The sequence below is a fragment of the Pezoporus wallicus genome, unplaced genomic scaffold, assembly GCF_028554395.1.
Source record: "Pezoporus wallicus isolate ANWC-B61680 ecotype Strahan unplaced genomic scaffold, APGP_CSIRO_Pwel_v1 contig_8333, whole genome shotgun sequence".
NCBI classification, from domain to species: Eukaryota; Metazoa; Chordata; class Aves; order Psittaciformes; family Psittacidae; genus Pezoporus; species Pezoporus wallicus.
In genome coordinates, this window is record NW_026637037.1 from 1 (window position 1) to 57,331 (window position 57,331).

Consider the following 57,331-nt stretch of genomic DNA (forward strand, 5'->3'; position numbering starts at 1 on the left):
CTCAAGAGGTGGACCAAGACCAGGGTGTACATCATCAACCTCATAGTCGCAGACAGTTTCCTGCTGTTTGCCCTGCCTTTCTTGATATATTTTACCACATATGAGCATCCCATAGACAACCTGTGTTTCACCATACAAACGATCTACTTTACAAACATGCCTATGAGCATCCTGATCATCACCCTGATAGCGATCGATCGATACATTGCAATCAAGTTCCCTCTAAAAGCAAAGATTCTTCGATCCCCACTGAAATCAGCATCCATCTGTGGGGCTCTTTGGATAATACTAATGATTTATTCCTACTTGTGTCCACAATTTCATAACAAAAAGGAAAAATTCTGCTTTCGGAAACAATCTACTCAACCTAGTTATACATTGTTAGTGTCTGTCATCTTTGGCTATTTTATCCCCTTAGTGATTGTGACTTTTTGTTCAGTACAAGTCATCAGATGTCTCAAGAAGAAGATGGTCACGAGTCCTCATGAGACAAAATTAATCCAGAAAGCAATCCACATTATTTCTCTGAATCTGTGCGTGTTCACTGTATGTTTTGCACCCTTCTACATTGCCCTGCTCTCGCGGTTTGCAGTGGATGTCGCTGGAGCTTGTTCTCTGCTCTCAGAAGTTAGTGCCTGTGTTCACATCTGTGCATGCTTAGCAAACTCTAACTGCTGTTTGGATGCGTTTTGTTATTACTTTGCAGCTAAGGAATTCCAAGAATTTCCTTCTCTGTTCCCCACTTGCCTATCGATGAGGTGCAAGGTGAACCAAAGCCAAGAATCCCAGTCACCCACATATCAAGTCATGACATAAACAAGGTGTAGCACACTACAGGTATTAAGAGCCACAGGGCTGCTGAAGTTTTGAGGCAGAGGGAATAGGACCATCTACAGTATTTGCAATCATTGTAGCTACAGGCATAGCTGCAAAAAGGGGCAATCCCTTCCAAGGGGTCTGATATTAACTTGAATTTTGTCCTTCTGTCCTCAGTGACTTGACTCCAGCCTTGACCATAGTCTTAGACCACTGTATTGCAGCTTCAAGAGGGAGAGCATATGGGATGGAGAATAGATGACAAGGCCACTGTTTCCACCATGCACTTATCTGTACATAACACGCAATTAAACATAGGAAACAGCACCCATACAGCAATACACAAATCCACTTCTGGTACTGTTATACAGATGGTCACTTAAAACCAAGAAAAAAAAAACCCATGTACTACAATGCTGAACCTAATACATCTGTGCTGCTCACACCAAACCATACACCGGTAGTTCCCTGACAGCCTGTATGATTTCAAAGCTTGCAGCTATCACCAGGACACAGCTATTGCTGTGTATGGAGTAAAGACGGTGGCCTGAGACTATTGCCCCATTCCTGCCCTTTAACACTTGTATCAGCTTGTGGCAAACACCCTGGCATTTGTGAGACTAAAATCATTGCGGGTATAAATAAAGCCATTACTGCATGGAAAAACAGAGCCCCACAAAGCACTGTAGACCCCAGAACAGAACTTTTGCATTGTGCCTATCAGATATAAATCTGTGAAGTTATCTCACCCAAGCAACTGCTGTAAGTCCTGGTGACAGGTTTGCTGTACTTCAGTGGGATCAACTCCTCAGTAGGTATCCTGACTGGTGAGAAGGGATCGCATCTGCTCAAGTTGCCACAGCCTCATGCTGCATGAATGTCGATGCCCAGAAAATAGCAGCGAGCAACATGAAGCAGATGCAGCCATGATCCCTGCCTTACAATCCATACACAGTTTTCAGGGGAGGTTTGATGAGAGTGAGGTGTGCGAGGCCCTTCTGCACAGATAGCTCAGACCCACAGCTGAGGGCTTCTTGGCACTGCCATGTGTGATGAAGCATTGCTTTGGATTTCGTGCTTTTTCTCTTTCAGCTGCTTGGAGAGCGGACAGCAGGGGTCCAACAGCTTTCCCACACTTCATTTTGAGACATTTAACCCTGAAGGTGTCCCTGCTCATGGCAGGAAGGTTGGAAATAGATGATCTTTAAGATCCCTTCCAACCCAAACCATTCTATGATTATACAGAGAACCTTAAGCTTTCCTAGCTGGGTCCTGGACCATGCATCAACGTAAATGTCTGGCTTTCCAGCTACAAATCTCCTCTACAAATCTCTACAAACCTGCCCTTGCTGACTATGCACTGCGTACCCTCCCACCCCACAGGGAAGTGACAACAGAGCAGCTCAAAACACTTAAACCACAAATGGAAATCTTGGCCCACTAGAAGGAAGTGCCCCATAGAGTCAGCATGGGAAACATTATAGAGTTGTTGAAATGCATGTGATAGCTGTATCGCCTTTGGCTTCATGGCCCTTGACTCTGAGCGTCTTCTGTCTTGTAAATACCTAAACCTTCCTCCAGGGAATGCAAATCCATATTCTGCTCATTTAAACCTACAGACAACTAACTTTCTTGGTGACAACTTACAAATAGTTTCCCTAAAAGTGTTCTGTCACCTTCTAGTGACTGCAGACCACATGCTGAAACCGCTGTCTAGACACCAGCCAAACAACATATGAAACAATTACTCCCATCACAGAAAATTCTCCTCATCCAAAGATTAGATCCAACTTTTTGTGCCAATACCTTGGCACAGGTCCCTGCGTGATGGAAACTCAGCATAAAAAATGGATGAAACCGTTCAGGTCAGTCAGTTGATCATTTATGTACCAATTTTCTTTGATGTATTATTTAATGCTCTGACATTGATGGTCTTTCACTGCAAGCGGAGCACATGTGACCAACTTAATCACATCACACACTGCTTGGCCCTCATTCTGCCTTTTAAAGTCTCTTTTCAAAGAGAGCAAAAGAAACCAGACACAAATTGTGCCTGAACTGAAGAATCATCTGGTGCTTAAGGAGATGCGCGAGCGTTGTCACCCTTGTAGCTGTCAGCAAATACACTGCTATTGACTATCCTTAGAGAGAAAGGGGCTTAGGGTTCCTGTTAGCCCATTCTCCTTTATGGTGTGCTGTCAATGCCCATGACAGGCATCACTTACGTGTCCAGGCAAGAGGTGTTCAGCAAGGAAGACATCTTCTGTATTCAGAAATAGCTCAGAGGGCCTTCAAAAACAGTCTTTCCTGTAGGATCCCAGTCGGGCTTCTGCATCTCATTGGTTATAATGAGTGCCTGTTCCAAACAGATTATTATGAAAATGTTAATTACTTCGAAGAGAGATGAAGGCTGAGCCATATCAACCTGTTACCCTACTGTTAACCCAGAAAGCAAACTACATACTTGTTCTCCAGACCCTGCCATGTTCATGCTTTCTGCCTGTTGCCATGGGGCACCTTGCCCAATTTCCAGTGAGCTCCAATGAAGTTGCCTACTCTGAAATACAAAACAGCAGCGCTTTTGGTCCTGTGGCCTCATGGATAGGCCTCGCAGGATGGCAAATAAAAGCTGCTGTGGAGATCCCATTTGCTACTGCTTTATAACCAAAGAATTTCAGAGCAATTTCTTCCCCAAGCACAGAGTTTTCAAATCCAGGAAGGATCACAGACAAGGCGCTCTATTAAAGAAACTAAACAGCTTCCATGGCTGCACCCCGGCCCGCAGCTAAGCACCACACACCTGCCCGCTTACTCCTGTTGATGCCAAAACCAGTACAAATGTGCTAAAGCATTTATAGCTGGCATTCCTACACATAGCCAAGCTTGCCGCATACAGAGTTGTATGAAGTGAGGGGTTTTCTCTTGTAGGAAGCAAACTGAGGCCTCCACAGTTCATGTTCTAAAAAAAAAAAAAAAAATCAGGTGTTTCTTTTCCTCATTGTAAAATAGAAATTGCTGACTTCACAATCCCAGTCATCATGAAGGAACAGTTTTTGTTGTTTGCACTGACTGTCAGGAAAACAGAAAAAGAAGCATTTTTTTTGCAAGTGATAATGAAGCTATTTCATAGTATTAGATCTATAAATAAATATTCATTCACCACCATTATACCTCAGAGTCCTCTATTATTAATGCTGAACTTATACCAGAGATTGTGAAAAGAGACTTAGCTAACATGATATAAAAGCTGCCTTACAACAGGGTGCTTCCAGTGCAACCCTAAGATGAGCAAGGAACTTTCTGATTACCTGAAGAGGCAGATACTACCTGGGACAAACATTAGCATCTGCTTTACATGTCAAGTTAGAATTATGTTAATGGTGGGTTTCCGACCCCTGTTTTCAGTCAGAACAAAACCTCAGCTCCATGAACGCTCCCAGTAAGTGAGCCTTTGCCACAACAAGCCATGGAACCTGGCCCGCAACAAACTAGCGGCCATCACACAGCACTGGAATAGTTAACACTGCTATCCACACAGCACTGGAATAGGTAACACTGCTATCCACACATCTTTCTGATTTCCTTGCACAGAAGCCTGGCTCACAACAGTAGGAGGCAGCAGCCACAGTCCATCAGAGCTCCAACAAGCAGAGTTGGACCACTGCATTCTGATGATGTTCCAGCAAGATAGAATCTCTCTGTCCCTGAAAAGGAAAAGATGATGACAAAGGCTTAGACTTTAAATGAGGAAATTGATGCTGCAGCACAAATTTAGGCTGTGGGAAGCAGGGGAGACACAAAAAAAAGCAAAAATAACATGCAAGGAAAGTAATCCAGATTCTTGCTTCCATGTGAGCAGCCATCAGATTCAGTATTTTTGGCCCTTCTAAGCAGGGAAGGAGGCGCTGGCATGAGGCATAACTTCACTGTGCTGATGCTATGGGAATATGGAGAGGCTATAATACAGAGAGCCCTGCAAGGCAGACTAGGCCAAGGTCTTCCCTCACAGAAAAAGGAGGCAGGAAGCCCATCAAACCTATTAGCAAACCATACCAGGAGCAGAGGAAAACCTCACGAGAAGGGCTTTCTTTGACTGAGAAACAACCTCAAGCAGAACATCAGGCAGAGCTTACAAGGGAAGGAAAAATGACTGTACAAAACAGAGTTAAATCTTAGAGATTGGACCAATGCGCATCATTGGTCCAAGGCAGAGGTGATAAAACCTGCAACTGGATGGAAGGGGACCATCAGCAGCTGCAAGAGCCTAGAGGGCAGCTGGTACGGAGCTGAGGTGGAGAAAAGCAAAGCATGACTATCCTGACCCAGTGGTGTCTAGGAATCATACAGAGACCCAAGAGCCACACCAGGAGACACGCAAGGTCTCTGCAGGTAACACTTCATCGTAGCTTTGCCTACTGGTAGCTGGTGTTGAGTTGCTCTGACGTATCCTGGTGAACCTGATGATCACAGCCACCTCTTTTGTGCCTGGTAACATGATTTGTCCCTCCCTTGAAGCCTCACCAGGCTGATGGGAGACACAGCTGCCCTTGTCTGCTGACCACAGCACCAAGCTGTGGATGGGAAACACCACACCAAAGGGATGTTATGAGCTGAGCTCCCTTCAAGCTTGATTTTGACTGCTCATGGTTAATACTGCCAGTGATTACCTTGATACAGACAATAAGAATACATGGACAACATCTGAGGATGATGTAAAGTGAAGTGTTTCATGTACAGTGGTGAAACTATCAGAACCCAGGAGCTGGGTGACTTTGAAACCTGAAGTACTAACAAGGACCATGACATGAAAATGATGGCGGTTGGCGATCAACGAGCTGGGTGTACTAAGTCAGTAACTAATTTATAAGCTTCCACCAAGAAGTAGCCTAAGAAAGGCAAAATCAGTCCCTGGAAACTCAAGAGAAGCATTTAAACCAAGCTCTATACTGAGCATACTCTAGTAACAAGGAATTAATCTCAAAGGCTGCTTTGTAATGCACAGACAGACAATGCAGAAACACTTCTGAAGCTGCTTTAAGACAACCTGGAGGCTAGCCAAGAGCTGCAGATGCACATAAATGTTGCAGCGCTGTCCTATGGTTTGTTTGCTCAGGCTGCTTTCCAGCCTCAGGAGCCTGAACCCATGGAGCCATGTTCCCCTTACATGGAAAAACCAAAGACACCTCAGACCTCCTAGGTCTTTTGTGCCCATGAACAATTGCACCTGGAATATACTCCTGCATTAACTCCTTTGAAACATCCTGTCAGCAATACTGACCTTAGATCCAGGGTGATAAACTCATCCACTAGACCAGACACAGCTCACCTCTTTATTTCACATGGCTGCTGATCACATTTTCTGCCATGGCATTGGTGAGCCTGGAACTGTGGCAGAAGCTGTAACACTTCTGAGATGCAAACCAGCTTTCACAATCCTTGAAAGGCAGTATGCAGACCCCTAAATGCTACCACCAAGGACATCATTCAGTGGCAGCTAAAATTAGTAAGAGATATACCAATGACTGCTCTGATCACTAATAAGAAATGATGCAGAGACACCTCAGGAATGAAGAGGAGGACAGCTGTCCTTTCGGTGCTCATCTCCAAAAGGATTTTGAGCTGTAAGGATGCTGGCGGGCTTCTCCTGAGCACCACCATAAGGGGAAGGGATAAGAGCTGGGTTTAGGCATCCCTTTTCCATTATCACCTGGTTGTAACAGCTCACATAACTCCTAGGTGCAGGATCAGAGTCTGGCCCGAAACAGAGGCCCGAGCATTTTCCCCTGCTGTTGAGATTGCTCTGGAACCTCAAAAGGCCCGAGCTCTGCTCTGCTTCACGGCTGCACAGAAAGTGTCAAACCACTAGAGGGAAACCGGACCTCAGCTCATCTCGACGGCAAACAAGGGGGATGGAGGAAGAAGGAAACACAAATTGGGGTTAAATGAAAGGGAGGGAGGAAAGAAACAGGAGTGAGGCAAACTAACCATGAGTGTCAGTTCTGGTACTTCTGAAATGCATTCAGCTCCACTGAGATAACTATCATTCGTGTTCTTACCTGGTCACTTCCATGGGGGCGGGATAGGAAGCAGGGACTGATTTAAACAAGAAATGTCTTTTTTTCAGTGGAATTCCCATTCAGCTGCAGAGGGCTCATAAGAACAATTCACAGTCATGGAGATGCTGCAAGGGCTGGAGCAGCTCTGCTCTGGAGCCAGGCTGAGAGAGTGGGCAGGGTCACCCTGGAGAAGGCTCCTTAAGGAGAAACCTTAGAGCAGCTCCAGCACCTAAAGGAGCTGCAAGAAACCTACAGAGCAGCTTTGGAGAAGGGCCTGTAGGGACAGGACAAGGGGAATGGCTTTAACCTGAGAGAGGGGAGATTGAGATGAGCTCTTGGGCAGAAGTTCTTCCCTGTGAGGGTGCCGAGGCGCTGGCACAGGGTGCCCAGAGAAGCTGTGGCTGCCCCATCCCCGGCCGTGTTCAAGACCAGGCTGGACACAGGGGCTTGGAGCAACCTGCTCTAGTGGAAGGTGTCCCTGCCCATGGCAGGGAGTTGGAACCGGATGAGCTTTAAGGTCCCTTCCAAGCCAAACCATTTCATACCATGACATTTCTCCACCCCTGGTCACAGGCAGGAAGGTGTTAAGTCCCCAGCTCCCCACTCCTCTCTGGGGACGGGCACTCACTGCAGGGGTCAGCTCTCCCCTTGCAGCACTCCAACTCACAGGGCAATTCTCCTTTCGGAGACAGCCTCCTGGAAGCATGCAGCCATTTCATCCTGTTTCAGGGCAACACCTCTTCATGCACTATCACTGCAACTGGCCAGACATTTCCCCTTTCCTGGGGGAAGAGAGGGAAACCAATGTGTTTGACTTCTGGAAAAGCTTTGATTTGTGATAAGAAACATCCTGCACACAGGAAAAAACACACTCAAGTAGTTTTGGAATGGCCTGGCAAACTGCTGTACCTCGAGAAGAGCTTCTCAAAACCTGTACTTTCCTGTTATTGTCCATCTATGGGCTATATAGGCTGAGATACCAGGAGCATTGGAGATAAAGACTGTGAAGGTAGTATTTTACCCTGGCTGCTCTCCTCAGCCGAAGCCACTGCAGTAAGCTGGCGTAATGTGTGGATTCACACGCTGCCAGCACCAATTCAGCCTCTGCTGCTGCAGCTTTCTCTGCACAAACACTCACCCCAGCTCTAAACCTGGCTCCCACTCACATTTGCCTAGGAGCTCTTGTGCCTCTCAACACTCCCTCATGTGGCCTAGGTCTGAAGGTGCAGTGAAGATGCTGCTCAAACGCTAGAAAGACCAGATGAAGGGACAACACTTAAAGTAATGCTCTTCAAGTAATGCTTAGAAATAATGCTCTGGCCATTGTTAATTTATTTGCAATGCACAAATGAGCACACTGGGGCAAGCTCTCATCATTAAATTTCAGTATGAGAGAGCAGAATCTCACAGTGTTTGCCGTAAGTGATCCTCTTTAACAGTAAAAATACATCATTTCTTTTACTGTTAAGCACGTATTGTGCTTGTACAGGTTTACTAGATTATTTTCCATGTTAGATATAATAAACTGTGTACAACTGGAAGAACAATCAGCAGTAAGCTCTAGGCTTCTCACCTACATCAACTGCAGTTGGATGAGATCTCTACCCTTTCCTTTATACAGCACTCGTGATTTTGGCAGAAGAATAATGTAGTTTGAAACATTCAGACATTGTTTAGCCAAATCATACAACATCACATACAATGATCATCTTCTTGTGCTAAACAAAGCTCCAGGGTAATGGGTATTTTGTAACATCAGAATTAGCAGTGAAATTCAGAATACTCTTTAGTCAGGCCCTGATTCAACATCAAATAAGGTACAAACTCCCTTACCTCAACTTTCAGGCAATAACCCAGAGAGGACTGGATGCATTCCTGTGTAACATTATCTAGGTGTTCCTGCTCCGGCAGGGGCATTGGAGTAGATGATCTTTCGAGGTCCCTTCCAATCTCTAACATACTGTGATACTGTGACTGCTTCAGGGAAGCTTACTCTTGCCTACAGACCACAGATAGCAAAAATGCATCTTAAGAAAACAACATCATTTTCAGATCCTTTGTTCTGTTTTCTCCTCCAACCCCCTTATGTTGAAGCTTTCTGTTGCTGGGGTTCTCTTTATAGTGTGCAATGATTTATGGGAGAACTCCTGACTTTAAACCAGCTGTAGCCACTGCTGAGATCAGGGAACAAACCTGGGCTCAATTAGGAAGGGAGTAACCTGCCTGCCTGAGTCCAGTGGCTCAACCTGTTGGTGATACCACCTGGTGAAAGGGGTCCTGGCCACTTGCAGAAAAGAAGGAGGACTCACGCTAAGGTGAGAGTTTTTGCCACCCTGGGACTGCACTGATTTGTACTCAGAGTTTGCAGTCAGTTTGGCTCTTCTCTGCCCCCTTCAATGCTAGCACAGGTGTTTCTGTCACATGATCTCTAATTTGCCTCAATTAGCATGTCAAAGCACAGGTTTGCAAAAAAAAAGGCAGGAAGAGACCAACTAATGAAAGCTCACGTATTCCCATGTCCTAACTAGTAGAACTCTGTCTAGCCTGTTCCAGTAACACCTCACAGCAAAGGGTATTTTAGCTTCAGTTATCTTCAGCATTAGCAGTAACTATTTTAATCTCCAGACAGAGCATTTCCAACTGCAGTGTAAGTAATTGAACAGCTTGGGGTGGAAGGGACCTTCCAAGTCATTTAGTTTCAATCCATTATTTCTTGCAGTCGATACAGCAAACTGCTCACTCCCTTTTACCTCATAGGAAGACCCCCAAAGTGCCTGCCCCTCCACAGCACCCCACCAAGAAAAAGGGGGCTGCCATGGCCCACAGGGACCCCTATTGCTGCAACACCCAAGCAAGGAAAAGGGGGCTGGTATTGATTCTCTCAGATCTCTTATATTCTCTTGTCTTAGATCCTTAGAAGAAGAGAGAATATAAGAGAAGAGGAGAGAATGTAAGAGAAGGGAAGGGAATATAAGAGAAGAAAAGAGACTCTAAGAGTACATAGGAGAATATAGGAGGAGAGAATGTAACAGAAGGAGAACGTAAGAGAATAGAAGGGAAAGGAATACAAGAAGAAAAGTGATGGTTTTAATCCTTACATCACCCACCCAGATCTGCAATTAGGCAGAGTGCTCTTTGGGATCTATATCTGTAGCAAGGCTGCACAAAGTGTGTAATTATTGGGACTTAGCTGTCCCACAGGACCCAAGCAGAGGATACCCATGGCAAGCTCCTCACAGTGTAGGCAGATGGAGCACAAGCGCCTGGGGTGCAGCCCAGGTGCTCCCATGGGTTGGGGACACTGGTGGCACCACACACGGGCCCTGGTGGCAGCTGCCAAACCACCTTGAGTAAGTCTGGTGAGCTTTGCCATTGCATTACTATTGCAAGGGTTGTGTCTTCCTGCTATGAGCCTACCTACAGCCTCAAGAAGAGAAAGGGAAATGCCACTCAACAGTCAGATACCCATTTCCTTGGATCTTCTCTCTGTTTCCAGACTTACATGTGCCCAAGAAATTCGCAGTCATGTTTAGGTTTTGCATTGCCACTAACTGCATTAGTAAATAGATTTCTTCTCCATGGAGTTCCTGCAGCTGCTGATGTATTTCTCATGTATTTCCTTTCAGATCCGAATCGAATTAGTGAACAAACGTAATGAGACACAGTAGGAAGGAAAAGGGCAGATAAAAGCTGACACAGACCAGATGCCTCTTTCAGCCACTGCAACACCAAAGGAGGGTGTGAGTAAATGTCAGGTGAATGAGAGAAGCCAGGACATGGACAAACAGCTTGCTGGGATTTGATCATCAATTGCTTACACAGGGGCTTTGAAAACCCCCTGCCCTCAGGGCATCAGCATTTCTCTGAGCTTCCCCACTGTTGTGCAGCCTGAGGAAGGCATTAGAAGGAAAGCATTGAGGTGTGCAGGGACCAATGGCTCAAGGAAGACCAGCAGCAAAGACCATCCTAAGGGAGCAGTACACATCAACAGCAAGAAAGAACAGACACACACACACACACAGAGTTTCCCTTCACCCCCAGCCAGACTCCATGCCCATCTTTGAAGCTGCTCAAGCTGATATATGCACCTTCATTAACCTCAGCACTGCAGCACACACACACACACAGCATGCTGTGCCCAGGAGACATTAACTCTCTCCATCAACAACACCACAACCTTACAACTGTGCCCTCCATTTTCTGCTCTAGCTCCCTATAGAAACTCAAATGGAGGTCAAAGCCCTTATACCCAAGGCAGCCAGTGGCAGGGACTCAGGCTAGAGAGAGCAGTGCAAGAGAGCAATGTAAGGGTATGGGAAGGAGCCTGGGAACAGGAGGTGAGATCCATAGATGGGAAAGAGAGTGTCCAGCAGCAGGGATGCAGAATCCAGAAGAGGAAGGATGGAGACCCAAAACTCAGCCTGAGAGCACAGCTCCCTTCACAAAACCATTCTCCAAACACCAAGGATCCCATCTGTATGGACTGCACTATGCCCTGCAGGGCAGAGAACTTAGTACCTACATGCAGTGAAGCCATTTGAGCACAGCACTGATCCGAGGCCAATGACCTACACCTGCCTCTTTGGCTTTCTGATTGAACCTGTACCAGCACAGCTGGTCCTACAGCTTGTTCTAGTGCAGAGTAAGCAACACCACAGCCCCCAACACCTTTAGTGCAAAGTTCGTTGTTCCTTTTGTGGAGTATATGGGAATGAGAATGTGTGCACTACTCACATGTGTGGTAGAAGCATACGGCTCTTCGAGTCCTTCTCATCCTCTTTCTTGCTTCTAAGGCTCAAAGTCCTGCATGCATTTCAAATACTACATTTCAATATACGTTTTCAATATACATTACAAGTCCAGGTTGGACAGAGCCTTGGGTGACATGGTTTAGTGTGAGGTGTCCCTGCCCATGACAGGGGGTTGGAACTGGATGGTCTTAAGATCCTTTCCAACCCAAACCACTCCATAATTCTATAAAATACCTGTAAACATAAATAAATGCATGTCTTTACCCCAGGTGCTCCTTAAGGAGTACACTGCACCAAGTGCTCAGGTGGGCACAGGGCCCTTTGTGCAGCCCAAAGCAGGACCCAGGGCTGATGAAGGACAGCAAAGTGGTGGCAGCCACCCCACTGCTGACCTGCTGCCTGCAGCCCAAGGGCCTGCCCTTTGTGCCTTGCACTGCCAGGCCACCATCATGGCTTGGACTTCTTGGGTACCCTCAACTGTGGTTTAATGGCAGGAAAAGAGGCGCAATAGATTTGTTCACAGAGGTTGGGTTTGTGTGTTTTCAACCCTCCCTTGCCGGTCCCCAGGGTGAGCAGGGCCTGCAGTTAAAGGCCTGCTGAAGAAGTGAAAACATGCATTTTTTGACATAAGTGGTTTTATTACTTCAGTTTTATTAAGTGTTAGGAAAACAAGCAAATGAAACCTCGCACTGGCTGTATTACAAATAGATCAGGCACTTGGAGCCCTCCAGTTACTTGCAAGTCGTTTCACAAAGAAAAACCAAAAACAAGCTGCCTTTCAGTTCTGATGCTCTTCCTGAGTAATAAAGGAGGAGGAAGGCACAACCCTTTGGTCCTGATTTGTAGTCTGCTATTTAGATCCCCCTTCTTCCTTCTGTGTGACTCACTTCTGGCAGCTGACAGAGTTGTCTTCCTCTCTGTGCACCAATGGGGAGGCTTGCATGAGATGTCTCCAGCATCTCTTGGTCCCCATGGCCAAGCCCTCCTCTGGCTGCCACCTGAATCCATGGTTCCTCTGTGCATCCTTTCATCCCTGTGTTATCCCCAGCATCACCCAAGCCAATGTGTCCCATAGGCATTGCAGGAGGCTTTTCTTTCCAGCTCAGTGGCGGAGAGAAGATGATGCTGTCAATCCCCTTTGCCTGCAGGCTCTCTCATAGTCCCACAGGGAGGTAAAAGGAAGCAACTGTTTATTAACAGAGGATCCAAACACGGAAGAGCTGCCGGAAGCAAATCAGAGAGAGGCATTCACTGGGTGAGCCACGATAATCCTGCCTAAAGAACTGGTTTTGCAGGAAAAAGAACCCGAAAGCAGGAAAAAGACCCCTGCAGGCAAACACTGAGGGAAATACAGCTCTTTCTCATCTGAGCTGAGTTGATCACTCTTATCAGCACACCCATTAAGGTGATTCCCTTCCAGTCTCTAGCATACTGTGTGTGTGTGTGTGTGTGTGTGTGTGTGTGTGTGTGTGTGTGATGTGATATAGGGCTGTTTTTATGGCATCGTTTTTGGGTGCTCTGATCTGCTGACGTACTCTGCTTGTATGAGGCTTTCCTTTGGGCTACTGCTCATGTACTCTGCTCACATGAGGTTTCCCTGGCCTTTGCCTTGCAACAGCAGCAATAATCTTGCTTTCCCTACTCCCTGTGGGAAGCAGCTTGACCACTGGAGGAGGCAGAGACACGAAGGTGCCCCTGGTACCCCTGCCACCCTAACCCTGACCCTAACCCTGACCCTGACCCTAACCCCTCCAGATGTGCCTCTGGATGTGCCCAGGCCCGGAGGTGGGTGGCAGAAGACAGTGGCCATTGAAGGAGCCAGAAATAAAGCTGGAGGGAGGGAGGAAGTTCAAAAATAGCCCAGCTTTTCCTGTATGTCTGGGTTATTTATTCAGGTCGTTGCTGCTGTTTGCGGCTTGGGGAATTATACTTTTTTCCCCTCAATGACAGGGGGACGAGGAAAGGGAGAGGCTTTGAGAAACAAGCAAGAGAATGAAGAACTCTCTCAAAGCAAATGGATGGGGGGAAAGAGAAGGATTTAAGAGGAGCAGTAGCAAGGATAAGAGCTTCCCCTAGAAACCTATCAGCTTTTAATGCTGAAGAAAGAGCAGAAACAGAGAACAGCAGGAAAGCCCCTTCCTCTTACATGCTGTCTCTTAGCACCAGTGTTTGCAGTGGGTCCCTGTAGCCCTCCCCAGTGGACGTAGCCAGGGACAACCAGAAACCACGCGTCCCCGCTGCCTTGGAACCCACTCAATGCCCTGCTCAGCCTGGGGAGCCAGGGGAGCCTATCTCCCATCACTGAGTGTGGATGCGTCTGTGCTGCTGTTAATGTATAAAGAGTAGAGAAGGTGCCTTGGTGATCTTTACACCAGGGATGGAACTACATTTCCTACGGCAGCATTTCAGATTAGTTACTGTCTGGTGTACACACAACTATCAATCACCTGGGTCAGATCAGGATCTGTTCCACACAGGAAGTGGAAAGACCCCCTTACTAACACTGCTGTCTGCATTACTGCACATGGAGTTGAGAGAGGGATTTCAGGGACCTCTGGTGGGGGACAGAGCTAGAACAGGCTACTCCAGCAGTGGATTTCACCTGATCTCGGAGTGGTTCATATCAGCTTGACAAACTCCTTTAAATGCTTCCCCATGCCAAAGCGGGGATGGATATGGCGTAATAAATCTGGCGTCAATTGAGTTATCTGTGCGCCCATGGCAAGCAATACATCACAGACCTGAAAACAAAGTACGGGGGGATACCATGTTACTAACCCCCAGGGAATTAGTCTTGCTGGTTGGAAGGCAACCAAAGCATCCAAGGCACACATAAAGATGGGATCAAAACCCAGCGGGAGAGTTGCAGGACCAGTAGCAGCACAGCATCCGTGGAATTCACTTCAAAGGCTCCTAAAATTGGAAACATCTCTTATGCAATAATATGGTTTAATGCAGGATGCCCTCAGTGGCCTGAAGCAACTGTAAACATGGACTTAAGGAGCATTACAAGCCTTCCATGCTGTAGAGAGAGAGGTGTGAAGAATGGAAGTGTGCTTGGGGTGGAGGCAGCCTGGGGCCCTTTGTTTGTGCTCTGTCTGAATTCCTTGTTTCTAAGTCATCATTATCACAGATCCCCAGCAGCTGAGTGATCTCCAATGGGAAAGTGTCAAGGCAGGCAATGTGTACGGAAAACATGCTCATCCATTAGGCAGATCTCTCGGACATGACTTCTAAACAAGTACTGGATGAAGTTACAGCTGCAATGGATGGATCTCAGTGCGGTTTCCAGTCACTTTCCAAAACCTTCTTGGGAAGCTGTTTAAATGGGATTTGGACCAGGCTAACCTCGGCTATGCGGTTGTCAAGGAAAAGCATCCACACACACGTTATTAATGACTGACTTGGGGGGACATTGCTCACTTTTGTTTGGATAGTGTTCCAGCCCGTAACAAAACCCTGGCTACAAGTGTTCAGCTGGTCCGTACTGCATGGAGGGCTGTACTCCACTGCTGGGACCAAGCATCATGCTGGGATCAAACAGCCAGGGATGGCAGCATCCGACTGTAAGTTGTTTGTGTAGGGATCTTCTCACCACTCTTTGGCTGCTTGGGATGGAGCATTACATCTGTTCTGGTTTAACATCATTGTTACTGTTCACCTTCAGGCAAAGGACACAAAAAGGAGGTGAAGGAGGAGGAAGCAGCCTGCACCACCCAAGACTGAGGGACTTCATTGTACCAGTGACCATCCCACCCCTGGAGCTTACTCATTAGTTCAGTCAGCAATTGCCCCCATCCTCTAGTCCCTGCCTAAAACATCCTGGGCCAAGGACTGAGACAGACAGGACCAGCTCCTGGCAGGACTGCAGCAGTGGAGGCAGTGAGTTATGGTGCTAATGAAGGGGTCCCGCAGCTCTGGAGTTAGGAATGGCAGAGCTGGACCAGTGGTGCCCAAGGTGCTGGGATGCTGATGGGGCTGTTTCCTGCCATGGGGTGCAGTCAGCAGTTTGGAAGCAGGTCTCCAATGCTCACAGTTTCTGCAGGAGCAATTGCACACAAACGCAGAGTGTGTGCTCAGCAGTTCCTCCCTCAGCTTGTCAGGGTGGCCATGCCTTACTCCCAGGAGCAGGAGGAGCCAGCCTTGAGCTGGCAGGACTCCTTGGTTGCACTTCCATGGAGTAAGAGACAGCCTATGCAGAGCTTTCCCACCAGCTCAGAAAGTTACTTTTCTATTCAACCAGTTCATGCTCCTGATAAGCAAATGCCTGGTTCCTTGGCTTCATAGAATCATGGAATGGTTTGGGTTGGAAACGACCTTCAGATCATCCGGTTCCAACCCCTGCCATGGGCAGGGACATCTTCCACTAGAGCAGGTTGCTCCAAGCCCCTGTGTCCAGCCTGGCCTTGAACACTGCCAGGGATGGGGCAGCCACAGCTTCTCTGGGCACCCTGTGCCAGCACCTCAGCACCCTCACAGGGAAGAATTTCTGCCTTGTATCCAACCTGAACTTCCCCTGCACATGAACCTGCCAGCCTCACCGTGCACCCTGCACTGTGGAGCATCAGGAGAGGACAAACAGCAGTAAATGAGGTTGCAGGTCCAACAAGCACTGATGCTGCCTGCATTTGCTCCTCGCACATCAGCTTCCTAAGTTACTCTTCACAAAGGGGACTGCTTTGCCCTGTTCTGGACTTGTAAGAATCTCATTTAGCTTCTGGCTGTAGCCAACCACTTGCTCTTAAGGGAAATCTTGTACTGAAGCCCTGTGCTTCTTAAAGTACTCTCTTCTCTCTGCTTACAGCAAAGAAACAGGATGCTTTGCCAAGATACGTTACTAAATAAATAGAGCTGCAGGCAGTCTCCACATGACCCTGCTGGCAAAAGACACTGAAATTCCATTTTAATTCAGCAAAATATCAACACTTATTTACCACAGTCCATAAAATTTATGTGACAAAATACCTTTGACAGACAGCTCAGTAGCTCTCTTACTCCAGCAATGTGAAAGCACAGCAGATAAGCCAGCCCTAAGTCAGCTCAGCGCATGTGGCAGCCCTACATTCCCTTGCCTCCTCTGTCTGGTTCCAGCTGTCTGAAGTAGCTTAGGGTTCACCTTTAGCATAAGCCAACTGCCACACTGCAAAGGGACATGGCCACCCTTGTCCTGTTTGGCCTGTTGACATTGGGTTTGAAGGAATCTTGCCATTACCATTCCCAATGCCACTGCCACCTTGCCACATCAAGGATGCTGTTGGATGTGCCACCCAGACCCCTAAGTTTAGGTGCAACTTCATAAGGTTGGCAGCAGAGGAAAGGTTGGGCTGATAAAATCATACTTCATGGCAGGATGGTTTGAGCTTGCCTGCAATGCAGGTGTTTTACTCCACGCCCTGGGATCCCACACCTTGCCAGAGCTGGGAATCTGGCCCTGGCCAAAAGCCACCGCTGGCCACGGTGGTTGCACTGCTTGTATTTGTTTTCTCATTGGAAGCACAGCCTCTGGCACACTCAGTCCTTCCTCAGCCTGGGACACACGGAGGAAGCTCTGCTGCGTCAGCCAGCCCCATTTCAGCCTGTTCACGGACAGACAGCCCACATTTACCTGCCTGAGCCAAAGCCATCAGCCACAGCCCAGTCACAACACAGCCTATTTCATATCAAGACAGTGATAAAAACAGCTTCTCTGCCAGCACAAGGCCTTTGCCTATGGGCCATTGCTCCCACATGGCTCACAGGGATGGAGGCAGTAGTGGGGAAGACCTGGACCCTTGGCATGAAAGAGAAACAGAAACTGCTACTTCTTCATCTGAATCTTCAGAGATTCATGGCCTCCTTCCAAAGGAGGACAGATGTGCAGTTGTCTTCCCATCACACTAAACCATGCCGCCCAAGGCTCTGTCCAACCTGGCCTTGAACACTGTCAGGGATGGAGCATTTACCACTTCCTTGGGGAACCCATTCCAGCGCCTCAGCACCCTCACAGGGAAGAGCTTCTGCCTTAGATCTAACCTGAACTTCCCCTCTTTCAGTTTGAACCCATCACTCCTTGTCATATCGCTGCAGTCCCCGACAAAGAATCCCTCTCTGGCATTCAATCCACTCCATAAACAGGACACATCTGCTCCAGCTCTGTGATCTCATTGCCCCAGGGATTCCTGCAGCAGTGTTGCCTGTGCCTCCATCCCCACGGTATCTCCTGTGGGGCCGGTGGGAAGGAGCAGGGCAGCGAGGGGTGGCCCAGCTTTCCCAGTCCTCTGCATCTTTGCAGGGAGCAGCCTGGAGGCTAAGAGCAGGCGCTGTCAGCACAGCTCCCTCTGCTCCTCTGCAAAGCCTGCCAAGCCCCAGGAGCAGCGTGTCCCTGGTGCCAGCTCCCTGTCAGGGCTCATCAAGAGGCAAAGCTGCTGTCCTTATTGCTCCCCTCCTCTCCTTGGGACCACAGTGACAGAGGAGCACTGCTCCATCTTATCAGGATAGATCAGGACAACCAAGCATTGTCTTGGTATAAAAACCCCAACCTGAAACACATTATTGCTTCCAACTTAAAGATATGGAGAAACGAGGAACATTTCCTGCGCCAAATGCAGGCAGCACAAGCCCATTGCCTTCGGTCAGATTTATAGGGGGCTACATCAGATGCAAGGGCTAACAGCATCAATTCCCTTAGTGTGGGCTAAGGCATCCCCCACAACCCCTGGCACAGCGCAGGAACCAGAGCAGGGGAGCTGCTCCCACTGGGACAGCTTCTTCACTGGCTGCTGGAGCACAGGAAGCAAGACTATGCAGCTACAAATCCCATCGAGTCTCATGATGTTGTTCCAAGCATATTTTCTTGACTTCCCTCCCAAGGGATCAAACCCAAAAGATGGTTACATCTGATCCGTAGGCAACCCAGAAACAAAACGTTTCCCAAACAAATAATCACAGTGCAGCCTGACAATGTTCGTTATTACAAAAGAGCATTTTATTTCCGTTTCTTCTCAGTGTAGTATATTGCAGTATATTGTAACACTACACAGGTCTATCAGATCAAGAGTCTTGCTACAGTATTAAGGAGTTTGTGCATTTGGTCAAATTCCAAAGGTTTTCCTTGGCATTCTTACAGGATTCATCACCATTTCAGCACATGAATTGTTGGAAGTGCCAGCAATGTGACATGAGACTTGGAACAGGCGCTTTCCAATCTGAATTCGCATTAGTTGTTGGGCTGGCTGGATGCACAAATACCCATCCTAACTCTGACAAAGATGCCTGTCTCCAGGTTCTGATCACAAAGAGGATTTGCTTTTCAGGCTTAACGGACTATTAAGGTTGTCCTCTTATTTTTGATGCACTCTTTGTCGTCTCTGCTTCCATTACCAAGGAAGATTTGTGTTATTGTTGAGCAATAATGTAAAATGCCTTGCTTAGATCCTTGAATTGTACTTGTTAGGCACCTGCTTAATGTATGTAGTTATATAAACTCCTTGTTTTTATATAAAACATGCCTAAAGTATTATCCACAAAATGCCCATCCATTCTAAGTCAAATACTATAGGTCACAGAGAAGTCTAGTATGCGTTGCCTGTGAATACACATATGAGCAGTACATGAATCACTGAGTAAATATGGCACTTGTACATATTTTCCTGGATGTCATACAGAGCTAGGAAACAATCTCTGAGCTGACACACCTCTAAAATACTGCAGCATGGGTTTGGGAAATACACCCCACAGACCAGGCAGGAAGAAGTGTAGAAAAGTCAGCAGTGCAGCTACCTGAGTTGGTTTCATTAAGTTGAAGCAATTAACAGCAATGTGATAGTTTATCATTCACTGCAAGCCTGAGAGCTGTCTGCCCACAAAAGCCATGCTGCCCAACCCTGCACTAGATAAAGCAGCACAGCTCTCCAAGCACATGGCTCGGTAAGACGATGGGCTAACCTAGCAGCTCAGCACCTCAAAAGTGACTTGTCTCACCTTCTCCTTGGCCAGACCCTGGCTGCAGAGTCCTGTTCCCTTGCTTCTCCCACCCTCGTGTCCATCCGATCCTTGGGAGAGCTGATCAAGCAGAAAATGAGCCCCTTTCTTAAACTAGCTTAGTTTTCTGCTGGATTCAGAGGTTGATTTGTCCTGTGGAGGGATCAGACCAGCACCAGACCAGTAAAGGTACAAGAGAAGCAACCGAAACATATTGGCAGGAATAGGGAGAATGGGAGGAGGAAGAAACTGCCCCTTTTTGGTGGCAGTGAGCTGTTAGATCAACAAAGCTGTCTCAGTAGACAAAACCCGTGGAGATAGTTATTCGTGTGAAAGTGCTTAGACCGGTATAGTTTATTCCTATCAACATGAATAAAGATATGCCAGCACAAGGCACTTCATACTCATGTAACGGTGTCCACAGGAGAGGTTGCACTGGCATGAGTATAATCAGTAACAACCAGAACCCCCCACATCCCCTAAGCGGTGTATCTACAAAAATGGCATAAAACAAGTCTCCAACCTTTAGTTCTGCAGTGTGCATAACTTCCATTCAGAAAACAGACCACAAACTACACATGAAACCACATTAGACACAAAATAAATTAGGGATTTGAAATGCTACATCTAGGAATAGAAAGATTTCTTTAAAAAACCTTTAAATGTAATCCCATATTTCAAAGGTAAATCAGAGAACTATACAGCTCCACGGATTACTTGGACATTTTAAACAGTTTACATTCATCAGGGACAACAGCACTTTGGTTTACATCATTAGGTTAATATGAGCAATGAAACATTTCTCTCCCTCACATTACATCAAAGTGAAATACATTTGGAATACACATACTGACAAGCTGTTCCAATAAGTGCATTCCATACATAAGAGTAGCTCTCGCAACAGCTACAGCAGTTTTAGGTCTGTAAGAGAACTAAATCAAACCCCTTTTAAAAAGCTCGCTTTGATTCCTTCCTGCCTGACCCATTTCTGATTAATCACGTGGATCTTCTCCAGAATGTAGCCAAGCACAAAAAATCAGCCTGGCTTGGTCCTGTGGCAAGCCCACATACCAGATAGCATAGCACACCCTGGATTAGTGAGGAAATTCCCATTCAGTTTGTCTCCCCACCTTTATAAGTCAGACTCTTAAAACAACAGTATGCTTCTGTAGCAAGCTCAAGAACTCAGTTCAACTGTAGCTCAAGACACACAAGGACAGTTAGAAAACACTGAAGAGCAACCAACCTGACAGTCATCACCCAGTTATCTTACATAGCTTTAAACAATCAATGCCTGCAAGTTATGAACAGCACTGCCTCTGAGAGAAAGAAGTACTGGGGGCTGGAACTAGAGGATCTTAAGGTCCTTTCCAGCCCTAACTGTTCTATGATTCCTAGATATTCCTGCAAAGCATTTATCCAGTGCCTGCATCTAACTCAAAAAGATGTGTTGTTGGATACAATGAGGAGATCTCTTTCCAGCAAAATGTTTTACTATCAATGGTTACTTGTTATTAGCTTAAATCAGCTTGTGAGCAGCACATGAGTTACCATATACCTGCCAAGCGTGCCTGAAAGAGAGCAAATGGCTGAATTAAATAAACCACTGAACGTGGCTTCAGAGGATAAAGTTCCCAACCTGATACATAATTATTACAGATTATTACATCATTTTAAAAAGCAGACTTCCAACTGTATGATTTCCAATGTAATTACCATCTGGGAGATGCAAACATAGCCTTCATCACTGTCCTCTGGCAGGATGGTGGTGAAGATCTGGTAGGATGAGACTTTTGAGAAGTTAATGTATTTGTTTAATCTCATTTTTGCAAATCTGCAAATGTCCCTGTGCTGAGCTCGGTTATGTGATACCCAAGCTCCATGCAGGAGCATATTAGATCCTATTTCCTTGTCAGAAGCTTTACAAACTAAACATGATTGCACTTTTTCTGGATCCCATTCCTGCAAGGTGCCAAGCATCCCCAAAGAGAAGTGAACTGAGTGGGGCAGAGGACACTTTCTCCCTTGCAGGACAGGGTGCTTAGGGGAGGATGGGGGTTTTCAAGAGAATGTTTCACCTCATGGGATTGACATTTCCAGCACAGTGAGTTCATCGCACCCCCTCCACTCAAGTTGGCAGGAAATGGGCAGACACATCCCTTTGCACTGCTTGGAACATCTTCAAACGTGAGTCACTTTAGCCCGGACTCCTCTGTGAATTGTGACCTTACTTTTCCTGAGAAGAGGAACCCGCAGTCAATGCCTCCTGCTCGGCGTGCTGTGTGAACAGACAGCTAGACTGCACTTGCCCAAAGGCCCTGGAGGAGTGCTGCATGCTCCCTCAGAGCCGGTCAGATGCATAAAGAACCATTTCAGCTTGCTTTGACCATCTGAGAAAGCCATTTGTCATAAGTAAAGAAGAACAGTCAACCCAGATTTGATCTTGTAAGATGCTGAACGCCTTCTACTGCCACTGAAGAAAAGAGGAAACAAGGCATTCAACACCTACAGCACCACCCTAAGACCATGTCCTAAGGGATTAACAACAACCAGGAAGACAATATAATCATTTACACAACCCAAAGCATACGTTCTAAATACAGTTCCCTTGTGGGGGCTAGGCAAAGGAAAAAACCCAAAATATCAGCAGATAAAACCATTTACTTTTACCAGTAAAAATTAAGTTACAGCCACCCTTGTTCTCAGGGCAAAACCAACTTAAAAAATATCTTAAAACAGTGAAAAAATACAAGGAAATTTTATTTAAAAATATATGTACTCCTTGCTCCAAATTTGTACAGAAAGGACTTGTTTGGAAAAAAGAAGAAAAAATAATAATGACAAACTAAATGCATATTATTTGGTAGAAGCGTTATTTCGGTATGTAACGCAGCAGAAGTTAGTCATTCAGCTTTCATTTGTTCCCTGACATCAGAAGGCAACGTCTCAAACAAGGTGTCCTCTACAGTGAAACCAGTTCGTTTCAGAGCTCTGCATTCCCCGAGTTCAGGTGGAAGGATTTCAAAGTGATTGCCTTTAATATCCAAGTAGGAGAGGAACACCAAATTCCCGATTTTAGGAGAAAGGACCGACAAGTTATTTTTCCCAATTTTCAGAGTCTTCAGTTTTTTGCAGAAGTACAGTTCATCTGGCACGCTCTCCACTTTGTTGCAGGTAATGGAAAAGTACTGTAAACTTTGCAGAACTCCTATTTCAGGTGGGATAAAGCGAATGTCATTGTAAGATAAATCCAAGTATCTGATTTTGTTGCATAGGAATAGGTGGGACGGAAGAACCTCTATTTTGTTATGGCTGAAGGAAAGCCGCTCAAGACTGGTGAGTTTCTTTATATGCTCTGGGATGTACGTTATGCTGTTGTACCACAGCTTTAGGATTGTCAGTTTTCGCAGGTGTTGGAAACTTACTATTTCTTCAATGGATTTGAGGTTGTTTTCCTTTAGGTCCAATTCCTGAAGACTGAGAAGGCTGAAGACTGCATGAGGTATGCGCTCTAAATCACAATGAACCAATTCCAGCTGTGTCAGGTTGACCATCTTCTTCAGGTTGTTGAGCATCACTAACTTAGTGCCATCGTTATGGATGCATAGTTTTTGCAGGTGACTTGAAACATCGACTGCAGACTGTGGGATTTTGGATAAGTTACTTTTTATGTAAAGAACTTTAAGGCTTTTAAGCTCCCGAAAAGACTCCAGTGTAATGTTCTTGGAAATGTCGTGGCTTAGGGAGCCAATTAAATAGAGCTCTTCCAAGTTTCTGAGGCCATACATCCAGTGTGGAAGTTCTCTGATGTCATCAAACTTGACACTTAAGATCTTGAGATTCTCCTTCAGAAAAGCTAAGGCGGCACTGTGGATCTTCACAGAGCACTGGTGCAGCGAGAGCTCCTGGAGGTTGTCCAATTGTGCAATGGTTGCTGGTATCATGACATTATTGATGATTTCAAGTTTCAATGACTGCAGCTCAGTAATCTCAAAGACTGTGTCGGGCAGTCCAGAGAGCATGAAAAGCTGTAGCTCCAAATGGCTATGGGAGTTCGTCTGTAGCCTCTGCCGCAGCTTATCTGCAGTCCACTCGTTGTTTAGGTTCAGCTGTTTCAGCTTATTTTCACTGACCTCAGACAGGAAGACAGCAAACCTCTTGGAATAGAGAGGATCATACTGATCAATCATATGAAGCATAAAAGCAAAGTCATTCTTGACATCTGGGATATCATCAATTCCTGTCTCTTGCCGAACATATTCAAAAGAATACTCTTTCAGTGATCGGTAGAACAACCAGTACAGTGTGTAAAGGCATGTGAGGCCGTAGATGCTTACAAAGCACAGGTAGCAGTAAGAAAGCTTAGAGAACAGATGTGCCATCGTGTGATTGCAGCAGAAGTTCTTATATCCGGTCATGTCTTCAATATCAACATTACAGACTACTGTAAAATTCACCTCCGAGACTAATGCTGTGTTGTAAGCAATGATAATGAGGAATTTAATTACCTTAAGTACAGTCTGGCGAACATACATGACATAGAGTATGTCACCCTCCTCCACGTGCAGGCGAAACTTCTTCACCTTTTCAAACAGTGCTTTGGCCTGTTCCCCTTCTTTCTTATCTAATGCCCCATGTGTTCCTTTATCTACAACTAACTTCTCAGGGATTGATTTTAAAGACTGTGTCTTGACCAAAGTGCCTTCAGTGCTTGGCTGGATAGTATTAGACTTGTTTACGTTGTTCTTCCTGTTATCTTTATCTTCAGAGTCTTCCCCTGACACTTCGGATAAGGCTCTTGTTGTCCAGGGAGAATCAAAACATTTCCCAAGTATTGAAATGAAGTGCTCAATCTTGGAGCTCGATCCAGGGAATTTGAACCAAAAGTTACTACACAGCATGAAGACCAGTGTGTGTATAAGGACAAGGTAAGGGAAGTACTTGGCATACCAGTGCAGGGCACGTTCATAGCACACCTGATTTATAAAGCTGTATTGCTGAAGGTCCAAATCAGTCTTCAGTCCTTTCATTTCAACTGTAGCTGGAGGGGTGGATGGCTTGGGTGGAGGAAGAGGGGTTGTATCCGGGATTGTGTTAAACACATTTGAACTATTAGATTGGTTCTGGCAAGGCTGGATGCGCTTTGGAAGGCATATTATCTTGTCTTGCATGACCTGAAACACACAAAAAGGCATCTTTTAAACTGATGTACAGACAATGGTGGCAGTACCAATGGGTAGCTGTCCTTGGAGTTCCTCCAGCTGCCAGGCAGTCTGTTCTACAACCTGGCATTTGGCCACAAAGGCTCTGCTATTATTACTGTCGCTGTTATTATTATTACTATTATTATTCCCAACAAGGCACTTGTTCTATATGCCAAGAACTAGGTCACCCTATTTCATCCATCGTTAGCTTTCCATAATTTGAATAAAAGGGCACTGAGATAATCCAGAAAAGGGAAGAGTGTGGGTAATGCTCCCTGAAAAGACCAGGGATCTCCTGCATTGCTCTCCCCAGAGACAGACTGCTCTTGCCAGGTGTGTTCACCCTGGCTACATGATGTTCAGAGATAGCTTAGGCTTGAAAGCTGCATAACCACATTCATGTGGCTGTATGCTCACACTGTGATGTCTTATCAACACAGGAAAAAGCTGACAAGGAGCTAATGGGGCATATCATGCTGGGACATTATTAATCTTCAGGTTTAATAAAGACAGATAGGGATATAGAGAATTGACAGCATTTGTGTGCATGGATGTCATTTATGTTCAGTTTCTCATACATACAGTCCTTGTGCCACACACCTGCGGGGGGGGGAAGGGGAAAGTAGCTCTGTCCTGTCCTTGATTTGTCTATAAGGCAAAAAAAAAGCAACTTTCTTAATTTGGGCTGGCCATCCATGTTGACAAACTGTGGTCAGAGAGCCTTTAGGAACCAATCACCTTTGGCTTAACTTGTGATAACAGTTTGAGTTCAGTGCGAGGCTCCCTATAGGTCTGAATTTAAAATGCTAACCCATGTGATAAACCAAGGAGCTCTGTTTTTTGCCCTGAATGACTAACTGGCATTAGCCCAAACGACATGTGTGTAGTGTAAATGTATTCTTTTACATCATGGTTGTTGAAGGCATTAAATACAGGGTATGCAGCAAGAGCTGCCAAAATCAGATCCTCCTTGATGGTCCGCACTGGCTTTTAATTCCTAAGCTGGAATTGAAAAAACAAAATCACCTATTATTTGTGGTGCTTCTACACATTACTTTCCCCCACGCTTCACCCAACTAAGCAGGTGAACTTAAAAATAACAAGTGTTCTACTTTGTTTGCTTAAGAAAACACTTAGCTACTAATGCAAAATTAATTTCTCTGTAAAGAGATTTTTAAACACGGACAGCATATCTTTTCAATTGAAAATACCTGAAATGGAGAACACAGGCAAAAGTATGATTTTTGCTGATTTCTCATGAAATTTGGGATGTAGTATGAGAAAATCTTGGGCCATGTAAGCGAGCAAATTCCCCTGCCACTGTTTCCCTTTAGCTCCATTTCTAAGTCATGCCAAGGAACACGAGATTCCTGCTTGTACTAGTACTACAACTTTCTATTTTTGTGGAGTCCATCCCAAACAGAAGTTTCATTTCTTTTCAGCTTTTGGCTCTTCAGCAAAATGTAACTAACAGTGATTGTCAGTAATGTCAGTAATTTACATGTAAGCATCCTCAGGGTTGTTTTGTAATGGAGGAGGCATAATATTAGTGGTGTTAATAAAATAAGTACATTAATTTCAGAACCCTTTGAAGCATAACAACTGGAGGAACAGTAACATTTGCCAGATGAAAACAGAAATTACAAAATTACAAACTTCTCAGTAGAAAAATGGCAGCAAATAAGAACCTCAACTGATCATCTGGTTTGTTATGCCAAATGGTGGTGCAAACAGGCATCCAGGCACAAGCCAAGCCATCAGCTCTTATCTCAGCTGGCACCACTCCATCAACTCTATTGCAGCTCTGCTGATTTATAGCTGCTAGAAGTCTGGTCTATGTTATTTGATGTTGCTACCTAAACAGCTTTAATCCTGGGACCAGCAAATCCCTGCTTTGTTCACAGTGAGCCCAAGAGATAAACCAAGCTGTGACACCCTCCTTCCTTACTCATTTGTGGTGTTCTTTCAGCCTCACCCCAAGAACACCCGCCTTGCATCAGTCCTGATGGATTTACCTGTAGCGTGCACCCAAACACACCGATCATGAGCATGGCAACGGAGAGATAGTCTGTGAATACATCCCACCAAGGCTTCAGCACCCTGAATGCTGGCTGTTGCTCTGAGAACTGGCGAAACTCGGTCACGGGAATCATCGTCCTGCAAAAGAGCAAGGCCAGGGTTTAGCCTCCTGCAGCCCGTGTGAGCAAGTTCTTCTGTGAGGTTTGAAAGAAGCTGCTCTGGAAATGGAACAACTAGGATGTGGCAGAAAAGTTCCCAGCTACCACCCAAGCATTCCTCTAATATCCTGCCTCAGGAGAGGAGTGATCATACTGCGCCCTGCAGCTCCTGTGAGGAAGGACTGGGGCCCCATAAATGCAGGTAGGCAAAATCAGCCCATTCTGTAGATAGAGACATTCATCTTTATACATATTAGCCTTGATCTCAAAGGTCTGGCTAGAATGCTTGTCCTGAGCTAGCTATCATGTTTCATTCACTTTCACTTTATTCATAGTGGTTTCAGGGATGCTTTGGAATATTTGTGTGCTTACTCCCTGCAGTTTTAAATCTACTATGGTTTGAGTGCAAGTTGCGAAAGTGCCTTAGCTAACCAAAACTACAGTCAGATCAAGGGCTTTTATCTTCACCTCAGATGCCTAGGCTTACATCATCACATCCTCTGAAACATCACCTAGCACATGAGCATGTACAGGCAAAGTAACTGCTTTAAAAGCCTACAGCAGATCATGAAACTCAATCCCTGAGACCAAACCAGTACTGAAATTCCCCAGTAAGTTACAATGGAAAGATAAATTCACACGGGGAATGCAACAAAGATACTCCCAAGGGCAACTTACAAAACTTGTCCTTTAACTAACACCATAAATGCCCACCACAATCCCTTTGTATCACAGTAACATACAATCCTGATTCAGCTGCGCACTGGGACCCGTTAGCATGGGGTTGGTGCCATCCAGGCTCAGTGATAAGCACACCCTTGCTGATACGTTGCCCAGTGACTTGAGAGATTCAGTCCATGCAGAGCTGGGGATCTGGTAAGGAAGCACTCAGGCCCTAATTGTTGCCATTCATGGCAAGCATACCGCCATGCCAAGAATCTGTAACTGATTCCCACCACACTGGCCATACTCGTGTGGAAAGATGCTCACTTTGACACCTTCGCCAGGCTTGCTTGTGCAGCTGATCCTCAGGAGGTACTGCAGCCCCCAAAGGCAGAAGGTAACATCTCTAAATGAACATGGGCCAGGAGCTAGGCTGGGGCTTTGCAGCTTTCTGAGTGAGTAGCATAAAATCATTTTAGCCCTTGTTCCCTGCTCCCCTGTCCTCTTGCAGCCCTATCACAGGTTGCTTTAAGCAGTACTTGGCCAGGCAGAAGAATCTCTCTCAGCCTCCTGTACTTCTAAAAGCTGTCCCCAGGATGCACGCTACACTGTCAGATGCAATCCATGGCTGGCAATCCCCAGGAGGAAGGCAGGCTGTCCTTTGCAGCACTTGCAAATTAATAGCCCATCAGTGAAAACGATGGTGATGCAAAGCCTGAACTCACACAGTCAGGATGGAGGCTCAGCAGCATCCATGCCAACAGGCCTGAATCACTGGAGTGGTGGCAGCTCCTAGTGACACCTGAGATGAAGAACATCACGTACTGATCTCTTGTCTATACCCTCACATATTTCACGGCCATTGGTAAGGAATTACCCTCCTTTTTTTGATTTCCACATAAAATGACTGGCAATAGCTGTTGGTAAGCTTTAAAAAGTAATTTTTCTATCAAGCATCGAAACACATAGAAAAAAATCTTAAAGGAATATGCTTACACACATGTCAGCTAACCAGTTGCCATGCAACAGTCCTGCGCAGAGCTTTATAACACATATACCACTGCTGGCTCAGGTTTTTTGGCTAGTTAGCTGACTGAAATGCCATCAGTACACCCAAGAATACATACCAATAGATAGCTTTAAAATCACAGTATTTTCTCCCCCACTTCCTCCCTTTTGAAATGGCTTAGGAGTGCTTTTTGTATTCTGATGCCACATCCTATAGAGGTTTTACTTGGCAAGGTTCTTTTTAAATACAGACACTTTGAGCATCAGGTAAAACAAAACATCTTGTTTCCTACAGTGAAGGCTCTTGAGTGCTCTCATGCACCGAAACATGTGGAGACCAAATCCTTGCTGGTTAGATGTCTAAGCAACTCTGTGGACAGGAGCCATGGCGTTATGGAAGCCAGCAGTACTGAAACAGGGACAGCAGATGGAACTGGAAAATACCCTGCAAATTACTGTGCAGGGACAGCTTTCAGGACCAAAAATGAATTTCATTGTTGCATTTGATAAGTTTCACTCTGTATTTTTAGGGCTCATTGTTGTATTATATATTTGCTTTATTCCTTCTAAATGATAAGTGGGGAATACAGATGAAGGCAGATAGTTTCTGGCACCACAAATGCATGCCGCTCTGATCCCTTGTTCCCTTTAGAGGCTGCTGTTTGCATAGTGTGACTCCTCATTAGTAGAGTGCACATTCTGTTACCATGGTAAATGGGCCAAGGAGGGAGAGACCTGCATACAGAAAGCCTCTCTGAGCCATGCTAGAAAACTCATCCCTGAGGGTGGAAGGTCTGCAGTCCAACACCAGCGATCAGAACCTGCCTGCGACTTGATTTCTTGTTAGAAAAAGAAGATAAATGCTACTGAATGACAGCAATAGTACTGCACACAATAAATAAACCAACAACGTCAAATGATAGGCAGTCATTTTTTAACCGCAGGGAAAAAGACATTCACAAGCAGCTTTAAAAGAAGGTTGGATGTGAAGAAGTGGCATAGCTGTTTTCCAGCGTCCTCTGCAGAAACCCGATTGCTTCTCCCCTTGCTGCACTAGCAGTAAAGAGGAAATGCTGGAAGGAAGTGCAGAGAAATGCAGGCTTACCAGCGCTGCTGTATCTGCAAACAGGACAGGATTACACAAAACTACTCTTCCTTCTCGCTTCTTTTCCCTTCTGACCTGCCTGTCCATTGACTGAAAGAACATCTACTAGCAGTGGCTCTGAGGCCTCAGAAAAGACACAAAAGTTCCACATGGCTCAGACCAATCCTGAACATTCCCTCCTGGCTGTGGCCAGAGTCTGGCTCTTCCCCACTGCTTCAACCACGGCTGCACCCCTGCCAGACTCTTTTATAACCATGCACAAACCAGGTCTGCATGAAGTAAAGTGATTCTGTCAACCACGAATTTAAACAAACCAAAACAGAAGTAATGGGTTCAAACTGATACAGGGGAAGTACAGGTTGGATATAAGAAAGAAGTTCTTTACTGTGAGGGTGGTGAGCCACTCAGATTGCCCAGAGAAGTGGTAAATGCTCCATCGCTGGCAGTGTTCAAGGCAGGGTTGGACAAGCCTTGGGGAACGTGGTCTAAGGTGAGGTGCCCCTGCACATGGCAGGGGCTTGGAACTGGATGATCTGAAGGTCCTTTCTAACCCAAACCATTCTATGATTCCATGATTCTGTGCTAATATGTCACACTGCAGCCCAAATCACAGCCGTCTGTGGGACAGCACAGCATCTACTGTACATTCTTACCTCTTCTTATAACAAGGAGATAAAAGGAATTCAACATTTCAGCTGGTGAAAACGAAGACAGGATTACTAATTCAGTTCACTCACAATCCAAATACTATTTAATGGCATACTACATTGTAGTTGAAATGTGGAGCCTGACTTATGTTAAGTACTATTCTAACCTACTTTAGGAAATACTGACTTGTGAGTACTGGACGTTTGTTTTCAATTAAAATCAGAACTCATTCTCTTTTTTCTTTTCTCTTGAATTTCTAATAATCCTCAGTCCCTAGAGAAAAAAAGTTCGTACATGAGAGAAATAATCTGGTAATCAGCTACCAGAAGGAAATAAAATAGGAACTTGGGGTAAAAACAGTTGTACTAGCTGTTAAGCAATGCTGCACAAAGGAGCTAAGCACTTGACAGACTAAATAAAGAACAACCAACAAAACACCCCCCAAAACAAAACAAAACTGAGGGGAAAGAAATTAATACAGATACTACTGTTATTATTATATTTCTAGGAAATATAGAAAGCTTGATTATTGAAAATGAATACATGACAGTAAGATGAAATATGGGAATCCAGGTACAAGGAAGGTGTGGTATTTACTCCAGCAGAAAAGCTAACTAGAGGAATAAGCTAATGCATGGGTGATTAGAAGCAAGACACAAGTAATGTGACCTAAAGGAGCTAAGAAGAATAAATAGAACCACATCAGAGAGGAAAGTACTGGAAACAAAACAGACTTAAATCAAGACTTTGAATCAATGGATGGTTGTGAAATGGCCACACCATGGAGCAAAACAGCTTCTCAGCAATTAGCCTTCATCAGAGTGCACAAAGGAAAGTGGTGGGGACAGCTGGAAAGGGATGCTGGCTCTTGCCAGTGGGTGAAGAGAAGAATGTGTGTTACCAATGGGGCAGCCCTTTCGATGTGCTGCAGAGCAGAAAGGAACTTAACCCATTAACTTCCTGCCACCTGTGGCTGGAGAAATGGATATGAATCATAGAACCCCTGGTTAGAAGAGAACTCGAGGATGCTCTGGTCCAACCTTTCTAGGCAAAGCGTAAGTGCTTTGAAGTGGGGAGAGAAGTAACATAATTTCTAGTCCCTCCAGAATTCAGTAGCTTCTCAATACAAAAGGGCTTTTCTCATTTTTTTAGACCTTCTTCCATTTAATACACCAATTGCTAATAGAGCTTAACATCCATCTCCGTGTCACTGCTCACTTTCCACCTTGGACAGATTCACATCAAAACTGGGCAAAGATACTGGCAGCAAAAAAGTAAACTGAAAATGTACATTTTGCCACTCAAACATATCAAGTAAAATAATTCACTTAGTTTTCTGTTACTTGGGTGGAACATTTGCTTTGCACACAGTGGCTAACCAGCAGTGGGAAGATGAACTAGTTTTGCTCTTCCCCATGACACCCCCCCATCAAGCTGTATTCATCCTAAAGCATCCCGAGAGATACTTTACGCAGAAAAACCACATTAATGCTCAGAGAGGTGCCCCCCTGGTACAACCCCAAATAAAATTGCTTTTAGCTCCTAGCAACATTGAGGCCCCACTCTCCAGCTATTGCTAGGTGACGGTTGCTATTTTTAAGCGGATTCTCACAGAGTAACTTCATTCACTGTACAGAACATAGCTGTGTGGATTGACACCAGCCCTCAATACGCTGCTGGAGGAAACCATCAATCCTGCTCCGACTCAGCCCCACCTCAGCTCTCACAGCAGTTTGTAGAGACACTGATTAAAAGAGAGCACTCTGCTATTTCATGCTTCCAACAGCGGTTACTCGATCGTGTTGCCATGCATTGAAGCAATTGCTGCCATCAATTGCTTGTTTTAGGGGAAAATCCATAGCCACACACCAGAATTGGTGCTGGACAGGCAATTAACATCCAGGGTTTAATGGTTCAATAGGGCAGGATATGAATAACACACCAGAGGGAAAAAGAGGAGGAATGCAGCAGGAGGAGAGATAACACTGCAGAAATAGTGACATTTACAACTGGGAAGCATAAAACCCTGAGGTCTCTTAAGCTGACTAGAAAGGATGTTTAAATGATTAGCCAGCTGATGTTTAGCCGCAGTTCCCTGACATCCCACCAACCCTCCTCAGATGCAGGATCAGCACCACCACCTCCAGAGAACGGTGCTGAGTCCAAGCAAATCCCAGATGCTATGGACATGGCTCCCTCCCCCCAGGGAAGGAGCTTTCCCCTTGATGTCAGAAGCCTTGGGCTGGTAACCACAGGGCCACAACCACAGCCAAGCTGAATACACTGAGAAGGGTCAAGGTCGAGATGTCCACCAGAGGCAATTCAGACTGGGCTGCCTGGTGTTTCGCATCAGATCTACTGAAAGAAGTGCAGGGCTAGGCAAACCCCACCCTCCTGGCTGTTTTCAACATACTGCACGCGTTAGGATAAATTACGGAATGCCTTTTGGGAACAGTGCTGTGAGTAGGTCTCTGGGTTGGTTCCCATACATGATTTATTGCATATTCATCTTTATTACAAGGAAAAAGTTCTTCCCTGTGAGGGTGCTGAGGCGCTGGCACAGGGTGCCCAGAGAAGCTGTGGCTGCCCCATCCCTGGCAGTGTTCAGGGCCAGGGTGGACACAGGGACTTGGAGCAACCTGCTCTACTGGAAGGTGTCCCTGCCCGTGGCAGGGATTGGAACTGGGTGATCTTAAGGTCCTTTCCAACCCAAATCATTCTATGATTAAAGGAACAGAGCACAGCACACATTGACCACACAATGAGCTTGTGACCTGGTGGCAGGGACATGACAGAGCTCGAGTGCTGCAGGCTACATGTGCAAGGGCTGTACTCCACTAGGTTTTGCTTTACATAGGACATGGCGCTGCACACCCTGAACATCATGTCCAGCTGTTCCTGCCTGTAAATGTTTGTAACTCCATATAAACACCATAAAGTGGCTCTTCAGGTGGTTTGGTGCTGTCTGGCCTCAGCTGAAGTTTAGCTCAAGTGCTTCTCAGCACAGAGCCTGGGGCTGCACTGGACAGAAGAATTGTGCATTCTTATTTTGCTTGATTGTGAACTGCACACCAACACAGCTAAATAAGCCGGGATATGGGTGTTCGGCAGTCAGGTTCACAGTGATGTATTCTTAAACACCCAATTTAAGTAAAATCACTGGTCCATGCAGAGCCCTGGGGCTTAGGGCCACAGTCTCCTCTAGCCGGGCTCGATAGGCACAGCCTGGCATGAAAATGGCTTGGTACTGCATTTTTTACTGCAGTGCGATCAGCTGCCAGAGCTGGCTGCTTTATAAACCTTTGGAAACCTGGGTTTTGTATGTCTCATCAGCTGAACACTTCATCTCCAGTGTGTGTCCACGAGCCCTGCAGAGCTCCTGGCACTGCCAGTGCTGGCACCACAGATCACAGATAACCAGCCTGCTTCACTTCATCACCTAACCTGGAGAGGACTAAAAGTGGGCCCAGAGACAAGGCACCAAGTCTGGCTAACTGAGATTAGACTAAGGGGGAAATAAAATGATAAGGGCTGGAATTAGCAACTCCTAATTCCCAAAAGGTTGATGTTCCATCCTTATCTGTGTATTCTCACACACACTGTGTGTGCAGTGAAATAATTCCTGGACTATGCTGGCATACAATAATATCTCTGCTACTAATTTCTCCCTGTATTTGAGGCATTTCAGGAGACCAGTTCCCCTACAAGGCTTTACAGCCGCTGGTGTTTCCTGTCATATGAAATTTAAACACAAAATTGACATTTTGGGGTTGGAAAAACTCCTTTGAATCCTGTTTGGGAGTAGGGCAAAAAAGTATCATACATGGCCACTTCTTCAAACACGCTGGGTTACTTTTTGTTCCATTGACTGTAAGGCAGATTTTCATATGAAGAAATACCATCACCCTGAAGTAAGAAATACAAACAAATGATGCTGCTGCTGAAACATAAATGCTAAGTTAAGGAACTGGGAAACTATTAAAAACAAACCATTTGCATCCAAGCAGTTATTTTTAAAAGTCCATGTGTTTACAGCATTTTCAAACAAATACATCTTCTCGGGGCTGAGGCTGGCAAGGAAATGTGGCCTGGAGGAATCACAGAGCAGGAGTCAGGGGTTCCCACTGGGAGCTGGCTATGGAGTCCCTGAGCTCCTGCTTTGGGCATGCCAAAATGACTTGCCGTACCATCACTTCTCCAGCTGCAAAAGAAGAAAGGTATCTACTTTCTTTACTACCTTTGGTGGTCAATATGAATGAACAGTACTACAAAACCACAACACACTGCTTTTTCCAGTTCTCTGCAGTGGTTGAGTCTGAATGCAAAGCCACTGGAGTGAATCTGATTTCATACTACACCTTACCCAAATTACATGCCACAGCTAGTATTAGTTTGCAGCCTGAGGAGCAGACAACATACAGTCAGCCCACAGAAGACATCATTCAGCACCCACAAGTTGGTGGTCCTACAAAAGGTGTGCAACCCGGGCTGTCTGCACACACCCGGAAGGGAGCACAGTGGATTCAGAGGCATCAGGGAGTCCCCCTGCTCTGCTGTTGGTAGCATCTGCTGTAGCAGTGGAAGCTTAAAGGTCTGAATCAAGAACTCAGAGGAGACATAAGGGATATAAAGAGGAGACGTAAAGGATGGAAGGAGGAAGAACTTTAATAAACAACATTTCAAAATATATGCTGCAATTTCCACCTACACGTACAGAAAGTGCAGTTTTGGTGACGGATCCCAGACAATAACCTTGTTGTTTGCTTCAACTGAGTCATGGTACTTTTTCATGTATTACACACCAAAAAGGCTTCCTACTGTCAGCAGCTCTTTGACTTCAACTTGGCCAGACTGAGGCCGAAAAATGTTTAGGGCCACATTCAGCCAGATAAAGTCTCCATGAAATCACACAGGCCTATGTGGAGATTTGGCTTTGCTGAGCTATTTGTCCAAATCTAAAGGAAAGTACACTCTGCATTTCCATGTCAGAGACTACTTCAAAGGCAATACTTTCCATTTTTCAGCTCTGGGAGTAACATTCTTGGTTTATCAAGGCTATCACTCAAGCTCCTGGCCCTCTTTCCAGAGCTGCAAAATGTTCTTAATGCCAGTGAAAACTTTTAGCAGCAAATCAAAGCACTGAGCAAGAAACTGCCCAGCAAGTGGTATTTTAGTACTCCTGAAATATGTCTTAATGATTGAGAAAAGTAAACTCACACCAAGCTTTAACCAAAGTTGCACTAGGTTTTCCACAAACACTTATTTAACACACTCAAATAATGAAGACAGAAACAATGCTGTAGCATGTCAAAGGACAGGCAGTATTACACAAACCAGTGCCTTCGTTGTCAAAGGAATAGTCAGGGGCCTCAGGCTAATAAAAGTGCTCATAATAAGAAAGTTCAGCTTATGTAATTAAAAATTAATTCCTAATTGGGACAGGAAGCACAAAGGGTCCATTCTGAGCCTTAAGCAGCTCAACCATCTGAAAAGTTAGTTAAAAACTTTTTATGCAGCGATTCAGCCAAAACCAGTAAAGAAATGCCTGTTTTCACCATTTGTGAGACTTTCTCATATAAAGGATCTTTTCTGCTCCTACTTGCATGCTACACAAGAGAGCCTTCTACACTTTGCAGTAGTCTCATAAACCACGAACCCCAAAGTGCCTGGATAAACACACAGGTATTCTCAGCCCAAAACACAGCTGATGAGTTTTCTTCCCCCTGAACCATCTTTTGTGACAAGAAATCCCTGACAATAAAAATAAAGCTCATAGTCCCATTCGTACGCCTGAAAGAATAAGAAAGTAAATCCAAGCACATTAAATTGATGGGATCTACACACACTCGAAGATAAATATGAACAGTTACAGAACCTGTTCACACAAGATGACTTTAAAGGATCATAAACTTCAGAGATGTGGAATACCAGAAGTATCTGCCTAAATTTACTATAGGACTTTCCCAGTGTCCAGCCATGGTCCACTGAAGGGGAATTAGCTCTAAACTTGCTCCACCAAGAAGTCTGTAGCTGCATCACAAGAACAGAAAGAAAGGCTGTTTCCGTCAAGCCTTAACTTTGTGAGATCAAAGCTGCTGCTGAGGCGGGTGTCTGACCACACTAGAGTGGGTGTGCAGGTCTTTGAAATTATGCTGTGATGGGTAAATGATGGCAAAGAGCAAATGCTTTTTTTTTTTAATCACATTACACTTTACAAAAGGCTTTTCCAGCAATATTGTCTGTGAACACCCATGAAAACTACCTACCCCTGAGACAGCTCATTCACATCAACTGGAACATGAGATCTCCAACGGTGCTCAGAACACCAAACCTGCTTGCAGACAGCAACCTGCACTTCTGAGCTGCCGCATTCTGCTGTAAAGTACACTTATATCTGGATCTTACCCCACTGCATGCTCCAGGCAAGGCTTGACTTGTGCTCTGCTTCCCCATGTGCTCCACAGCAAACAATTAATCCAAAAATCCCACCTTGCTTTCAGTGCCACGTGAATAAAACTGGAAATGTTCTCAGCATTTCAGCAGTCTTACTGTATTGCTGGCTCGTGGAATTTGGGGTTCCCATCAATACAGAATCACTATGCGCTATTGCCACTGAAGGGAGATGCAAGCTAGCATCTCCGTTTTCAGCTAATAGTGGTTTAGCCCAGGATCTGAAGTTGGTACAAAAGGCTGGATGCTGCTCACTTGAAAGCCAATGGAAAAGTTAAAATTTACTTTGAGAGTGAGAAATGGATTTTTAATGCTACTTTACAGGGCCAAGTGTTTTCATTTATGCTGGCTCAAACTCAGTAGAACTTTGCACTCACCATGACAGCAGCAACAGCAACTTTCCATGCAGAAAGGTGCCAATCTGCACCTCTGGGTGCCTTTGCCTTACTTTAAAACTAAGGAAAACCATGCACTGTATCTTAATGAACGATTCTCCCAAGCAAATGGAAAATGTGCAAAGCACACACATGGCACTATTCTACCTTTCAAAAGCCTGACCTGATTGAACATTAGACTGTAAATCAGCCCTTCACAGGAGATGGGATCAGAGTGGACACAACCTCCAGACTAGGAAACTGTCTGGAAATATCATCCTGATCCAAGCCTATGGCTCTCTGGATGATACAGAAAGTTTACAGTTGTAAAGCTTATGCTGTGTCTGATTAATTGCTTGTGTCAGGCACTAGGATGAATACAGTGAAGAAAAGCTGAGCCAGGCTCTGTCAGGTTTAAAGACAGCTCTAAGATGCTTGGCTTGCCTGGAAGCCAGCGATGCCTGCCCTGCATTATGAATGAAAGCAGTGGAGCAAAGGGCATACTCACACATGCCTGAGAGAGTGAATCAAACCCAGTATCCTCCCAGTGGGAAAGAGATCTTAGAAACGACAACCCCAACACAAGTCATTGCACTATAGCTTGGATCTGCACCAGGGTTTTGTCACAAAAAATCACCGGGCAAACAGCTTAAGTATGAAGACGAGAGTAAAGTTTCCATTATGTTGAGCATGTGAAATCCAACAGTTGTTAACATTCTTCTGGCAAATCACTCTGAAGGAGAATGGCTTCTCTGCTCTACTAACTTAGGTTTTTAAGGGAATTTGGAGGTTCTCTTTTGTTTTCCCTGAGGTAAACTGTTTTATTTTCAGGGTTTCCTTTAATACACAGTCCCTCCCCTGCCCTGTACAACTCTGTGACAGCAAGGACAATACCTTTTCACTGAATTCTCTCAAAGAGGAAAAGAAGCCCTGTAAAATCAAACACTAGCTCCTGTTATTGTGAATTGTTTGGACAGTAATTGAAATGCTTTCTACTTCCCGCAGCATTCAAAAAGCCTTGCTCTGGGAAGTGCCTTTCTGGGGCTGAATAGAGGCCACTTCAACTGTTGCAACTGAGGTCAATGGACAATCAGGGGAACTGCTCCTCCCAGCACTCTGACCCAATTCCTTATTTTGGGTCTTGCTGCGTGTCACTCTGGTGCTGAGGCCACCTGAGTATTGTATCACCATCTCTACTCCCTCAGAGCCCCTCATCGTGGGCCTCAAAACCCAGATGCGAGAGGCAATCAGCTCCAACTGGTACAGGAACTCATTGCAAGGTAGCACCAAGCACTGAGGCAAGGAACTCGCGCAAAGAATTCAGCACTCTCTGGTTTTGTCGCTCACTGCCAACCAGCACAGGCCTTTTCCAATACCAGTCACACAAAGTAACTACATTTTTAGGCTTTCCATCAGAAGCTTCTTTCTAAAGTCGCTTACAGGAGCAAATAACAAAAAGCCCACAGAAAGTTACATTACAGTAAGCCTCCAGCAGGGCCCGTTAGCATTCAGACTGGAAAAAAACAGCATCCCCGTGGCCACACATGTAACAAACTCAGAACGCAACTGGAAAAGGAAATGATTCACAGACCACAGGTGCTCAGCACCAGGCTGCTGCGCCTCGCTGTCAGCCCCATGGCACTTGCAAGACAGAAGGAACCCAAGGCCAGGTTAAACTTAGGGATCATTCGGACCTGTGCTAAGCCTAGCTCTTGATGCTGATCTGAACCACATGGGCAAAGAGGCATGTCCAGAAGAGTGAGTGCTACCCTCCAGACTGCCTTCATCATGCCAAAAAGAAAAGTAGAAGCAGGGGGAGGGAAATGTGCAAACTTGGTTGAATTGGGAAGGGAGATATTTTAATTATTATTAATTTCCAGTGTTGCTATCTTTTCCTCCACTAGCTTGCAAAGCACCTTTCTGCCTGCCCAATGTTCCACAGCATCACTCAAGCCTACAGCACTCTGTGGGAGCAAACACTGTTTTCAAACAGTGCTGCTCATAATACTGAGTCTTCCCTCACAGAAAGCACTTACTCTGAAAGTAAAAGAATTAACAAACGCAAGCCTAGCTCACACACTGATCTGGGCAATAAAACACCTCACTTCTACACGTTTTCACCCTAAAGAAATTCTAGCAGGATGCACTCGGCAGTCTTTCGTAAGCCTCTCATTTTGCTTGGTCAACTCTTTCCAGTGAACTGGACAAACTGCATTTCGTGAATAACGAACAAAACCGCCCATCACACTGCGACGAGGCAGAGCTGGCTTTGAACCGATTTCAGATGAGGACTGGCTTCTTTTTCCTCCTCAAATCTCTTCGAAAGCAGAGCCAGGGGCACGCCAGAGCCTCGTAGTGCAACCGGGGGCTGCGCTCCTCCCCGGCCCGCGACAGAGACCCGCCGGCACCCTCAACCAGCACCCCGCCGAGGGACCGCGCTGCCCGCAACGCGCTGCTGCCACCTCCCTGTAACGCGGGATGAGTTGCGCTGGGTTTGCGCTTCTTTCCCAGGGGAAACACCGCCAAGGGCTTCCCTCAACCCGCCCGTCTCCACTGACTGCTTCCCGGCCCCGCTGCCGGGAAGCCCCGCTTGGCCCCGCGCCGCCGCCCCGCCGGGCACCCCTGGGGCCGCCCGAGCGCCGCGGCCCGGCAGGGAATGGATGGGGCGGGCTGGGGCGGCGGCGAGACCAGATAAAGTTTGCCTCCCCCGGCGCGGCGCAGGGATGGGGCAGCACCACCGATGCCACCGGCGGGCAGAGCGCAATCCCGCAGACGCTGCCGGGTCTCGCCGCCCCTTCCCTCCCTACCGGAGCGCAGAGCCGGCCCCATCCCCTCCGCGGCCCCCTCCCCGGCGCATCGCGGACGGCCGGGAGGAGGCAGCCGGTGGCTCTTACCTGGCGGGGTGCGAGGGGTCAGGGGCGGCCGTGCGGGAGCGCGGTCATGCCGCGGTGCGGGGCTGAGCGCGGCGGGCAGGGCCGTGCCGGGCCGGGCGGGGCGGGGAGCGGAGCGGAGGCCAGGCCGCCCGCAGCCGCGCTCCGCCCGCCGCCGCTCCGCCCCCCTCCGCTTCGGGGCCACGTCTCCGGCCTGACGCAGACGGCGGCCGGGGGGCGCCGGTCCGGCCGGGCAGAGCAGCACCGGGGCCGGACGTGCCGCCCCGCAGGCCTCCCCCTGGTCTCGGTAGGGGGAGGCGGCCGCCGAGGCCGTCGGGAGGGCCCGCGGCATCCCCGGGCGGAGCGGACGCCGGCCGAAGAGATGCGGAGTGAAGTCGGTGTAAGGGAGCCCCGAGGGGGGCAGCGCTAATTGTGATGGGAAGCCCTCAGCCTCAAGGCACGGGGCCGTGGGGGACTATAAAGAGTGCAGGCTGTAAAGCGGCTGGGATCCCATTAACAATAGACAAACGTCTCGGAGAGCGACAATTGGAAACACAACCTCCTGGCCCAGCAATACAAAGAAGCGCAGACTGAAAACTGCTGTGGAAAGAAACCGCATATTTGAAGGGACTTTTGTCCAGCGTTTCCAAGAAAGATTTACATCTCTGTCAGAAGGAAGAGAGGGGACAATGTCAGCATCAGAGGGAGGTTCTTGCCCTCTAATGACTCGCCTCGAACCTTAGGAATAGTGTTGAGTATCCCTTGGGGACAGTACAAATATGTAAACAAATACAAACATATAAGCCCGCTGGGGGGGATTTAATGGAAACAAATACAGCATGAGGCCTCACAGCTGTTTTGCTGCAAGGATATTAACTGGATTGGGATGCAGACTGAAGGCCTGCCATGGAGAGCTGTGGGTAATTCTGACTCTCTGTGCTTTCTGACCCATCTGCTTCAGGGACCGCTGAGGGCTTACTCAGGGTCCTCATGTGGGAATCACGGGTGTGATTTATAGCTGTAGGAGTCCAGCTCATCATCTGACTGAAGTGTTTGCTGAAGTGCTTTGCAGTGCAGGACTGCTTCCCTCAGCCAAAGCCTTGAGGCTTTCTGAGGCACCTCAAGAAATGAGGAGGTTGTTGGCATAGCTCCCTCACAGTCCTTCAGAGCTGCCAGCCTAAAAGATGTCAGCAATAATGCACCATGACATAATTATAAGTGTTAGCCCCATGCTTTGGGGATATGGCTGAGGAATAAAATGGGGTGAATGAGCAAGGTTTCCATATGGACAAAAGCACCAGGTTGGGTGGTTTTATTGAGCTAAAGAAATGGTTATGGTGACTGCTGCATTCATTTTATTGATTTCTTTCCATTACTCTCAACTCCTGGCAGCAGCTTTGAGAATCCCTCCCTGTCCTGGATGGTTTCTTCTTTCAAACATTTGCGGCAGTTCTGCTGTTCACCCTTTCATCATCGCTTAGCTCATTTAGTCCTTTCTCATAGGTCAGTCCCTCCCATTACCTAATCATGGTGCTGCTGTTCCCTGAAGTCCCTCTCAGTTGCTCATTTACGGTGACACAGGGTCCAGTAATCCTGCCATTGTTAACATTTCCTGTTGTGGACTTTGGGGTTATTTTTGTTCAGAGCTGCTGCAGTACTTGAAGGACTGAGCTAAGCCTCCCCTGTGAAGAATCATTACAGACAAGATCACCAATACCACAATAGGAAACATGGTCCCTGGGTTATTAGAGGTGGTGGGTTTGGGAGTAGAGGCTTAGTGCAGTTCTGGTAGGTGAGCTAGTGAAAGAAGGCCCAAAAATTCATCTTTGATGTTAAAAACACAGTTGGGGCTCCAGATACCATTGTTCCAGTGGAAAAAAAACCAACTTGCTACCTGCAGAAAACTAGTGTGTTTTTGAATTCCTGCATCATTTTCTGTATGACCATGCATTATTTTTGGTAGGCGGTGTCTGAAGTAATGTGGGGGTGTTTATTTACTAAAAGTATCCTTTCTACCAAAAGGATAAGCAACAGAAATGGGATTAAACCATGTGTGTAAGTGCAGGTTTTTGACATCCTTTGATTTCTGGTTGCCTCTCTAGTTGCTGTTGACTCCAGAGGAAAGGGGGACACGTCACATAAGAAATGCCATTACTGCAAACTTAGCACATTGGCTTTACTATTTATTGTCCTCTTCTGTGGTTCATAATTTACAAACTCCGGAAGTGTTACTGCTGCTCCCAAGTGCTGCCTTGCGGTATTTAACCTACACCAAACCCATGAGTGGTGCTGGTTTGTACCCAGCGTTAAAGCTATCACAGACCAGCCTCCAAACCCAGCTGGACACAAGGACAGATGGCACTGTCAGTAATACTATCAGTTATTACATGACAGTTCATGTACCCATGGGGTCAATCCAGAGCGTGAGCCAGGTTCAGGATGCCCAGACCTGAAGTCCCTGCTCAGCACCAACATACCATCTGCAGGATGCAGCCGCCACCTTCTTCTTCTCCCTGGAAAAACTCAAAGCCATCCCAGACCCAAAAACCTGGGGTCCCCAAAGCAGCCCTGTGGCTGGGCTGAGGGGATGGTGCTGTGCAGAGCTTGACAGACCACATCCCCTCTCAGCTTCAGGAGAGATTAGGGCAAGAAGGTGGATTTGAATGCAAGAGCATTCTCTACTTGGAAACATACCCGGAATGAAAACGCTTTTCATCACTCATCTCTCCAACAACTGTTGAAAACAGCATAATCCGCTAACACAGAAAAGCTAAATTGCTTTCAGACCAAGTACTGAAAAACTGCTTCTGTGATTTGGTTCGGCTCAAATCCAGCATGCAGACTCTGACAGCTCTTGTTCTTCCTGGCTGCTTGCAGCGTCTGTCAGAGTTTATCTTCTCCCTTAGTTCGCTTTTGTCTAGCTTCACATCTTAACCCCTCTCCCCCCAGATTAGTGGATTTGAAATATGAATTTTAAGTGCACCAGATGTTTAAGTAGTATTAACACACTGGAAATACAGACTTCTAAAATACATTGCAGGGGTGCTAATGGCTGAGACTGGGCAGGAGAAGCAAAGCTTCAGAACTTTTCTTAAGCCTACAGCATTTTCTGTGTACTAAAAGTTGCATTAATCAGAAGGAAAACACTGAAAGGATGTTTAATCTCATGCACTCTTTTCTTGTTCCTAAGTAAAGAGGAGGCACATTCATCATTGGTACAGTTACAACAAAAGCAGGGCAATTGCATCAGGGGGGAATTTGGCCCAACTAGTTCTCCGTAGCGCAACTATTGACAGGTGTCCCCAGGTACCTCATGTTGCTGAGAAAACAGCAAGACAGAGACCTACTATAAGAAATAGGACTAGCTCCTGTTTTCTGCCTTTGGCCGAACCAGAGCTCCTGGATTTGAATGATGCCTTACCTCGTTCTGTTACACTTCTGATCATCACCAGGTGGAAAGAAACCATCTTTCCACCCAGGGAGCTACACAGCTACACTTGCTCTGTCTGTTGCAGCTTGGAGCCACTGAGCAGTGTGCTTCCCAGGATACAGCATCTTAGCTAATTTTAGATGTGATGCAATGAGTGGGGGTAGCTCACATGAGGCAGGAGGGATGCAGCCCAGCAGCCAGAGCTCAGAACAAACACTTTATAGTTACTGAATACTACTTTTAAACTAAGGGAGGCTTCTTTACTACCAATGCATCTTCATGGGTGTGATTGAATACACAAGCGGTAGCAAGGACAAACCCTTCTGGGGAAGGATATTAGAGAAGGGTCAATCAGCAGGCTTGCTGACCTCAGAGCTCCTGCCTCCCAGCCTTTCCCCACTCTCTGCCCCCTCTGATGTTCCCAACTAGAGTGCTGTAGCTGCTCTGACATGCAGACTGGCTTTTTTTCTGCATGGGCACCACATCTCCTTTCCCTCATTCAGGCACTCACAGAGATACGCCTTAAGTCAAATGGTTGGTTCTCTCACACTTGGTTTTCTCAACAGCCTCCAGCCCCTTGCACAAGCGAGTCCGCTCACAACCAAATATATGCACAGAAACTATAAATTAGTAGAAAGCAGCTCTACCTTTAGGGATGTCTCTGCTTGCCACAGGGGTAACCTATCCTGATTGTTGTCCTGGCTGTGATGCTGTATTGAACTGAATCACAAGTTACATGGCCTGCTCCTCCTGGCTGACATCCTGCTAAGAGATCAGAGGCTGTTGGTTGTGGTCCGCTTTGCATCATACTTTGGGCTTTGATGTTTCAAGTAAAAATTCAAGTTTTTCACTATCATTAGACCACAACTTGGCATGTTTTTTCCCTGGTCACTCAATCCCCACCTCCCCCCAGATTCCACCACTGAATTACCCCTTTTTTTGTCCACTGTCTTTAAACTGTTATTTGCAGATGTTTTACTGCTGGCAAACCTTTGTCAATAGATCATAATTTAAAAACACAAACAGCACATTCTTAATGAAAATATCCTTTTATACAGCTAAATGATAAAGTGATAAAATAAATGTTTGAGAAACAGGTCCGTAATTTTCTTTTTTATGGTATTTTAAAAGAGTCATCTCAAAATAAACAGAGAAATGTTTGTTAATCATCTGGAATTCTTAATTTCCTATTTTACATGGGAACCTGAGTAATCAGACATATGGTATGCTTGTTAGCTGGGAAAGAGTCAGGATTAGAATGCATTCTCAGAATTGGAAAGCACTAGAATACAGCAGCAGTCTTGGCTGCCTAAACTCCAAATAAACAATGTTTTGTGTTAATTGCTGGAACAGATCAACACTGAGAACACAACCCCATGTGTCCAAATGATTCTCTGAAACATGGTGCCTGGCAGGAGAGAGGAAATCTCAGGGGAGTGGGAATGAGCTATATGAGCTGTCAGTAATTTTACCTGCACAGGGGATTATCAGATACAGACAGAGCTGATAAGGAGCAAAATACGAAGCGTTGTTTGGTGGCTTCTGTATGAGCTCAGTAGCTTTAAGAGCTATGGTATTCCTAACAGAGAAGAGTCCAATCAGATAAAAATAATCATGGTTTTGGATCATATTTAAGCATCACTGAGCTATTAGGCAGTAAAAGTATGTTCTGGTGTAAGTTTTCATGGCCAGAGTGGAAGAGCAGTTCATAGGCCACACTGTTGCCATCGGCAGAGGTACAATGGAGTATAAATCTCCACATCATCATTCTACTTTAGTACCACTGTGATTCTTTATGTCACTGGTATAATGGCAGAAGACAGCTCCCATCTTCCTGCATCATTAGACTTGGCCCACGCAGAGGATAAATGTTTTGCTGCTTATACATGATACGGGTCCAGGCCAATGCTACTTCCAAGAGTGGAAGTTGGCATACATACTGCACTGTGCTTTGTGCTTATTCATCAGCCGACAGTCGCTTACCTGGAATGCATCTGACCCCGCTGCAGTCACACCTGCTGTGTTCAGGCTTGCCCATATTTCATTGCATATAGTTAAAAGGTCTGGGTTTTTTCCCCATTATCGTTTTTCAGTCATATGTTCGAGCCTTGCACTTCACTAGGAATCAGTTTGAATCCAACTACTGGGAAGAAAAAAACAACCCCAAAACCAACCAAACCAAACCAAACCCCCGTACCAAAACACTTAGGGAAAGCTTACAGTCTCAATTCTGGCTACTTCACACTAGTTCAGCAGGGAAACAACCCTAAAGACAACGTACTTCACCAGGTAGTGAGTGTGCCCCAGGACTCCTTTGGTATGAAGGCCATGGTGGGCACAGCCTCTGAAGCAAGTAACCTCACAGGAGAGAGAACAGCATTCAGGAAGACTATTCAGGACAGTCTTTGTGGTGAGAGGGAGTAAATAACAGTGACGTGTGGCCTACGTTAATTGTCAGTCCAACTATCCAGTCATCATACACCCTGTGTACACCCAACACTCTCATTTTTAGTGTCCCTCTTCCTGGGTTGCTATTAGTTGACTCTACACTTAGACTACACCCACTTCAGCTAGGGCAGTGACTCCACATTTAAAAGTCTCTTTGTCATTACTTCTAGAAGTGCTTTTGTATCCTCCAAACTCTGTAGCCATGAACCATTCACACTGTTAAAAGATCACAGTCTGATGGCTTCGTTCTTCCCTTTTCACAGCTGTAGGTGTTTCTACGGGATACGATCCACAGAGCTGTCCAAGCAGTCCATGCTGCATTGCCAGAACTTCTATCTCTATGAGCAACTATCACACTAAAGTATTTAGAATTAAGGCTGTGTGTATTTGGATGTACACACACATATGCTTACATATTAAAACAAGTCTGCATGCAGCCGAGGTGCGAGATACGATTGTTTACTATAACACAAACCTAAGGGGATGACACATTCACGCATGCTGTTTTGATCTAGCTGTTGGTTGGACTATATATGGTACAATGTTCCGCAAGGGGCTAAAGATTATATACTTACACTTGAGACCTTTAGGACTCAGGCTCTGCAGTAAACAGCTTCCCCTTTAGACTGGCTAATAATTTAAGGGACCAAACTGTGCATTTTTCTATGCTGGGTTTCTTCTGCCGTATTGAGAGCACTGTATATGACAAACCTCCCAGGAATCCCAAACACAAAAGAAGTTCCACTGAATCACTTGAAGTAGCTGAAGAACACCACCAGTAAGGCCACATAACTGCATGGAATGTGATGAATTTCCAGGAATAGGATTGTTTCCCGGAGAATGCTGTGTAAAATACACATATTAAGAGAGAACATAGGTAATGCTGACAGTCTCTGCACCACTAGCTTATTTTAGTTTGTGACAAGAAGAATGAAGAAATCAGACATGTTGGAAGACCTTTGCTAGGCTAACAGGAAGCCTATATGTCAAGAGTAAACTGTGAAACAAAGCAGGACAAAATTATTTCAGCACACAAATGTAATCTCTCTGTGATTTTATCTTATGAAACCAAATTCACTTTTAGATTGAATGCTGTGCTAATGGAGAGGTTAAGAGCTCTATGTTCATGCTTCCATCTAGCAATAGTAAAGGAATGACTAAGTAAAAGGCTAGGAACAGGTGAACTCGGCAGTTCTAAGAGAGAGCAGTACAATTTGGGGTTCAAAAGCATTAGGAAACCTGCCCACTCAGGTTCATTAAGAAATCAGTTTTGCTCAATAGAACCTACTCTGAAGCAGTGGTTAAACAGGACATTTTCAAAGGAAAGCACACAGCATACGCAAAAGTTTGGCATCTGGATATAATGAAAGCAATCGTCCCAGCAGAGCTTTCTGTCTCTCTTTCTACAGGGAACCTCTGCTCCAACTTTCTGGAGGAAATTCCACTTTTAAATAAGTTAGAGATGCAAAATCTAGTATGGTTTGAACCCTGGAAGTGTTTGCTTCTCAGCTTTATCAAGCACAGCTCAGGTCCTGCCACTGACCACTGGGGAGTAAAGGCTGAAACCTATAGTAAAACACCAGGTATCAAACCCAGGTGACATTGTGGCTGCTGTTCAGTGTTTGCATACTTCCAATTTCAGGTGTTCTTTCCATCATATACAAAGATGTTTGGATAGAACACAAAAACTAGGCATAGCATTTCATGAAACAGATTTTCAAGTGCTATCCTATTTCTGTTGCTCATTTACTTTTCGATGGAACAGAGAGAGAGGCAGGAATGTGAAAACCCCACTTATATGAGTCCAAGGCTTTGCGACTAGACACAGCCATCTTATCAAGAACACTGGCATGATACTATAGCTACTTTTCATATCTACTTATCGCAAAGAACAGCCTCTGTCCATACAGCTGAACTCCCTTATTGCCACCAGCAAGGCTACATCCAAACTGCCAGCTAGAAACAATCACTGGTCTGTGCTGCCCAGGGCATTATTGGGCAGGGTGCTGTGCAGCCCAGAGCTGTGCCATAAAACTACACCATGTTTTTGCACTATGAGTAGAGAGCATAGTAGTGCTTGGGCCTCCGCCCCAGCACTGTTTAGCTCACCCACTACTGCAGACACTGTCTGCAGAGCTGCAGAAATAGCTGCATACACAGGCAGGGAAGAGGGGTGGAGAGGGCAACAGAGCCATCTCCCTAGCAGTACCATCAGTCTGTGCCAGCTCATGCTATTCATGGAATTTCAGCTTAGCCCTGACAGCAGCACTGATAGTCCTCCAGATTTACACTGCAAAAAACACAGTGGTGTCAGTCTACCAGAGACAATACACCAGCCCTGCACAGAAAATGAACGCAACTATGCAACTTTTTTGCCCTGTGCCTATATTTTGCTGTTATCTCCACAGCATCTCAGTGGTGTGGCCTTTAGTCCCTGCAGCAGAGGATGACTCCCCCACACAAGGCATCACTGTGCAGAGATCCTGTGCTAGTCCAGATGAGCTGGGAGAGCTGCCTGGCACAGCCTGTGGGCCTCACTTATAGCTCAGAAGCAGTCAACCTGCATTAGCCAAAATGGAGACAGCAATGCAGAGGAGCCCAGCCAGAACGGAGGACAGTCTGCATTCCCTCTCCTACCAAGTCTCTTGACAGTAAGTGAGAAGACAGCTTCTACAGGGGAAAAATAAAGTTTGTAAAAACCAGAATTACAGGAAATTAGGAGCAACTTTCCAATAGAGCAACAGCATCAATGAAAATCCCAACTAGTTAAAGCCATGATAACTGGATAATTAAACCCAGGATCACCCAGGCAGTCTTATTCTGTGCCTTTGGATAAATCTATCCCTTCCTCTCCCACTCATCTTCAATGTTACTCTTAGCTTTACCACCTGAAGTTATGAGCTGAAAGGAGATCTGGTATATATAGATGCATGCTCAAAACTCTGATCCATGCTGTCCCTAGAAGTGTTGCTTTCTTCACCTCTTTCAAAGTTTATTAAATATAGAGTAGATTACTTAGGATACTGCATCCATAGTAACAAATACTCTTTCTGCAGATGTCTTAGGATGAAGAGGTTTTACATCATATTCTCACAGGAAACTAGGTAAAGAATAAACATTAAAGTAGTGAGGTGATATGTGTCATCCCCCTAATAAATATTGAATGTGCTGGTTGATTTCAAACAAATTTAACAGAAGATAAATAAAAGATTGGATAAACCAAGTTCCTTCAAGTTCTATGAAAACAGGCAACTGGCTACTTAGAGGAAGAAGATCCTACGAGCGTTCCAGCCAAGAGAAAGCCTGCAAGATTAAGTTAAACATCAGAAAATCAGTAAGAGGGAGGTCACTTTTAAATACCGCAACTATGAGGAAATCTTCAGGGATGCTGATCTGTAGGCCAGGCTTCTTTCCTTCAGCTGCTTGTGAGATGATGCAGCATTAAGCTCTTCCTCCCTGGTTTCAGTTTTCTTAACTTCCATCCTGTTCTGGAACAGTTTGTCAGAGACTTCAAATAGACTGTATGCTTATCCAAGCTAGAAACAGTAAAAAGCATTTCGAAGTAGGAATGTAAATGTAATACTTGTGTGTCTGGAAAATCCTAGGGATCCTCAAGAGTTATGATGCTGATGAAGTGCGTGTTGTACTGACAGGAGCCCCTGGCTATGCACACATTAGCAGCAAGACCTACAGCTGACACACAGCAATAGTTCCAGAAAAGTTTCCTCTATTGCTCTTCTCTGATGGCTTTGCTACTGTTTCCTGAGGCACTCACCAAAAGCAACCTCAGGCACAGAAAGGTAAAGACCTTCAGATTCATTTTTTTCTTGCTCCTGATACCTTTAAAAAGCCCACACTGTAAGAAACTACTAACTCCTGTTTTACATCTTCTGTCCTTCTAACCTTGGACAGTGGCAGGATCAGTAACACCTCATCATGAGCTTTAGAAGTGTTTAGAGAGATGAACCCCTAAAGAAGAGGCTGTCCTTTAATGATGCGGCAGTTAGTGCTCTATTATAGCAGATGATGATGTTGACCTCTAGCGACTGGTCTGGGGATAATTGGTGGCATGATCACAGTTAAACCTTTCTGTAAAGTTAGCCATTTTGTCACTGAAGCTGGCACATGAGAGCAGTCACCCTTTTCCTGGAGCGAATTACACATCCCTTTCACGGATCAGAAACACTCAGCAGAAACAAAGGCCCCAGAAAGGCTGCTATACAGCCTAAATTATGCATGCAGAGAGATTTAAATAAAGGACAATTGTACATGGATGCCTTGAGCTGTACAGTGGATGCAACCTCAAGAGAGAAAAAGCACCCAGGCTGAGTGAAAGGACTAGACAAAGCAGCCCTTGGAGGCATACATGGAAGCAGGGATAATCCCAGAGGAAAACCAGAGAGTGAGGCATCAGGAAAGGACCTGGGCTGGAAGCAGTGAGTTACATCCTTTTCTCAAAACACAGAAATTAAGCAAGAGGAGACTATTGTGATTCATTGTAAATAAGCAAAACAGAGGAACACTCCAACCCACTGCCTGCTTCTTAGCTGACATAACCAATTAGATGCATTACGCCAGATTATTAGTAATGAAAAATACTGTTAGATGTGCAAATACTGACCGTCAGCAAGTTACACATTTGATGTTTAATTCTCATCCATTCTACATAAGGAAACTATTTATTCTGTTATGTTTGAAAATGTGGAGTACATTATGTTGCACATTCACAGAATAAAAAAGACAATACATGATTGTTACTCAGCTCTTACCACAGATTCAAAAGAACAAGTGCTTTATTTTCCTGCAGCAGAAAACACTCTTCCCAGCAGAGCCACTGAAGCACATGAAGAAAATAACGGATACTCAGGAAAGATTTAAAGAACAAAAATGACTCAAGGATTGGGAAGGAAAGTACGTTCCAAGTCAGTGACACAACCCAAGTGATGGAGAGGCTATACTGCCCTGTGCAGAGAGAGAGATGAGCAAAAGGGAAATTAAGTGAGCAGAGCATGCTCCCAGGTAACTATTCTGACATGGGTTTGAATCACAGAACCCCAGGTTAGAAGGGACCTCAGAATCATCTGGTCCAACCTTCCTAGGCAAAGCATGAAGTGCTTTTAAGTGGGGAGAGAAGTAACATAGTTTCTAGTCCCTCCAGAACTCAGTAGTTTCTCAATAGGAAAGGACTTTGCCCATTTTTGGGGAACTTCTTCTATTTAATACAACTTTGTTAATAGAGCTTAACATCCATCTCAATGTCACTGCTGACTTCCCAGCTTGGACGGATTTGCATCGCAACTGAGCAAAGACAGCAAAAAAAAGTAAACTGAAAAATGCATATTTTGCCACTCAAATACATAAAGTAAAAGAATTCACTTAGTTTCTTCTATCTGGGGGGTTTGTGCATTTGTGCATATGGCTATTTATGCATTTGCTTTGCACACAGTGGCTAACCGGCAGCAGGAAAATGAACTGGTTCTGCTTTCCCCCATAAGAGTTCCATTGCTTGTTCCCAAGGCTTTGTTCCATACTGGAAATGGAGAGAGTATTTACGGTCAAACCTTAAAGGGTTTAAATTGTGGTTTTTTTTTTAATCAATCAATTAAAATATCTTTTTAACCTGCTTTTTCAAAGAAGCCTGTACCTGAAATCATGTTACAGTACCCAACTGGTCATGCAACATCGCCGGCAGGGGGAGAAGAAGAGTAAAACACATCTAAAGTTACCTCAGCATGGGTAGGAAAGAAATGTCTACACTAGAAATGCCTCACACAGGGGTCTTGGAGCATTTAGATGCAGAAATAAACTGGAATTTCAATAGGAGATTTAAAACAACTGAAAATCAAAATACTAAGGAGCAAGAGCACAAGCTAAGTATTCTCTACAACTGCTTGTTTTGATTTTCCAGGTATGGCTAATTGTTTCTCAACATTTATCTAGCAGCTTAACTTGACATCTTTAGTACACACATACCTTATCCATTTGTGTAACTGTTCATAGATGACTGCAATCCTTTTTGTTAGCACTCCTCAGCATCTATTCTCTCTCAACTGGAGATATTCTCAGGACATGTATCATTTGGGGAGAGAAAGGCAAACACATTACTTGGCATATCCAAACGTGCCAGGTCCCTAGCTGCACAGGGTGCATTTCCCATGCTTCATTGGCAGTCTGATTCAACATCAGTACATATAGCTCACACTAAAAAAAGCTCTCTCATTTTTTAGCATATTACTTTGGCCGAGAAAGAGTAAATGCTACTCCCTCCCCGCTGACCTATAGACTCACATATCTGTCAAAGAATTCACTGGCTTAACCCTATGAAGATGGCAAAAATACAGCTGTTAAATGAATGCTGATATTGAGAGAGACTTAGACCTACAACCAAAGCTTTCTCTTCTAAATAGTATTTTCTTCAGTACTCTTTGCCAGCTCAGGCCTTTCAACATACAGCAGGGACAGCCTCTAGTTACTGAGTTTGCCTCCTGATCTGTGTGTTTCTTACTCCATCTTCTACAGTTGGATATGGCCACTATTTAAGTCACATTGCTATCTCTGAGCAATCAAAACTGGCACAGCCCTAAATAACGAGCCTTATTGTGCCCCTCCCAGCTCCCTCTCTCATGCCAGCACAAGCATGAGTTCTCCTGCATATATCAGGCTGTAATTTTATCAACAGCTGGACCCTAAGGGTGAGGCAGCAACCACAGTGATTTAGCTCTTATCTCCCTGCCTTCAATACAGAAGCAGAAGAAATGTTCACCTAGACACATGGGAAAGAACCTTCACTGTCATCTAGAAGCCATGGCGACTCCTTTAGCCTATACATTTATTACTATGATTAAAACTCACTGAAGGGTAGTCTGTTAATGAGAAAAGAGCTGAAATCAACTGGCACACAAGCCTTCCTTAAGGAGAGAAACTGAAACATGCAAGGACCTTTCCCTGCCCATGGCAGGGGGGTTGGAACTAGATGATCTTAAGGTCCTTTCTAACCCTAACTATTCTATGATCCTATGCCTTAAAGGAACTCAGCTAGGCTTCTGCTGCATGGATTTGTTATTTTCCTGAAAAACAAAAACCAAAACCAAAGCAACCACCAAAAAACCAAACCAAAACCAAAATCAAACAACCAAACAAATAAAACCACAACAGAAAAGATCAAGCAGATTTTTTTCAGGGGACAAAAGTCCCCAAACCTCAGTTTGTCTCTGCTCCAGTTCTGTTTTCTTGAGCCTGCAAAGTCCTGGAGCCATACTCCAAGGGGAGCAAATGACTGAGATCTGAACGGATTAAGCCTGAAGTCTTAAAAGACAGCTTGTCATGCACTATTTGCTACTGCACTGCTGAGTCGGGAACATGCAGCTCTTGTGCATATTCCACTTCCCCATCTGCCCACTGCTTCAGCTTCTCATTGACAATTGCGCATTTCCAGCACAAACATCTTTGATGCATTAAGAACTAAATGCATGGCAGCATAAAACACAGAGCTTTTCATCAAACTATCAGAAGCACTACTCTATCGACTTCTGGTCTTTATTTGAGAGCGTAACTTATTAAAAGCCTCTATTTTAACATAATAAATAATGTAACCGTATTTTAGCCCACTGCAACTAGAAACTTTATGTAGCATTTCAGACTCTTTTGCTATGGATACGAGGCCTTGTTTATGCTCTTGATGGATCTGTGTAAATCCACGGCAATGAAAACCAATCCCTCTTTATAAGCTGCTAGTACTCTTAAATCCAGAAAAACAGGCAGCTACAGCAAAAAGCAAGACTCTGTAAATATAAAACTTTGTACCTTTAGTTTATCAGTTTTCTGTGAACCCACACAGGAAAGAATATATTATCAGTGAAGACCATTTATTTCTCAAACTAGCAAAACCACACACACTTGGCATAAACCCAGATTTGAATCGAATAAGATTTATATGTCCTTGCCTTTGACATTGATGTTTGTTTCTAGCCACTTTTAAAACAGAAAATGGTTATCCATTTCCTTTTCATGCATATCTTATAACTTATATCCACAGAACAGAAAGAAAAGAAATCACTGTTTTACAAGCTCTTTTTATCAAGCCATCTTTAAGAATAAAAAAAGGGTATTTGGAATGAAATGAATACCCTGAATTCCCACTGGCTTTGGGTGGGAGTTAGGCACATTCACTAAGCAGTTACTCAGAAACTCAGCACCTTACAGAATCAGTCCCTCAAAATATGAGTTTTCTGTAATGAGACAGACTGCTCTGAAGAAAAAAATAGCAGTTCTCTTGCATCAGCCAGATTCAGGAACTGATTCAGGACTGCAAATGGCTTGCTCTACAGTAGTTTGACTAGCTCCTGCCCTAGCTTCTCTTCCCTCTTCAGGCAATCTGAGGAAAGCTAGTAGTGTCAAGGATTAACGAGCCCACAGAGTCACCATTTATCATGGGTCATTGTCATTGTTTAACCCCAGCTGCCAACCAAGCATCCAGCCAGTCACTGGATGGGGAGTGAATCAGACAAGTAAAAGTGAGAACTGGAGGGTTGAGATAAAGACAGTTTAATGGGTAAAGCAAAAGCTGTGCACAAGCAAAGCAACACAAGGAATTCATTCACCACTTCCCACTGCAGGCAGGAGCACAGCCACCTCCAGGAAAGCAGGGCTCCACCATGCTAACAGTTACTTGGGAAGACAGACACCATAGCTCCAAATGTTCCCCCCTTCCTCCTTCTTCCCCAGTTTTATATGCCAAGCATGACATCATACAGTATAGGATACCCCTGGGGTCAGTCTGATTAGCTCCTCTCCCACTTCTACATTTTCAGGCAACTACTACAGCCAAAGTAACTGAGCATATGTGATATCCAATGTTTCTGTTCTTACAATTTTCACTTAATACCTTATTTTAGAGAAACATACTTAGTATATTGCTGTGCCCTAGACCTATTTAACACCAAATAGGCAGGCATTCAATACGTACATATGTGCATATATGCACATAATACATTATAGCCCATGTAAAAAGTTGTGACCATGTGATCACTTGGTTGCAATAACATACTATATGGAAAAAAAAAAGGGCAGCCCATGATAATTACTTTGCAAACACATGCAAAGTTGCACCCTAAGCAATCGTCATAAGGGGAGGTACTGCTCTTTGACCTGTTCTCCTACTGACTTTGGTACTTTCCAGACTGTACCAAACTAATTCAGCTTGTAATGCCAGCAGAAAATAAGTACAATCAAGTAGTGTTTTGCCAGGCTTTTGCCTGGGACCTCTCCCCTGTACTGCTGCAGAATGGTTAAGCACCTTTAGCTATGATATGAAACTTGACCAATATAAAAAAAAACACAAACAAAACCACCAGCTTTTCATGCACAGCTTTATTCAGATTTGCCTCTGAGCAAGACCGATTCAAAATCATCAGTTAACTCACTATTTCCTTGCAGGTTAGCTATGTTTTCAATGAAAATCAGCAAGCTATGTTCCTCCTTTTCCCTTTTTCATCCATATAATAAACCTTAATCATGACTTATGAGATTTTCAAATTGCAAGGCCAGTGTGAATGCAGTGACTGGCATTTCTATGTACCTCCTATTACAGTTTCCATCCTTGCACACTTTTCAAATACTTATTACATTAGTTGCTTTGCAACATTTTTTGACATATTGGTTCTGCAATACATCCGTATGGAAGTATGGAGGGAAAAGTTTTATTCAAACTTTTATAAGTTTTATAAATTGTACCAGTAGATTTATACATAACATTCTTATAAGAGGTAAAAAGCAATAGCACATAATAAAAGTGCCTGTTTAACAGCATGTCCACAAGCACTATAGATTAATACCTCACTGTGTTAAGCACCATACTAGCAAGCAATACTTACCAATAGCTTTGCTGGGCTAAGTAGTAATAATGATCCCTTAGACATCTCCCTGTTACTTTGAGCAATTATTCTTTATACCTCTATCTGCAGGTTGACCACTTTTCATCCTCTCTTCTCCACCTCACCAAGTGTTAAATTCATATGGCTTGCGTATCCATACTGCCCGGAAATCTTTTATCCAGGTCTTGCCTAGCAGAGAGGACACTTGCACAAAGTTATAAAACTAGATTTTAAGTCACTAGAGGTTAGATAAAGACAGAACAGATAATCATGTAAATGAGGGAAAAGAAGGAAGCAACAACACTAAGATGTAATAGTTCATTTACTAAACACACTAGAATGAGTTAATGCTTAAACCCTTTCAAATGCCAGTCCAGCCCTGGAGTGGGTTGCTAATTTCCCCTCCATCACCTATGTGTCCTAGCAATGGAGGACTGCAATAAACTCTTCATGTAATGCCAGCAGAGCAGCTTCTCCAGACACAGGAGTTCCCAAGACCTGGCTGTATCCTACAAGTATATAGGACTTCAGTATCACTGCTTGCTTCTTCCTATCAGCTCACTACAATTCCTCCTCTGTTGCCACAGCCTACATTAGCTGTCAGCTCCATCATGACAGCCAGTAAAACACACAGTCTCTGGATTCTCTCTGGTAAACACATTCAAATGTGCAAGCACAGTAAGGACTCACACACCCAGCAAGGCCAAATAAAGCACAAGAGCTTGATTAATTCCTGATCTCTAGAAATACCCAAAGTTCCTTAAAATCCTTGATATAAACAATCCATAGTAGGTCATGTACTGCCTCCTGCTTTCAGCATTTGAAGCCATGTATTTGCTAGTAGAATTCTTCAGTTGTTCCTATATTGTTCTCTATAATCCCAGCATTTACTGGTGTGGAAAGGGAAAAGGGGAAAGAGTCACTTATTAGAAGCAATTACAGAATGAACTTCAAGTCACATTCTTGAAGATGGGAAGTCTACATGCCCAGGAAGTTTGTTAGTATGATGTAAATCTACTGGTCACAAGAATAAATCATTAGAACTACAATAAGCTGTCATGAAAACAAAATCCATGTTCCATGCTCCTGCAGATCCATGTAAGAGCTTTAAGAAGAATCACCTGCCTTATTTTACTAACAATCCCATCTCAGAACAGGTAAACCACAAGTCATTTTTTTAATTATTTCATTTCATCTAAAAGAAGAAAGGGACACAGTTCTGTTAAAACTCACTAGGAAAGTTCTTATTTTGAAAGATAAGAAGCTAGCACTTGAATACATAACATCACTTGCACTTTGGGGTTTTTCCTTTATCTTTAAAACACAGAGCTAAACCCAGGTTCCCAACTAGAGCTAGCAGCCTAGCACATCAGTGCAGACAGCCAGAAGCAGACTTCCGACTTTTGCATTAAATGCAACATCTCCTATGGAAAATAAAGAACAGTTCATAGAATTTTAATGCCAAAAAAAATTTAATTATTCAAAAGAAATGGTCATGAT

At 45.0% G+C, this 57,331-nt stretch overlaps 2 protein-coding genes across 3 annotated transcripts; one reads left to right on the forward strand and one right to left on the reverse strand.

Moving 5' to 3' along the window:
* Window positions 1–3: 3 nt before the first annotated feature.
* LOC130595728 (G-protein coupled receptor 35-like) lies at window positions 4–984 on the forward strand (the record flags this gene model as incomplete). Its single annotated transcript, XM_057402717.1, has 1 exon — window positions 4–984. A coding segment is annotated over one exon (813 nt), but the record flags the coding sequence as incomplete, so codon positions are not given.
* Window positions 985–22,321: 21,337 nt separating this feature from the next.
* Window positions 22,322–56,479, reverse strand: LRRC8C (leucine rich repeat containing 8 VRAC subunit C). 2 transcript variants are annotated; one of them, XM_057402726.1, is made up of 3 exons: window positions 55,910–56,479; window positions 26,802–26,943; window positions 22,322–24,756 (listed from the first exon to the last, which is right to left on the reverse strand). In XM_057402726.1, exons 2-3 carry the CDS (start codon window positions 26,937–26,939, stop codon window positions 22,486–22,488), a joined length of 2,409 nt encoding a protein of 802 aa, XP_057258709.1. In that variant the 5' UTR covers window positions 26,940–26,943; window positions 55,910–56,479; the 3' UTR covers window positions 22,322–22,485. The 2 variants fall into 2 exon arrangements, with proteins under 2 accessions (XP_057258709.1, XP_057258710.1); XM_057402727.1 differs by lacking the exon at window positions 55,910–56,479 and adding an exon at window positions 40,106–40,223.
* Window positions 56,480–57,331: the final 852 nt, after the last annotated feature.

Bases quoted from the DNA above. Each gene is read 5' to 3' on its own strand.
- LRRC8C (XM_057402726.1), bottom strand. From the start codon at position 26,939: ATGATTCCCGTGACCGAGTTTCGCCAGTTCTCAGAGCAACAGCCAGCA. The intron at 24,757-26,801 runs GTAAATCCATCA...TGTGTGTTTCAG, and splicing joins TGTTTGGGTGCACGCTACAG to GTCATGCAAGACAAGATAAT.